General features: G+C 36.1%; 3 protein-coding genes across 4 annotated transcripts; all 3 read right to left on the reverse strand.

The window, feature by feature from the left end:
* Positions 1–17,177: 17,177 nt before the first annotated feature.
* LOC113356866 (transcription factor SPATULA-like) lies at positions 17,178–20,890 on the reverse strand. Its single transcript, XM_026600097.1, has 8 exons — positions 20,083–20,890; positions 19,900–19,998; positions 19,760–19,825; positions 19,610–19,675; positions 18,026–18,349; positions 17,870–17,939; positions 17,540–17,680; positions 17,178–17,436 (listed from the first exon to the last, which is right to left on the reverse strand). The coding sequence occupies exons 1-7, from the start codon at positions 20,635–20,637 to the stop codon at positions 17,574–17,576; spliced, it is 1,287 nt and encodes a 428-aa protein (XP_026455882.1). The 5' UTR covers positions 20,638–20,890; the 3' UTR covers positions 17,178–17,436; positions 17,540–17,573.
* A 15,184-nt stretch (positions 20,891–36,074) lies between these two features.
* Positions 36,075–41,102, reverse strand: LOC113356867 (probable E3 ubiquitin-protein ligase HIP1). Of its 2 annotated transcripts, none has more exons than XM_026600099.1 (6): positions 40,737–41,102; positions 38,023–39,850; positions 37,171–37,224; positions 36,739–36,837; positions 36,512–36,655; positions 36,075–36,424 (listed from the first exon to the last, which is right to left on the reverse strand). In XM_026600099.1, the coding sequence occupies exons 2-6, from the start codon at positions 39,742–39,744 to the stop codon at positions 36,293–36,295; spliced, it is 2,151 nt and encodes a 716-aa protein (XP_026455884.1). In that variant the 5' UTR covers positions 39,745–39,850; positions 40,737–41,102; the 3' UTR covers positions 36,075–36,292. The 2 variants fall into 2 exon arrangements, with proteins under 2 accessions (XP_026455884.1, XP_026455883.1); XM_026600098.1 differs by having other exon boundaries at positions 38,008–39,850; positions 40,737–41,083.
* A 12,544-nt stretch (positions 41,103–53,646) lies between these two features.
* On the reverse strand, positions 53,647–54,900 carry LOC113359761. The gene has a single exon (XM_026603343.1). The coding sequence runs from the start codon at positions 54,898–54,900 to the stop codon at positions 53,647–53,649; it is 1,254 nt and encodes a 417-aa protein (XP_026459128.1).
* Between the last annotated feature and the right edge of the window lie 17,189 nt (positions 54,901–72,089).

Consider the following 72,089-nt stretch of genomic DNA (forward strand, 5'->3'; position numbering starts at 1 on the left):
ACTACATCGCACATGTTGTATTCCGCAAGGCCAAAACCCTAATGAAATCCCCCCATGTGACATGAATTGACGTCTCATGTGAAAGTCTGCTTTGCAGACGTATTCTATGTGGCCAATCATTAACCTAGTTAGACTATGAGTCTTAACTGATGAATTGAACATAATTCATGATTATAATGAATGAAGCATGAAGTGTATGATGGGACATCAATATGCTTTATGGAACATAAACATTGAGTATGATGGGTCACTGATGACAGTAACATATTATTGTGCTAGCTGACGTAACAATGATACTCGGATGACTTGGATTGACAAGCATATGTTTAATGAGGTTGTTGGATCGATCATAAACCATTATCTTGATGTGCCAAGCATTTGACAGGGAGTCGTATGAAGATTAACATTGTTGAATGATCATAAAAGGTTCATGCTCGATTTACGTGTCATGAGCAAGTCGAATAACGAAGCATGGAAATTATAACTTTAAAATATTGATTGACTGAACAATAAAATGTTGACTGATGAACCAACTAGATATTGGTTGATGAACCAATGAAATATTGATAGTTGGATCAATATGAAATATTGTTTCTAGAATATTGATAGTTGAATTAATATGAGAAAAATTGCTTTGCAGAGCAATTGGATGTTGAATAAATAAAATATTAATTAAAATATTGGTAGCTAGACCAATTATTAAATAATTAATTAAAATGGTTGATTGTTGGATCAACATGATATCAATGGTGTTTAAACTTATTCAGAATTATGCTCTGCAGAGCATTAGCTTCAAAACCCTAATTTGATAGATGGTTGATCCATGAATGATTGAGTAAGAAACAACCAATGGATGAGAGGGATCGGCCATTGGATGAGAGGGATCGGCCATTGGATGAGAGGGATCGGCCATTGGTGGTGATTGATCGACCGACCAAGTATGCAAAGGACTTACCTAATTCGATTGACGAGGATTTGGTGCAAGGATAATTAATTAGTGTTTAATCGTAATTAAAATTGTGCTCTGCAGAGCATTATGTAGTAAAACTTAATTGTGGTAGAGAGAGGAACCAACCAAGGGGTGGTAGAACCGGCCATTGGTGGTAGTGGTGTACGTATGATGGTCCAAATTGATGGAAAGAGTCTCAACCAAATATGGATTGTATATGATTAATCAATGAATGAGGTGGGACCATCTATTAATAACCAAAGGAACCCAACATGGCCGGCCATGGTGGTGCTCGTGCCATCATGTTGTCCTCGGAACATTCCTGAGAGTTTTGGTATTTTCTGATGGTCCATCATTATTTGTATTTTCAAAAGAGTTTGATCTTGACTGAAACTCTTAGTTTTGCTCGAAGGACGAAGTAGATTTTTAGTTGAAAGACCAATATTTGAAATATTAAAATAATATTTTTATGGTAGAAGTCATAATGGTTGCAGGACCACTTGGTTTGCAAAATCATATCGTCCAAGGAGCAAAATTGGATAAAGATATCGAAAATATACCAGAGTTTGATTGAAAGAGAAAGTCCTTGATGAAGGATTAAGAAATAATAATAAAAAAAAAGAGTGGGGGACCATCCCGGTGCCAACGGCATGGACGACCGACCGGTGGTCGCCGGTCCCACACGGTTTTCCTTTTTTTTTTTATGTTTTCACTCTCATCTTTCCTCTTTTGATGAGCATTAAATATCCTATTTCATCCATATTTTGAATGCTCGTCGGAGCTAGCATTATTACTAAATACACCTTTGCTTTTTACTCGGGGCTTACTCGGTGGTGGCCCTTATGACCGAAAAGTGAACATTTATTACTAATCTACATAATTCAGCAGTGAAAAGCCATAAATTGAGGTAAGTAAATAATTAGAGTAAAATAACATATTTTCTAAGAATTCATCTGATGAACATGCAACACTAGATTTAATCAAATAGTCACTCTGTAGTAGCAGGCAATCTGTCTAGGAGCATTTAATTGTTTCAAGAATCAAGATATGAGATGACAACATCATATTTGTTCTGAATACTATTCTGGGAAGATTTGCAGCACCAAAGATGTCTTTCGAATGAATTTCAAATATAGAAAGAGATATTGAGCCGCTCAACATAAATTGCAAAATACATGGATATTGAAAGTTCTGTCCCAGAGGCTCTAATATTACCATCACATACTATAGCTTTGATAAGGTTATATGACTGCAATTCACTTCTTTTACGAACGCAGAGACATCAATTTTCTATGCTTCTGATGCTGGTCATAGATACATATTTTCTATGTGATTTTACGAATTTAGCCTTCGTCAGAAATCCACCATCAACAAGGCCGCAAGTAGTATCTTTAGGCACAACCAAGCTTGAATTGTTTTCATGTTGTGTCCCAGGGTTCCATGGTGAAAAAGCGGGGGGTCTAAAAACACCACCCAATATTTCGCTTAGCAATCTGTATGGACTAACTCCGAAATACTTTGCTAGAGAATCAACTAGACAGTCAGACTCAATCAAGATAAAAGTATCTCAAGGAGTTAATATCTCTTTCTTGATTTGATTTTTACTCAAGCTAAAAACAATAGCAGGTCTTTATCAAATACAAGGAATAACTTGGACGGTACCAAAGACCAATGTCCAAGTGTTAATCAATGAAATCAACAACCACAAGGTCGTATCTCCAATCGATTAACCTTTAACGCACAACATGTACTATTTCAATTATAAAGATAAACAATATAATGGGGAAAATTAAATAACACAGACACCAGAAATTTTGTTAACGAGGAAACCGCAAATGCAGAAAAACCCCGGGACCTAGTCCAAATTGAATACACGGTGTATTAAGCCGCTACAGACACTAGCCTACTCCAAGCTAACTTCGGACTGGACTATAGTTGAACCCCAATCAGTCTCCCACTAATTCAAGGTACAGTTGTACTCATATGCCTCTGATACCAGCAGGATACTGCGCACTTGATTCCCTTAGCTGATCTCACCCTCAACCAAGAGTTGCTGCAACCCAAAATCGCAGACTTGATAATAAACAAATCTGTATTACACAGAAAAGTCTATCAAAGGATAAATCTGTCTCCCACAAAAAAAACCTAGGTTTTTGTTCCGTCTTAAGATATGAAATCAAGGTGAACAGGAACCAATTGATAATCCGGTCTTACATTCCCGAAAAACAGCCTAGATTAATCAATCACCTCTCAACAGTCTTACTTGAATACACAAGAGGACATCGAGGAATCACAAACAGTGAGACGAAGATGTTTGCGACTTATTTATCTTTCCTATCGGACAACTCTCACGATCTCAAGCCAATCAAAGATTGTACTCGTACGATAGAAGATGCAAGATCATATCACACAACTACGATAAAAGTAGTATCGGTCTGGCTTCACAATCCCAATGAAGTATTTAAGTCGTTAACCTGGTTTTAGAGAAGAAAACCAAAGGTCAGAGGATAATCGACTCTAGCGAGCGCACTAGTATCACACAGACGTGTGGGGATTAGTTTTTCCCAATGCCAGATGTCTCATATATATAGTCTTCAAATCAGGGTTTTGTCTTAGTTACAAGGCAATCAATATTCACCGTTAGATGAAAACCTGATTTAGATTCAAGCTAATATTTCTCAACCGTTAGATCGAAAACTTAGCTTGTCACACACACTTGAGATATACGTTTACTGGGTTTGTGAAAACCGTGCCCAAACGTGTACGTGTATCTTGGTTCAACATAGTAACCCAAAAGGTCAAGCATATGAGCATTTCATATTATCCTTGTTCTTCTTCACCATAACTAGTTCAATTGACTCAAATGAACTAGTTAGAGAGTTGTTCAATTGCTATGAGATCTTATGTAACTACACAAGACACAATTGAAACAAAGATGATTCGTTTCGATTGAATCGGCTCATGAATTTTATAGCCACAGTTTGCATACTGCATTCCTTAGTAATTTAAGTTTCATGTTCAGAGCACATCTTTAGATCATAACCCACTCGAGTACGCAAACAAGTTCGCGGACTTAAGACAACCGACAGAGTTTTCCAAACTCAGCAGAAAATCTCGGCAAGAAGACTTCCGCCTGTTCGCTGGTGTGACAAGCAAAGACACACAAAAGCTTGCAAGTATACAAGGCCAAGTTATGATATAGAAGGTAAGCAGGGGGTCAGTCCACAGGGAGTGGGAGCATACAAGAGAAACCTAAGCTAACAATGGTGACAATGCACTATGGCAGTGAGCAAAGCAAGGTAAATAGCATGAACTAAGGGTGCAAGGTAAAGCAGCAAAGAACCAAGGCTTGGAATCCAAGGGCAAGGTGAGGATTGTGCACTGACTTCAGTGCACAAAAGGCTTCAAAGTGCAAGAAAAAAAAGGCAAGAAAATAAACTGAATTGAAAGCACACAGAACTGAAAATGTAAGTGACTGAGAAGGAATTGGTGGGTAAGCCAAGGCTTAGGATCCACCTTGTGTCCTAACCAAATTACATGTTTCTAGGTTGAGTTTGATCCTATGCATACATCTAGAAATAGAAGAATACTAAATTGCTCAATAGTCTGCCCCTAGCATTGGCTGTCTTTTGACAGCACAGCCAATCACAGGCACTATGTGCATTGGTATCTCCCATTTGCTCAAGCAAAACAGAGCATGGAAGTAACTATCCTAGCTTCTAGTCACTTGACAGTGCACAAGGCTTCAGCTGAGCCTTGGCCTGATGCTATTTAGCTCATGCTAAACATGGATAAAGCAATAACATTCATCATATGTGATAATTCAGATACAACTAGCAACATTTGAGATAACTAAAAACATATGCAACTTTCAACTGTCAACAGTTATGCAAAAATCAGAAATTGGAATTGCAAAATTAAAATAATTCTCTACTGGCTAGTCTAGAGAGATACACAGTGTCTTTCACACACTCCACATAACACCAATTTATACCCCCCTATCAGAATTAGGGTTCACAGCCCCTTTTCCCCAAAATCCGAAAATCAGGTGAAATTGATTTACCTAATGTTGATGAGATACTCGCTCCATCTCGTCGACCCACTCTCCAATTACTTCTTCTCGTTCATCTCCTGCTCCAATTGCTGCTCTAACATCAACTTATATCCCCAATTTCTCACCTAGGGTTTCAGTGATGAGAGATGAGAAATTGAGGAGATTAGTTGATGAAAAAGAGGTAAAACGTGATAGTGATGATGGGTTTAGGTGTGGTGGTGATAGAGTGATTTGGGGAGAAGATAGTGGAGTGATTTGGGGGAAGGTAGTGGTGATGGAGACGGACATGGTGGTACTGTTGCAGAGAGGGGGGGGAAAGATGGTTTCAATGGATTTGGGAGAAGGGTGTGTTTGGCTAATGGGTGTAGGGTTCGGGTACTAGGGTGTTGAGCAGGTGTAGAGGATTTTGATGTTTCGCGAAGCTGGACCGATGGATGGGAAGATGGTAGGTGGATCTGACGGCGATGCGGAGGCAGGCGATGAGCGACCGTCGGATGAAGAGATACGACGAAACGAACGGTACTTGATGGAGTTAGGTACTGTAGTGTAAGGCGGAGATATCAAACTTCGATGCACAGCAAGGGAGCGACCGTCGGATGCTCCTGAGAACTGATCTGACGGCTGAAGACGCAAGCGGGTATGGATTTGGGTTTTAGGCTTTTGGGTATAGAATATGGGTTTGGGAAATGAGTTTGGGCTTGGAAAACCTTGAGCCCAATTCTTCTTTAAGAGCAACTTTCTTCTTCTTGAGCCCATTTCCAGCTTTTTGGACGTGCGCTCCATTCTTTGCGGCTTCCTTGCGTAATTTCTCCCGGCTTTTCACCACTTTTCTGCTCTTTTTGCTCCGCAACTCATCCAATCTTTATTCATTACCTAAAAATGCAAAATTAAGTAAGAAAAATATTTATTCTTGAAAACAATGAAAATACAGAATATGGGATAAAATGTAGAATTAATGCATAAAAGATGAGTTAAATGCCAACAAAAAGGGATAAATATATACAATATTTGGCACTCATCATTCGCGGACTAGGTTCGCGGACTGAGTTTGCGGACTAAACACGCAAACGAGTTTTTGGAAAATCCCAGCAGAAATTCTCGGCAAGAGAACTTCCGTCAGTTCGCGGACTTGGCAAAGACAATTCCTCTGGTTTCTTTCAATCAACAAAGTTCGCAAACTTCGGATTAAGGAATAGGACTTATGCACATATGTGTTTCCACACAATGCTTATATCCATCATTGGTTATATAGACCTAAACTCTCATTCCGACCATTGAAACATTCTTAGAGGACGTTATATAGTTGTTACATTATTTCTCGTCAAAGCGATTTTCAAAGTGATTGAAACATTATGACTTTCGTCACTAGGTGAAGATAAACCCGATCAAAGCGAAACATTTTACTAACACATGATTTCGAGATATAGATAGGCGAGATATACTCGGATCGAAATATCAAATGTGTATGAGTGTGATCCAATCTATATAGCATATGACATTTGTCTCATAAGAAGTATGAGATAGAAGAGATATACTTTTGAGTGATAGATAAGTTCAAGTCTCCACATACCTTTTTGTTGATGAAGTTCCACGGTTCCTTGCGTAGATATTCGTCGTTGCATGAAGAATCGCCATGAAGTCCTTGATCTCAACTACACTTTTCTATCCTAGTCTGAGACTTAGCTATGTAGACTAGAAATCAAGACTCATAGTTTTGATCACTAACATTGACAAACATGCTTGAGATATCAACACATGCGAGGTCGACCGAGCAATGCTCTAACACTCTCCCCCTTTGTCAATTTTAGTGACAAAACTATTAATACATATGGAATACAAAAAAGATAAACTTTAGTGGCTCCTATTCCATAGTCTAATCTTCAACGTTCCCTGAATTCTTCGTCCTTCCAAGTACTCCAATGATCCCAAAGGTTGTAAGTTTAGCATCGCCGTTATTGAAGATCCGCAACTATAACAATGAGAGAAATCGAGATTCTCGATCATTATTATACAGTGACAGTATTATTATGTAACATCAAAGTCCAATTGCATCACGACTTTAACAATAATACTACGGTGATATGTATCACTCCCCCTTAGTCAATACTCCATATCACATGGAAACCACTCCCCCTTACACAATGATCCGAAAACCATATGTATATGTAGTAGAATTACACATTAATTCTCCCCCTTTTGGTCAATAAAATTGACAAAGGTACAAGAACGGGTTCCTAATGAAATTTCCGAGAAGAGACGTTTCATAGACTAAAAGAAAAAATACATACCAACTTAATTTAGATGCAATCATAAAGCTGAAGCTAAATGCATTCATCAAGGAGTTTTAAGATACAGGATAACCCCTATAAAATTCCACAGCCGCACACCCGCAAGATATTACATTAAGCACAAGTTCAAAAGAACTCTCCCCCATTTGATGTCATTCCCGAGAGAACAACAAGAGCGACCTTAATTTCGAAGGAAAAGAAGGATTTTTAATTGGAGACCAAAAACCATAGGAAAATGATTTTCTATATCCAAAACTCAATCAAATTAATCACAAGTAAACCCATGATTAATTTAATTGGAATACGCAACTAAATCAAACCACAAAAGTGATCAATTTAATTGATTGTGCTCAACATAAGTAAACTTACGGAGCTACGACTAAGGTAATCATACGGAGATGACTAACTTAATCGTTCACATACTCAAGATAAGGAAAACATTGCGGAATATACGACTACATCAACCAATAGAACATAGTTAGTATATCCGTTCATATACTCAACACAAGAACTTGTGGAATATATGAAAACTCAACTAGACTAATTACAAGAGAACCCATAATTAATCTAATTGGAATACAAACAACCAAACTAATCACGAAAGTAATCAATTTAATTGTCAAAAGTTTTGCTCGACAAAAGAAGACTTTCAGAGCAAATAACTAAATAACCAACCAAGATGATTAATTTAGTTCATAATGCTCAACATATAGCATCTTATGGAACAACCATCAAAGCCAATAAGAATAATCGACTTAGTTGTATCGTGCTCAACATAAGACACACAATGGATCCTTCACGGTAATACAAAAAGAATGGATCAAAGAAGATCAATACCGCGGAATACATACAAGGATCTATTCTATCTTTCCATCACTATATGCATAATGACATAATAGACTTTATCCTTGTCACGCAAAAGATTTTATCCTATTTTCCATCAAGTAAATGACTGCATAGGCATAACTTTTGTATTTGTCAAAAGTCCATTCGTCCTTTCATCAATACGAAAACCAACTCATGAACAACTTTACTTTTGACAACATATGGGACCTTCAAGTTCACGGATGCAAACAATACATATCCCATAAAAATATTGCAATATCACAAAATCATAAAGATTAATACTGCAATAAAATCATCCTCCAAATATTTTTAGAATTTAAAACCAATAAACCTAAAAAATAAACATAAGAAGATGAAAACAAAATAGCTATGTGTAGTCACAATCATTGCTATTCAAAACGCTAGTTATTCTTCCAAAAAAGAATACTTACTAGGTATCAAAGAATTTCCTCAGATACTCAACTGAGTACTCTTTTTCATTAATGAAGAATCCAAAGATTGTTAGAGAAGGAACCTTTTCCAAAGATTGTTGACTTCTTCATTGTCCTTGAGGAAGTTCCTTTGCAACGAAGTACATTGACAGCTTCCATTACATCTTTTCTGGTAACATCTCTGGTTACGGAGGCCATTAGAACAAAATGACAGAAGAAGGAAACAACCAAAACACCAGAGATTTATAAGAAACAAACCTTAGAAAAGTTTTTGAGAAAACTCTTTTCCTATCAATCATACAAGGAAATAAACATTGACTTGAGCCACTTTCGGAACACTTCTCATATTTCTCAAGTTAGATATGAGAAGGCAAACATCACCACTTTAGTTGGTGTTTGGACGGGACAAATGCTCGCGTCCTTTGTTTTTCTGTGGCTTGTCATCGTAGGTTGTGGTAACATATTTCTTACCTCTTATGGAATTCTTCCTTGGCACATCTTTATCCAAACTTACTCGTTGCATGTTCTTTGAAGTTTGGTGATCCTTTTGTTGTTCCTCTTGAATCTCCAACAAGTATCTTTATCATGGTTTGAGTGTCCACAGAAGGAGCATATTATTGTGGATTTCATGTTACCAAGAAATTTTTTCTGTTTGACACTGCAACGAACCATTGTTTCGTGATTTGCATACACCCTCACTTTAGCTGATTTGCTGTTGAATCCCAAACCTTGATTGTTTCCAAATGATCTCTAACCAAACAACATTGCTGCAATTTTGTCAGAACTTCCAGACAATCTTTGCAGATCATCTCTAAGATAGTTAATCTCATTTTTCTTTAGAGACAAGGTTTTAACGAATTTAATATTAAGTTGCTCAATCTCAATATTCTTCGTCTGAAGAGAAGATTCAACATTCCTCAAGGAGGCTTTAAGACTAAGGTTCTCATGAAGAATCTCTTTATTAAGGAGATTAATGACCTCACAGTCAATTTCAAGTTCAGAATCAGAATTTGAAGTTGAAAGCGAATCTACAGTAAGTGCAGTAAATCCATTACACATATTAGACTCATCTGAGTTATTCAGAGGGTTGTCGTCTTTTGTTGAGATATCCTCAGCATAAAGAGTAGATGAAGAATCTGCAAACATTTTTCTCTTCTTCATTAAACTCTTGACTTCTTCGACCGTTAGTGAAAGATCACATTCATCAGCCTAGGACATGTGAGAAGAAGACATCACAGTTTCGTTCACAGCGTTAAGTGCATACGCTCTTCCTGTTTCTTGGTCAAGAATTCTTAACTTTCCAACTAGAGAAGCTTTGGAAAGAGTATTCGGGTTATTTCCCTCAACGATGGCATGTTTCTTAGAAACGTATCTCTTGTCTTCAAATACAGTTTCTAAGATATCCCAAGCATCTTTAGACCTAGTGCAATTAGACACATGGTGTTGAAGACTTGGGGCAATGGCATGTATGATAGCATTTAACCCTTCAGAATTCTGCTTTGCAGCAAGAATCTCGGCAACATTATATTCACCAATATTCTTGGGAACGTTTACGTCTCCAGCTGCAACAAAAGGCGCATCATAGCCATTGACAACATATACGCATGATTGGAAATCACGCGACTCGATGAAGGCTCGCATAGCAATTTTCCACCATAAGTAATTAGAGTCATCGAAGACTGGTGGTACGTTAATAGAGATAGCACCTCTGTCCATAGAGTCAGATCGCTACAAACACAGAATGATGAGGTCTTAGTGTGTTTGCCTGCTCTGATACTAATTGAAAAAGTGGGGTCTAACAACACCACCCAATATTTCGCTTACCAATCTCTATGGACTAACTCCGAAATACTTTGCTAGAGATTCAACTAGACAGTCAGACTTAATCTAGATAAAAGTATCTCAAGGAGTTAATATCTCTCTCTTGATTTGATTTTTACTCAAGCTAAAAACAATAGCGACTCTTTATCAAATACAAGGAATAACTTGGACGGTACCAAAGACCAACGTCCAAGTGTTAATCAATGAAATCAACAACCACAAGGTCGGATCTCCAATCGATTAACCTTTAACGCACAACCTGTATTATTTCAATTATAAAGATAAACAATATAATGCGGAAAATGAAATAACACAGACACCAGAAATTTTGTTAACGAGGAAACCGCAAATGCAGAAAACCCCCGGGACCTAGTCCAGATTGAATATACACTGTATTAAGCCACTATAGACACTAACCTACTCCAAGCTAACTTCAGACTGGACTATAGTTGAACCCCAATCAGTCTCCCACTAATTCAAGGTACAGTTGTACTCCTACGCCTCTGATCCCAGCAAGATACTTCTCACTTGATTCCCTTAGCTGATCTCACCCATAACCAAGAGTTGCTGCAACCCAAAATTGCAGACTTGATAATAAACAAATCTGTCTCACACAGAAAAGTCTATCAAAGGATAAATCTGTCACCCACAGAAAAACCCTAGGTTTTTGTTCCGTCTTAAGATATGAAATCAAGGTGAACAGGGCTAATTGATAATCCGGTCTTATATTCCCGAAGAACATCCTAGATTAATCAAATCACCTCTCAACAGTCTTACTTGAATACACAAGAGGACGTTGAGGAATCACAAACAGTGAGACGAAGATGTTTGTGACTTCTTTATCTTGCCTATCGGAGAACTCTCACGATCTCAAGCCAATCAAAGATTGTACTCGTACGATAGAAGATGCAAGATCAGATCACACAACTACGATAAAAGTAGTATCGTTTGGCTTCACAATCCCAATGAAGTCTTTAAGTCGTTAACCTGGTTTTAGAGAAGAAAACCAAAGGTTAGAGGAGAATCGACTCTAGCGAGCGCACTAGTATCACACAGACGTGTGGGGATTGGTTTTACCCAATGCTAGATGTCTCCTATATATAGTCTTCAAATCAGGGTTTTGCCTTAGTTACAAAGCAATCAATATTCACCGTTAGATGAAAACCTGATTTAGATTCAAGCTAATATTTCTCAACCGTTAGATCGAAAACTTAGCTTGTCACACACACTTGAGATATACGTTTACTAGGTTTTTGAAAACCGTGCCCAAACGTATACGTGTATGTTGGTTCAACATAGTAACCCAAAAGGTCAACTATATGAGCATATTATCCTTGTTCTTCTTCACCATAACTAGTTCAATTGACTCAAATGAACTAGTTAGAGAGTTTTTCAATTGCTATGAGATCTTATGTAACTACACAAGACACAATTGAAACAAAGATGATTCGATTCGATTGAATCGTCTCATGAACTTTATAGCCACGGTTTGCATACTGCATTCCTTAGTAATTTAAGTTTCATGTTCAGATCACATCTTTAGATCATAACCCACTCAAGTACGCAAACAAGTTCGCGGACTTAAGACAACCGGCAGAGTTTTCCAAACTCAGCAGAAAATCTCGGCAAGGAGACTTCCGCCAGTTCGCGGACTAATCACCCAAACGAGTTTTTGGAAAATCCAGCAGAAATTCTCGGCAAGAGAACTTCCATCAGTTCACGGACTGAGTTCGCAAACTGAGTTCGCGGACTTTCCAAAGCCAATTCCTCCGGTTTCTCTCAATCAACAAAGTTCACAAACTTCGGATTAAGGAATAGAACTTATGCACATATGTGTTTCCACACAATGCTTATATCCATCATTGGTTATATAGACCTAAACTCTCATTCCATCCACTGAAACATTCTTAGAGGACGTTATACAGTTGTTACACTATTTCTTGTCAAAGCGATTTTCAAAGTGATTGAAACATTATGAATTTCGTCACTCGGTGAAGATAAACCCGATCAAAGCGAAACGCTTTACCAACACATGATTTCGAGATATAGATAGGCGAGATATACTCGGCTCGAAATATAAAATGTGTATGATCCAATCTATATATCATACGACTTTTGTCTCATAAGAAGTAGGAGATAGAAGAGATAGACTTTTGAGTGATGGATAAGTTCAAGTCTCCACATACCTTTTTGTTGATGAAGTTCCACGGTTCCTTGAGTAGATCTTCGTCGTTGTATGATGAATCTCCATGAAGTCCTTGAGCTCAACTACACTTTTCTATCCTAGTCCGAGACTTAGCTATATAGACTATAAATCAAGACTCATAGTTTTGATCACTAACATTGACAAACATGCTTGAGATTGCAACGCATGCGAGGTCGACCGAGCAATGCTCTAACACATGGGATCTGGTGTGGTTGGCACCGTTGCAGTTGTTCAGTTGTTATGGTGCAATTGCGTGTTCATACGTCGTGTTTTTCATACCTTTTTTTTAACCATATTTATTTGTGATTGTATCGTGTTCGTTTTTATTCATTAGATTTATATTCGCCAAGGCGCACATTTTTCATTTGTGGCTCATGGTAGTGCGTCTACTTTTCTGGTATCGGTTATCCGGTGCGGCTCCTAGTTTCTATTGTTGTTGGTTTATTTGCATCTTTGTTGTACATATAGTGATTCCTCTTTGTGGATCTTTAATTGAAGTGCACATGTTGGTCACGGGCTGTCGTTTTCAGTTTCATCATTTGTACTTTCGATCTCGTTGTTCAAACGTTCGAGAGCATAACTTTTTATAGATCTTCTCGTTGATGATGTGGCGATTCCCATGTTAATAATGTTATTCCCCACTACGGTTGTACATTCTTGTGGGTCCCTTGCCTAGCGCCTCATATCATGATATATCTGAGGTTTATAAGGTGTTTTTTTTTCTTTTGAGTACAAACTATGGTAAATGTTGTTGTTACTTTATATATTCTCGTTTTTGAAATAACTAAAATTTGTTAATATAAGCCCGACGTGTTATTACTATTTTTTTTCCTTTTATGGAATTTTTTTACGTTGATTTATGATTTGTAGTTTCTTACCTTTGGGTTTTGTCCTAAGATTACTGTTGTTAAGCTACGAACTGAAAGCATCTCAGCAACTATTTGATGTCTCGAGCGGGAAATGTTACAAACCCTGACTTGTGTCACTGACGGAGAACTAAACCAGTTTGTCCCTAATGGCTTTGAATCTCTGATATAATTTCTACGTGATTTATTTTGTGAAAAAATTGAGTCGAACTCCTTATGTCATCGCCAAAATTTGATTGCTAAACACACTCAAGTATAATAAAGTAGAAATGAAGTGTTGTAAAATATAAGAGAGTTTCCATATATTAGGGTTCTACCATTAAGTTTCCTTTTTTATTCTTACCGATGGACTTGGGTCTGGCGCCTTTGCGCTTTCCCTTGTATACTTATAATGTAGATGTAAATGGTATCCACATACCGTGCAATGACTAAATTGTATTGAAACTACAAAAGAGAAAAAATACAATTTAAAATATTAAATCAATCCATTTATCATTAATATGTGTAAAATTATAAAAATATTCCAAAAACAAAAAAGACGGATAAGTATTTAAAACGACATATCCAATAGCATCTTAACAAATAAACGTAATTTTATAACAGAAAGGATAAAATAACCTACTACACCTACTACTAACATATATAGTAGATATTCAACTTGAGCTTGGCAACTCCAAAAAAACCATCAAGGAAAAACGCGAAAGCTTAAGAAAACAATAGAAATACATTATTTTTTTAACTCTCTCTAAAAACATAGAGAAACCCTTTTCTCTGGATTAATTAGAAATATGGGGGAAAATTGTTTATATAATTAGCTAATACAACTTAAGAAGCGGACCTCATTAGAAAAAATTGTTTATATAATTGGCTAATACAACTTAAGAAACGGACCTCATTAGAAAAAATTGTTTATATAATTGGCTAATACAACTTAAGAAACGGACCTCCCCGACGTGGGACTAAAGATTTATATAGTCTCTTAAAATAACTTAATAAGTGGAAACTACCCGATGTGGTACTAATAAGGTTTTCATTCACAAAAAAATACAAGAACTTATTTATTTATTAAAATCTTTAAACCCCTTTATTATCATTAGTTATTTTTTTTTAACTTATTTATTTTGTTTCTTGTAAACCCCTTTTGCTTGTGGAGATTATTATCATTAGTTACATTATTCTTTTTTATGTTAAATTATTCGATTAATCTTTAAAATTCATTTTTGTTTATTGTTTTCTGACAATCCCCACATGAATGAAAAACCTCAATAAAACATGAAAACGCTGATAGATATTGGTAAACAAACACCTCAATCCTATGACCCGAACTAACCGAACAATCAGATGGACTGTGTATGTAGAAGTCATACTAGTCATTCCAACGTCCTTTCTCTCATACAAAAGTGTGTTGACCACAGGTTCATATTATGGATTGAAAACAATCATAGTAATGTAGAGCGCTTTCATCTTTAGTTTCCCAGTTCCGTTCAGCAAAGTGAAAATGGGCTAGTGAACCCTTAGTGACCCTTAGGTTCTAAGTTCCAATAATACAAAAACCACAAAGACAACATGAAATTAAATTTCTCCACATGTACTAAATTTCATTAAAGACGAAAACCGCAGAAATACCATTATAGGCAGAGGTGTCCATGAGGTCTTAAACATATGCTTAGTGAGATTATAACTACTTGCTAGAGACAATGAACACATTATATCTCCAAGTTTGTTGCCAAACTCGTGCAGTTGTGCTCATTTTGGCCTGAGCAAATATCCTGTTTCTCAGAATATTCTAGAGAATATGCTCATATTCTCATATTTTGGTGTAATAGCAAAATGTTCTCATATTTTGTGTAAAAACTATCAAATAGTCCTAGAATTAGAATAAGTATGTTTGTTTGGTCCCGTTAACTTGATCAAATTTCTTTAAGGTCCTTTTTAAAAATATATTTTTAGGTCCAAAAAATTATTATTGGTCCTAGGATTAACATTACCCATGTGGATGACGTCATAAGTTTTGAAACAATGTCAGTAATACCATTTTCTTTCTTTTTTCTCTCTCTCTTCAAAAGAATTAAAAAAAAAACTTAAAACTTAAATATCATTTCAACCATAAGTCAAAAAATAATAAATTGTATATATCCAGAAAGCTCTCGACGGGACCTTTCCAGCGAGTTGTTGTGATATTTCGAGGTTTTTAAGTTTTACATCATCCTAGAACAACCATACAAGTTCATTCTACAAAATGAACTACTTGAATGAACTACTATACTAGCTAGTTCATTCTAAAAAGTGAACTATCATACGAGTTCATTCTACAAAATGAACTAGTCTAATAAACTATTATGACGAGTTTATTCTACCATATAAAATATAATTAAGAGTTATTCCACATATCACGAGTTCATTCTACAATATGAACTACCATAATTAACTATCATTACCAGTTCATTTTACAAAATGACATCGTTCCTACAATATGAACTACAATTATGAGTGCGTTCATATTGTAACTACCATAATTAACTATCATTACGAGTTCATTTTATAAAATGACATCATTCCTATAATATGAACTACAATTATGAGTACATTCAACAATATGAACTCATATCACGAGTTCATTCTACAATATGAACTACAACAATGAATTATTAATACAACTTCATTCTTTAAAATGAACTATTATTACGAGGTCATTTTACAAAAATGAACCGTTAGAACTAGAATGAATTACCATTCTCTAAAGTAGTCTTTATTCTTGAATCTTGAACATGAACTACCATTATCTTGAAGAAAGAAAAAGTTTCGAAACATAGTACGATGGGGTACTCATTGTGTAGATCTCGTTGTGACCTTTCCGAATATATAAAACTTATTAATCTTCGATTTATATATTGAGGGATATTTAAATTTTAGGTTGTTTTTTTTTGTTTATTTTAAGAATTGAGTGAAACTAGTAGAGAAAAAACAAAAAGAAGATAGTACAGCCATATATCACGTGAATAAATGAGAGAAAAAAAAATATTTGGTATGTTTCGGTGTTTTTAAGTAAATAAGGACCAATATAAACTCCCCTTTTGTTATTGGGCTATACTAGCTTCGTATCACCTAAAAAGGGACCAAACTGAAATTTTTCCGCCAAAATTCTCAAGGCTGCTAATAGGGGATACCATATTATTTGGGAGTATACTAACCCAAAGGTGATGGATATTTTGTCCTATATGTATTTTGGTATACCCCAAGCAAAATAATACCCCTATTAGCAATGTTGAAAGAAATACTTTTTTCTTCTCTCGGGACAGAAGCATGGGTTTGTTGTTGGCTTTGCCTCGGGGATGGCCCTGATTGAGGGGATTCACCTCCAGCTGATCGAAATGCAGAAAAATCTTATGGTGCAGGCATGCAGTAGTCCCCTCTTATTGTAGGTACAAAAAGGGTAAAGAGAAATTGCCAAATGAGTTGTGGGATCCTCGGCAAAAACCTTTCCATTTGTTTGGAATGCTTGCTGGCTGGTTCCTTATGAGAGTGATTCTAAAGTCACTTTAGGTGAAACAAAAACAAACGCCATCTATAGGTGGAGGTCAGAAATCCCCTTAAATTGTTGTAGCAAGTAATATCGTTTTCGAGTTGTAGGACCATTAATGTTTGCATAAATCAGATGAAACATGAAACTCATACTATGAAAGGCCCACAAAAACTGGGATCACAAAATGGAGATGTCACACTTAAGAGGACTAGTGTTTTTACTTGAAATTTCTTCTGTTTGGTACCAACCTTTCTTACAACCTGTTTAGGAGCCGAATCTTCCATCAGGAAATGAAAATTAGCAAAATGATTCGGTGCTTGTGAAAATTAACAGATACACAAGGCACGAACAAATTAGCCTAAGTTATGGATAGACCCAAAACCAATAACTAAAAATCCACCGTCTTTGTCTTTATCTTGCCGTCATCGTCCATCAAACTTCTTGTATGTATGCTGGTAAACAAACAGTGATTAGAAAAAATAAGTTTGTTTCTAGATACAGTAAAGAAATAGTCCGAAATAAAACATGGGTATATGATTGTTCTGATCGGCTTACTTGTGCATATGCTGGATGAAATTTTGGTCATCTGTTAGTCTTTCGGGAGCATGGCTTGTGGTATGTTTCCTCGCACCACAGACGATTCCACAGTGTCTGTGTTCTCTACTATTGATGATCGCGAATCAAAGGGTACAGAAGCTGCAGCCATGGTATTCAGAAGAGTTACATTGCAATTAAGTTGTGTTGGCAGAAAAGCAAGAAATACAAATATCACTGATCCCAAGAGATTAGGAGATCTCAGACTAGAAAATGGTCTCAAAATGGAGGAGTGAGCTATCATACACAGACTTCTATAAACACAAATGTTGTGGCATAGAAAAGGCACACCTGAGGCATTCCTGGTAGAGATACTTTTGTTCAATTGCTGTGGAAGTGGAACATCTTCCCTATATATTTCCTTCAAATAGGATGAGTAAAATTGTAAGGAACGGGCATAACATGTTTTTCTATAAAGCGTGTCACAAAAAATTGCGGTTAACCTACCTCAGAAGCCGTGGACAGCTGGAACTGTCCATGGTGAAGCTGAATTAATGATGAGTCCAAGCCAAATGATGTTGTTGGAAGGGCTATATTTGTCATATTTGGAAGGACCATAGGTTGATGCAAAGCTGTACTTTGGTTTGATAAAGCAAAGGAATTTTGTGCTTCTTGGCTCACAGGATGTGTACCTGTTCCAATGTTCATATGCTGTGGAAGTGCATTTCCTTCGCCAAAGCTCATATTACGCATCTGAGTCATCTGTGGAGGCTGTAAAACCCCAGGCAGGTACAAGGGATGCAAACTCAACCCATTTCTCATTGATAACATCTACGAAATGCAACCAAAATTGAAGGGGTCATTAAAAAACACAAAAAGAGAGTTGTAAGTTATAAGTACCCCTGGGTTATACAACTGATTGATATCTCTCTTCATTTGATCACGATATCTAGAATTTTAAGTACCAGTAGATCTAGTGAATTGTCAATTATGAAGTAAAAGAAAAGGTTCAAGCATTGTTTCAACTCCATGGTAGAAGGTTCCAGCTCCCTCGAGTTCTACTTCTAACTGTTCTCCCAAGTCTACCTAAGGTTGTGACATAATAATCTTTGACACTTACTAAATCCATAGCGGTTTTTTTCCAGTTCTCTGCCAGCAAGGCCAGTGATACTACAAAGTATCATCTATTAATTCTGTCTGTGAACACCATCGGGGCGTGCGAATACGCTTTTAGTGTGGCCAGTCCTATACTATCTATTGAACAGTCTAAACACCGGGCGACCATAAAAATGTAGGGTCGCTTCACCCATAGAAAAGTATGAAGACGACTTTCCTACTGAAGTACAACACCTCGATAACCAATGAAACCATAGTTTCTGAAAATCAACTTGCAGAGGATTCCTATCGTTCATAGTTGACAATAGTTCTTCTCTTCCTAAAGCAACTAATCACCTCCCACCAGAAATGTTATACTCACTTTTTATGAATCAATGTAAAAACTTTGCAACACTTGAATCTTTCAAGCCATTGTTTGGATCATATGGGATAATTAACCTCACTGAAATCGTTCCTAAGGAATCAGACTCTTCAACTGGAGATACAATGGTGATACTCACACCAAAGACAAGATCCCCTCAAGAGTACTAAAATCAAACAACATACATTACTTTGAATGCTAAGTTATCTTCAAAGACAAGAAAAGCATTACCGCCCGCTACATTACAAATGCATAATCTTTTATCAGAACAAGAGAAACAGCTTGTCCTCTTACTCCCCTGGGAAACAATTATCAACACCTAGATTTAGAACTTCAATGCTCAACCACATGGATATTGTATCTTTGGATCCAAATCTAGCAACATATAAACCATTTTGCTGAGCTTCACACAAAGATTAAACCCTAAACAATATCGCGAATGACTATGATGACTCTAATCACCAAATCGAAAAGAAAAAGATTGCTACACTAGCAAAGAATGCCCGATGAGATATGTACTGAAATTAACACTAAAATTGACTAAAAAGTGTCACAAATCTACATGCAACACAAAGACAAAGATATATTTAGTACCAATAATTTGAAGCACTCACTTGAACTTGAAGCTGGAGTTGTTTAAGATACTCGATTGCTTCGTCAAGCATTGAAGCTTTATCTGTCTGCCATTAATAACAAATACAGATCAACTTATTAGCAGTACCAGACTTGGAAATTGTTACATCGTGAGAAATAAATGAATTTACCTTGTTAGAATTAGGAATTAGATTCTGCAAAGCTTTCATCTTTTCATTGATTCTACTTCTCCTCCGCTGCTCAAAACAGCATCAAATTAGTTCCCCTTGAATTACATTTAAGAACATAAAATTTATCTTAAAAATCTTACTTTTTCAGACAAATTATGAACTTCAGCTGCTCTACTTCTCTTTGAAGAACTTCGAGATGGAACTGTTTTTGATGGTCCTTCCGATCCTTCAAGTCCTTCCTAAAAATCAAACATATATCATCAATCGCTTACAAAGAGAAACAGAGTAAAGCGAGAAAGCAAAAAAAAAAAAAAAATCCTAACCTCGCTTTCACCATCATAATCATCGAGATCAATATTATCAACAGGAAATTTTCTTCTTTTAACAGAAACATTTACAGCATCAGAATCTTTCTGATCAAAATCTCTATTAACACCACCAGTATCAGAAATTACAGTTGTAGTAGTAGTTGTTGAATCTTTAATAATCTCAGAAGAAGAAGAAGGAAAATAAATACTGCCAGCAGCAGAAGCAGAAGAAAGAAACAAATTAGATGAATCGTTTCTGAGTCGAAAATCTGAGTGAATATTATGATTATGATGAGTATGATCAGGTAAATGATTCGTTAGACATGAACGATTTTGTTGATCTTCTTGAAATGATTTAGCAAATTGTGCTGAAAGAGGCATTTGTTTGATAGAAGAGGAAGAAGAAGAAGTACAAGTTATTGTAGAAGAAGAAGAAGAAGAAGAAGAAGAAGAAGAAGAAGAAGAGTGAAAAAGATGTTGAACAAAAAGAGATATTTCGTCGGATTCAAGTACTGGACAAGAAGTAGTAGTGGTAGTAGTAAAAGAAGAGGAGGAACAGGGTTCATACATATTTATCAGAAATCAGAGGAGTAAAAAACACAAGATATATGAGTTCTGAATAGAGAGAGAAAACTCATTAGAATGAGAATTTTTTAATTTGCAGAGAGATTTTTGGGGGAGTGTTTGGTTTTTTCTGATGATTTCCTGGTTTTAAGTTTTGTTAAGCGTGTAGACAAATAAATAAATAACAAAAAAAACAAACAAAGACTGATTAATGTTCTCAAACATGCTAATCTTTCACTAATTTTTGAGTACTAGCGTGTGTATTTTCCCGCCTTGATTAGTTTAATTAGGTCCCATAATCTGATTAGTTTTTAAGAACCTAGGATTTAAATTAATAAAGAAAAGTTAGTTACATGTAGTAATAGTATTTTAATGAGGGAGGAATTATTGTTATTGGTATTAATAATTAATCAATTTAATAGTGTTGTTCTGTTTATCTTTGACTCTGCTAGGATGTTATGCGTCCCGGGCAGTCTGCAGAAAATTTCAATTGGCTATCTATCCACTGTTATGGAGGTGGGACCACACTAACAACAGAGGTTTTACAGAAATGCACACAAAGGATCAGAAGAAACCGAGAGAGAGAGAGAGAGAGAGGGAAGAAAAAAACGAATACTATGGAATGATTTCATTGCCAGCCAAGTTGTATGAAAAATGGACCTTGGCTATCCAAGATTTCAAGTCTTGTTTGTTGGTGAAAAGTGACGATTAAAGGGAAGACTTGTTATATTGACAAACCATGATTGAGGCGCTATTGACAAGTTCTGCACTCGTTTTGTAGCGAAGCTACTGCATATCTACCGGATTCATACACCGGATAGATACACCTCTATGTGGCAGCGATCTTCACCGTTCATTGCTTCCCCACCCAATCCCACCAGGAAAAACAGGGGTCCCTTTTAAGGAATGGACCAACCAAAATTTGACACGTAAGCGGGGTATGGTTTTGGTGTATAATTTTGATGTATAAGTAGCATTTTCGGTTTTGTAGCTACAAGCCTGTAGGGCTACAACTACATTAATCGCTTTAGCCTGTTTCCCCATCAGCAAAATTTTTAGCATTCAAACCTTCCCATAAGTCTTTTTTTTTTTATTGTAAAATCCACAACCAGTTAGATAATGTATGATTTTTTACTGCAAAAGTTTTCTAAATTATTTTCTTGACTATCTTCCGTATTTTTGACATCAAAAGGTTTCACTATAAATTAATCTTGGATACAAAAATTTAAAAAAGAAAATTGTAGATTATCATTTCACAAAGTCTTTCATGCTAAATTTGCAAGCCTCGACAACATCATTTTTACCCGTAGCAAGTATGGTTGTGTCAATAGTAGCCTACACATGTTCATCATCTATTCGTCCCTAATAGCTCGTCTTCATCCTGTTTTCACCGCCTTCATCTTCTTCCCTTTTTTTAGGCTTTCTGTTAGAATATATTCCTGTAATAGAAACTATACAAAAGCTTTTTCCTCTTTTGTAATCTTATGTTTTCAATACACCTCATAACAACTCGTAGATCTTACATGGTATCAGATACCAGTAAGGTTTCTGATCCAGAGATCTTTCTTTCCACCACTAATGGTGCGAAAAACTTACTCTTTTTAATTTCGTTGCTACAATGCATTATTCTACAACTCAATACAATTTTCACAACCAAAAACAGCTACAACCTCATCAACCTTCACTACAACTAATTACAACCTCCAATCTTATTTCAAGATAGAAATCAACATCTACCACCTGAAGGGGAATTTTGACTTCCTCAAATAATCTGTACAATTACGACTCAACATCACAAATGAATACAATCTGAAGGGGAATTTCAACTTCCTCAAACAATTTGTACAATTACAACTCAAAATCACAACTGAAAACGACTATCTGGAGAGACATTTTTGACTTTTTCACACCTAGTTTTCATATTCTTATTGTTTCAATTTCTTATAGATGTATTTTGTTGAAAATTTATTTCTTAGATCTAAATTGGATAGTTTTTGTTTCAATTTATCGAAGTCAGATTAAATTTTGAGATAAAGGAAAAATCATCTGTTGCATTTGAGATATTCGATTAGTAAATATCAGTGAAATTCTTGAAGATTTTTCTTAATTGGAATTGATAATCTTGAAGAAGCGATTCAGCATAGGTAACTGACTAAATAAAGATATTTTACTTCTGGATTCTTTAGTTTTGTTAATAGAGCGTTTGGATACAAATCTGCTTCTGACTTCTGCTTTTCCGGAAACAGAAGTCAGAAGCAAAACTATTTTGCCTCACAAAAACTGACTTTTCTGCTTCTAGAAGTCGTTCTGAAAAATTATTGCCAAAATGACTTCTAATTTTCGTCTTCTAGAAATCGAAAAATAACTTTTGAGTGTACATCCAAACACCTTATAAGTATTCACAATCTTGCTTTTCAAATTTTGCATCCATTATCCACAAAAGTGAAATTCAATAGTTTATTCTTTGAATGCTTGGATTTATTTTCTTGAAATTAGTCCTTAAAGTTTTTGGTATTGATGTGTGTCGTAAGTGCAACAAATTACTTAAGATATTCCCTACTAATTAACTAGTAAGTAATATAGCAGTAGTAAGGATCATTCCCACACATAGTTGTGTAATTGATAGGTTATTTGGAGTAGCAAACTATAATAAAGTAAAAGACAAAAGGTGTCTGGTAAATTAGTTAAAGAAAAGATAATAAAAATAATAAAAAGAAAGAGATGATTAAGAAAATTCTTCGAAGTTACCAAACGTTTACTGAGTTTGTATACTTATCTATTTTTTGTTAGAATCATTCATCACCAATTGTAGAATAACAATAAGTTTTGATATCCCCAAAACTCCTTGTGTCGCTGGATACATAAGCTCTCAGGGTGTAACCTAGTCGGACGCATTAGGGTTTTTGAATTTAGGTTGATCCTAGCATCAAACGTGTAAGCTTGGTCTACTTACTAGTATTTTCTTCATACACGATTTCTCCACAGAATCCCCCTGCAAGGTCTCATGTTTTCTACTTGTGTAGAAGGTGTTCGGATATTATACATATTTCACGACTCTCTATTAGCAATGATCAATGGATTAATCTAGCGTGCACTCCAAACAATCTAGAAATCAATTGTAAACTTAAGATATAGTACAAAAAAAATGATGATAAAGGCTCCATATAGATCTATTTAACTAATGAAAAGTCACGCTTAGAACATTGAATTCATCTTTAATCAACAAAGGTTTAGCTATTCATGATTACAAAGAAGAAGAAGATGTATCTTGGTTTCCACTAAAGGGCCTAAAAGGGTAAACCCTAAAATATGGAATATAGCCTCTCTTCTCTCCTTAGTTGTGTTAAAGATTTTCTCTTGATATTGTAGAAGTTTTCTTATATAGTACCCATGAAATCTAGTTCTTAGGATCCTTTTGGGACCATGTTACCTTGATTTAGAAGTTAGAAACGTGTTTCTGAAGTTGCCCCAGTCGAGATACAATCGGTTGATATAAATTCCCTTAACCACCGATTCTTAACTCTCAAAATTGAGAGTTTGTATGAGGTATACCCAATGCTAGATGGAGAGGCGCATAATAGATCGATATTAACATCATGGGTTGTTCCAACATAGGCTATTAGCAACAAAATTATTTTAAAACAAACATCATGGGTTGTCCCATAATAAAACCCATTGTTGATGATACCTCCGTGTTGGTTCTTTTTACCTCATCTAGCACCAGGAATTGAAGTTCAAACAACTTTAGAAAAAGAGAATTCCCGTAATAAGCGTTTTGTTGTCTCGACTCCTTGTTTACACATCTTCAAGAACCTTCATTATACCTCTTAGCACTTTCCATATGTTAACTCGAAAATACCATATTAAAAATACACTTCCAGATGAAGAGCTCAACTCTTGGGAGAGTTACTAGATCCCATTAGTTCTTCCAAAATTTTACTGGTTCTGCATCAACGATTACATTATTGTTCTTGAGAGCAACTATCTATAAGCTGATTTAATCGTAAAAGTTCAATTCTTTGTCAGAGTTCATATTAGTTTATCTTTTGTAGTATATGGATTCTCATTTGCAATATTTTCCTAACATCTTCTTGATCAAAGATTAACCAAGTCCTGCCAAATCATTAACCTAGTAAGTACATCTTTTTTTCTTTCTTTACTAAGTTTATTTTGCAATTACATTTCTACAATAACCTTTGTTTTCACCGTGTGGGGGTTGTACAGTATTATGCCATAGGTGTTATAAATCCAATAATAATTAATGGTGAAATCTATGGCCTATCCATCTAACCCGGGTCGGTATTGAGGGGTAAGCATAACAAGTGGCAGCAAAGGGCGGGGCAACAATATACATGTTTTATATGTGGAGGGTTTATATCCAATAAACAGTTACCACGGACCTATATAGAATTTATATAAAACATATGGATAAAAGTTTAATGCTATTAATTATGACTTCACAAGCTCTCTGCATTCTTATTATATTATGCTATTTCGTTTGAAAACCTTAATTCCTTGCAAACTTTTTTTTGTTCTACTAATAGTTGAATTATTTTAAGGATTCAAAATTTTAATTTACTAGTAATTAAATTGAATCTATTTAAAAAATTACATCTATAGTCTTATTTTTTGTCTAAAAAAACATACTGGTTTAGCATGTTTTTTTTAATGCACATGATGTTTCAGTGAGTTTGCTAATTTAAGTTTTTTTTACAATTAGTTAATTTTTTGTGCTCACGAAATACAACATCATGAAATAGTATGTAACTAACGCTTGTCGTTAATAGAAAAAAAAAAATTATGTACAAAAAATTATTATTTGTGTATCGGTGTTCTGGCTCCACTTAGAAAAAACTAGGGGTGTCAATGAGTCCAGGTCCTCCGGGTATCATTAGGTCTGGACCCTATTTATAGAAATGGGGTCCAGTTCCTAACGGTTCCGGATCCGGTTACTAAATTAGTGGACCTGGAAGTAATCCGGACACCTACCGTTTCCGGGTACCCGTTGGGCATTAAGAAAACTATCAAAAAAAGTTTCAAAAAATTAATATTTTTCTCCTTTTTGGCTTGAATACTAATTATTTTTACAAAAGTTTATTATGATTTCTCTATTAATTTTCTAAATAAATATTATAGAAAATTGAAAAAAAAATTAAAGCCGACACTAAAAAAATACTAACAATGCTAAAATGATGAGTTAAAGAGTGAATAATTGGGTACCCGATACCTGTCGGATCCTAAATTGCTAATGGGTCTAATTTTAGGACCCGAAATCGGATTCTAATCCACCGTGTTCATTTCCTATGAAAAACTCATTTCAGATCTCTTCAATAAAAATGCCAAAAAATATAATGAACTATACGACAAGTAATATGCAGGTAATTAAGTTTGTGCGTAAATTTTTCATAAGGGCCCAAAAAATATAATTCGCTTCGGGATAAAAATTTCTGAAAAACAGCCCTGATCTAACCTTGAAAACCAGCCCGACATCTTAAGATCTCCTTAGAGCAAGGGCTATGGGGGTTGAGAGTCTCTTTCAAAATGAAAGATTTGATCAAATTTGGTCCTACTATGGGTAGAGGGAAACCCCCTATCACCCCAAACTCAATCACCTTCTCTTTCAGTTGAAGGAGTGAGTGAAAGCCTTCACTACACGACAAACAGTTTGCCTTGTGAAACTAAAATGAAAAAAACGGCATACGGTATTCCTTATGAAACTAGAATGGAAAAATACGACGAACGGTTTGCCTTATGTAACTAAAATGAAAAAAATAAAGGCATACGGTTTGCCTTATGAAACTAAAATGAAAAAAGTAAAGGCAAACTGTTTGCCTTATGAAACTAAAATTAAAAACAAAAGGCAAACAGTTTGCCGTGTAGTCTATTATCACTCTATCCCACGTGGATTTTACACTCAGCTAAACTATTCAGCTAGACTATCCTTCATTTTGAAAGGGATAGATTGTTTTAGAGTCTATCCCATAATCTTTGCTCTCAGAAGTCGGATCTAACCTTTCATAGATTTGCCTGCTTAGTTAATAAACCAGCTCAGACACTCAAACGCGATCACATATCTTTTTTTTACTCGGTCAATAAAATTAAAAATAAGCAAAAACTGTACAGGGACTAGATTAAACTAGCGCTAGCCATGAGGCCACCACTAGTCCAACCTATTTGGAACGAAAGTATACCTCTCCAGGCCACTCTACAGATAGAAGAAAGCCTGGCCTACCCTCATAAAACTCAAAGATATCTTCAGCCAACAAACATGCTTGTTTGACCAAACAATCAACAGAAAAATTAACTTCCCTATAGTTATGAACATAACGAATATTATCATAAAAATTCTTCGCAATTTTCCACTCCGTAACTAGCTGCCAAGGCAACTCACCCTTCTGAAAAGCTTGAATGCAACTCATCGAATCTGAACGAATGCAAAAGTTTTTGACATTCCACCTCTTAGCTAGCATCGCTCCATAAATACCAGCACTCACTTCCGCAAAATAGTTGGTTTGAAAGCCAAAGCCAACAGAAAGAACTCCAAGAACAGCTGCATCAACATCTCTAAAAGTAACACCAGCTCCAGCTTGGCCTGGGTTACCACGAAAGGCACCATCACAGCATATTATTGTTTCACCAGGATTGGGGGAAATCAACTAGCCTCTTTTGGCGCTGAAAACTTGCTCGATCTATGTTGCACCCTGAAATAATTCAAGATGCGAAAGTCCTTTTGCGTGTTATACATGTGACCCTTCATTCTAATCTAGTTATCACGAATAACCTGATAAACTCTACCTTTAAAACCTAGCCAATGCATCTTAAAATCCTCGAAATACACCTTATTGTGCATCTTCCACAATTCCGTGGCAATTGCCAAGTTAGCAACTAGCCACAAATGGGATCACATATCCATGGACAGTTGTTGTGCGGTCATATATTTCACCTTTTCAAATGCGTCGAAGGCACGGGATAACCTTTAATGCGCTTTCGATGCAGCTGCGAGGGGTTGAATGCTCGCGGAAGCCAGACTCCATAAAAGATACCTAGTACCAAAAATAAATAACAACCTTTCTCCGCTAATTATAGGTTCCACTTGTCTGGTTTGCTTAATATAGAAAGAGTGATGATCATTTCTTAAGACTCAAAATCCAAATCCAACGGTTTCAAAAGACACATCAAGATCAGAGGATGGGCAAAAAGAGAAAAAGAGGGATAGGGAGATGTCAGATTATTTAGTATGCTCGAAAAATGTAACACGTGTTGTTTACGTGACCGACACCCCCCAAAGGCATACTTTTACACACAATCACTTGACTTTACAAAGTAACGTCTACATCCACACGAAAATCAAATCACACACCAAAGAGTGAAGGAAAGAAAGAAAGAAAGAAAGAAAGAAAGAAAAGATGTTGAACGGGTTTGAAAGTTTTCATATTGGCATCCGGGCATTTTACTCTTAAAACGAGGACGAGCATTTTGTATCTTTCTAAATTTTTACTTTACTAGAAGTTGGTTGTCCTGCGGTGAATTTATGTATGTAAAATTGAGCGTTTATGAAATGGTGATTATATTCCGGAGGATTATCCAGCTATCCTCCAGAGTCCAAACCAATGAAATGATGCGGATTGATTTTACATAATCAGATTTCCGAATCTCCAGTATCCCACTTCGAAAACTAGAACGAAAATAACAAAACAGAGCATGGTATGTAGGACCCTATATGTATTTGTATTTGACATGTTGTTGCATTCCATTACCTTTTGAATGACAACCGTATCCCTAAATGAGATTTGTCCCTTATAAAAGATTATTATTGCTAATAATGTGCATGATAAACAGTATCAATTTATCATCCGTGATCCGGCCAAAGCAGAAACTGTGACCATTTACTGCACGAGTTTTCTAGTGCCGCAGCATATTCCTCTGGATTCCGGCGCTAAATAATATCTTTTGTTTACTTCTTAGAGTTTTCCCCTAGATGCAACTAATGACTAGCGGAACCTGACACCGCTATGGGCTTTATACTTCACTTCCTAACAACCAACCCATAGACAAACACAATAAGTGCACGGTTGTCTTTCTCCTTCACATTTACGCTCTAGACTAGCTTGCATTGCATCCTATTCCCTATTCCTAGCTATATATAAACGGCTTCCAATTGATTTATCCTCCTTGCAGACGCTATGCATTAACCATGCATGACCGATACATTTGTACTAGCATCTACTCATTAGTCACAATTTGTAAATTTACTTGAAAACCGATTTCTGATGTTTTCTTTTCCGATGTAAAATGGTGTGCGTTGCCCGGGTACGGGCTAGTCATTTTTAGGTAATACGATCATTAACGATTAGATAGGAATACACACTCCTTGAGAAAGCTTAACGACTGATTTACTGCTTGCAAATGTCATGCGAGGCCACTACAGGTAAGTAGTAACATAACAAATCCTGGCAAGAATAAGCGTCTCTATAACGTTACCGTGCTGTATCCATAAAATAACGTTGCCAGTGGAAATTATTACAAATCATTACAGTATACGTGAGTCTCTTGAAAGATAGCAAGTTATATTTTGACTGTTCATATACGTTTCATGTGTTGCTTACTAGAGAGTGTAGATAGCGGTTATGATTAGATCTTTGCCATGTTCGATGTCTTCTCATTCATCATCATCAGCCTCTGTAAGTGTAAACCGCCAGGGCATGGTCCTACTCCTACAATTGTTGCATGCAGAGAGCATGTTTATACGTGTCATTTGTTTATTCTGGATGTACGAGATTGCTTTAGTATTATTATCCGTTAGATATACGTGGGTGAATAGTGTTTGCATAATATTACAATAACGTAATTAATCAGTCAAAAGTGATTTTGGGTCAAAGTCACAAATCTATCTAAATCAAAATGGTTTGAGATCATGATACAGGAGATTCGATAGGAAGATTAGGAAGTCAGTCGTCTAAATTAGTAGTAATAAAACAGATGGACAGTACTCTAGTCGCAGTGGCAGTAGTAGTGCGGTACGACTAGTCATAAAAGCCCCAAGTTAATGAGACTGTGGCTTTACAGAATCAGTGCCCAAATTTGAGAATGCCTTGTTAACTACACACTACATATCAAGTTAATTATCAGCTATTATTATTTTTGGTGGGTAACTGATGGTTTAGACCTTATTTGTGGCTTTGAGAGAGCTATGTCCCATTTTAGATGAATCCCGATTTTGGGCATACCAAAATCTTACTAGGCATACAAAGGACTAGTTCTAATTTGGGTGATCTTATAAGGAATATCCTATGGGTAGTTCAATTATCTATATGCCCTTAAATCTTTTTAAATTACTAATCTATCCCTAATCATGATACAAAAATCTATAATCTTTAATCCTAAAATCAGTTTCATTCAATCCCTTCTTCTTCTTCCTCCTCCACAGCCGAACCCACCACTGGTTTTTTTTTCATCGTATCATCGCGGAAATTTAATCGTCGATTCGTGAAAATTTAGTCGACGATTAAACTCATCTATATAATGGGTCGTCGTAAGCCAGTATCTCGTTCTAATCGATCGATTGAACAACCTATTGAAGAAGAAGAAGATTTAGAGAGTGAAGAACAAACTCAAAATCAACCACAAAATCAACCAGAAGAAGAGATTGAAGAAGAACCAACTCCGGAAATGAGAATAAGAAAGTGAGTTCTACAAAATCATCTCATATTTGATGTTTTTGATTGGTATGATAGATTTAATTCGTCAAAAACGTGTTTGTGCGGCGGTTACAGTGTATGGTTCGGCGTAAAAAGAATTTTAGATGTGCGCCGAGCTGTTCTTCAAACTGAACCCTGAAGGTGCATATGAACGGCTCGGCGTAAATCTGAAATCCGTTTTCAGCTGAACTTAATGACACGGAGCCTAATATTGAGGATCGGCTTATTCGATGGTGTTAGTTTTGTGCCGAATATTTTTTGTGAATTTTAGAAATTATGCATGTGCTTAGGATCGGCTTATATGGTAGTATTAGTTTTGTGCCGAATAAATGTTGTTTGAATTTCAGAATACTTGCATGTGCTTAGGATCGGCTTATATGGTAGTATTAGTTTTGTGTCGAATAAATGTTGTTTGAATTTCAGAATATTTGCATGTGCTTAGGATCGGCTTGTATGGTTGTATTAGTTTTGCGCCGATTAATGTTGTTTAAATTTCATGAATTCTGCATTGTAGGATCGGCTTATTTACGTGACACCATTTTGCGCCGAATAAATGTTTCAACTCATAAGTGTAGATTCGGCTTATTCGATAGTATTAGGGTTGCGCCGAATGTCATTGATAAAATTCCATAAATTTCAAGTGTATAGGATCGACTTATTTATATGATATCATTCTGCGCCGAATACATGTTTGAGTTCATAATCATAGGTTCGGCTTATTCGACAGCATAAGTTGTGCGCCGAATATAAAAGATCGACTTATAATTATTTTGTAGTATGAGCCGATCCACCCTCTGTGTAAGCCCATGAAAATTTCAAGACATGGTTCTGCTCATATGTGTTATTTAGGGTAAGCCGAGCCTTCTTATTTGTTGACAAGTTTTTGGCATTTCAAATCCATATTTCATATAGTTTGTATCCCGTTGTTGTTCGAAACATACTTATAACTTTCATAATTGTGTCAGGACCAATGCAGCTAAAAAGAAGAAGAGGATGGAGGTGACACCTTCTACTTCTAAAACTCCTGATCCTCGAGGAGGAGGTAAGAAAAAATTGGGAGCGAACAGTAAAGGAACTAACATAGTTGATTATGAAGAAGTTGGAGTACAAGAAGAAGGAATTTATGATGATGAAGAAGTTGATGATATTCAAGAAACACAACCCCAAAGAAAACCCGAGAAAAGTAAGAAGGTTGCACAACCAGAGTCAGTGGACAAAGTTGCAGAACAACGGGCTACAGGTTTTCACATTCCTGATGAAGATGATGTAGTTTCACCTAGATAGGATGGTGAGCCTCATGGTCTTCCGGAAGATGGAGGAAATGTGTTGATTGGTTACGCCGAATCTTGGGCAAAAAAGATTTATGAGACTCCTGATCACAACCGTGAAATCCGAGTATTGAGACACCGGAGGGCAGTGGAATGGAATCTTTCTGAAGAGGTTGATGAGGTGGTTGCTTATGTACAATCCTCTGCTTTATGGCCTGCCATTCAATATGGACATCAAGATTATGATAGTGTGACAACCTCCTGTTTTGCTGAGAGATTTTGTACAGAGACTTACACATTTCAATTACCTTTTGGAGAGATGACAGTCTCTCTTGATGAAGCGAGTAAGATTACAGGCCTTAAAGCAAGGGGTAGAAGCGTGGATGATGATTATTATGACATGAGTTGGGAAGAGCTGTACAAGTTGTTCGAGGAATATCTTGGTTGGAGTTCATACAAAACTGAGTTGGAGTTTTGTCGATCCGTTAGAGATGTCGATTCCGTTTGCATACCTGGTGGAAGGAATAAGAAGATCAAGCTAACTAACTTGAAAAAGGAATTTGAGAACACAAAGGAGAAAGTAAAGCAGGGAGTGTTGGTAATGGACGAGATCAAAGTGAAGCAAACCGGAACCGCATACTTGCTTTATACTGTTGGCAGAGATATCTTTCCTGACCTTACCAGAAACAAGGTAAATGTTAATTATCTCCAATTGGTAAAGAAGATTTGTCTCTTTGCACTAATTACGTAGCATACTATCCAAATAAGGGTGAAGAACGACGAATCAAGGGTTTGATGAGTATGTACTACTTGGTTAGAATTCATGAAGCCTTCAGCACCGAAAAGGGTAATCCTCACAACCGGGATAGGGCGGCCTTGTTTTGCCGAATTGAAACTATTAAAGAAATGGTCAAAGACTTTATAGCTTTAGTTCCGATTGTGAGTCTATATCGTCTCAAGGGTGAAACAAACTCTGAGATTGAAGATCGAGCTCTAGAGGAATGGCGGCATTGAAGTCCCATAGATGTCTTCATTGTACAAACACACTCTTCCTCCAAGGTGGCGCCTAACGTCTTAATCAAATCCACTTCTTTCATCAACAAGTCGATGCATAGATGGGAGACTCTATAAGTTAATTCCCGTAGCCAATTACTACCATAATTCTTGTGTCTAAACATAAGGTCATGCTCGAACGCGGCTTTAGTTCTCACAACATCACTTTTGAAATATTCATCAATTGCATCAAAAATCGTGACAAAAGTGTCAACACAACCAAAAAGGTTCTTCTTCAACCGTTAATGAGCCGACTCTACCATACTTGTGGCTTGGTTGTCGAAGTGTTTATGTCGATTTGTGAAACAACTCACAAACCTTTCTTTATTAGGTTCCAACACATCTAATGACATCGGGGTAGGCGGTCTTCCAATGATTAATAAGCATTTTAAAATTTTCTTCATAGACATCCTCGGTGGTTGACCATATCAAAGCTTCACATTCGCCTTGGAAAGAAGCCCATAACATCTCATTATGTTCATATGCTTTCAATAATTCCTTCTTTTTCTTTACTCGTGTCTCCAACGGTAGCTTAGCAATATTCTCTAATTCTTTCAACTTAAGTGGTTGAATTATCTGTTGGCATTTTTTCCTCACATTGCACCATATGTGAAACGTACAAAGAAAATTGAATGCATCTGGAAATACCTTCTTAATAGTATACATCAACGATGAATCTTGATCGGAAACGAACACTTTAGGAAGAGCACCCTCCGGAAGATTAACTTCAATTGTTCTAACCCCCAAACATAACTCTCTTTCTTCTCGTTTTTCATGAAACAAAAAGCCACGGTGAACGGTGCCTTTGTCGAAGTATGCCCCACAATGTTCATCAACGACATCTCATATTTATTAGTCTTGTACGTGCAATCCAATATAATAACTTGTGGGAAGCATAAACCCAATTGGGCGCATTCCGGGTGGGCAAGGAAAAGGGTGTGACTTGACCGAAGTCATCCAACTTCTTTTGGTAAGCGTAGTTATTCTTCACCCCTAACCACATTACTTGTTGCATCACCATCCTACCTTGCAAATTGAGTCTTCTAATCTTTTGTCTTGCATTGTAGATAGTTTGCATAGTCGACTTGTTATTTTTGTTGTCCGCCTTCAGTTTGCTAAGAATCCTAGAAGGTGGAAAACATGCTCGTGTCATTTTATCCACTTCTAGCACCTCGTCGGGTTTGAGTCGCGCTACTTTCGCATGTCCATGAAGGTCTTTGGGACGTGGGTGGTTATGACGACAATCCATATCTTTATTCATTATCCAATATTGATCTTCTTTCTTCATGGTCTTATTCTTGAGGTTGAAAACGATCTTGAAAGGGCAATTTCTTTTCTTCGTCTTCGTCCTATTCTTTCTCCCGGTATTCCCAACATATACGGTACCCTTTTTAACCTTGCTAGCGCCGGTTTCACTACGCTCACAAATCATTTCAAACTGATCCCATCGGCTTTGTTGTCCTTTAACTAGTACACAATTTATCTTCATCGCATGTTCCTCAAGACAATCAAGAACTTCGGGTTTAGTTTTCCATGTCTACGTTCATTCCAAAACAAATAATTTGTAAGAAAAACTTTGGAATATTCCGACAGCATTAAGGTAAACAAAAAGTTCTTACATACCAAATCATTTTAAAAGTGATCCTTGGTATCCTCGTGAGTCATGTCTACTGGATCAGGTTGATTTTTCATGGGTCCAACCACGATCTACAAAGAATATCACAAGGTTAAATACTAGAAAAGAATTATAATAGCAAGGTTCGGCTCATTCGATAATCATATTATGTGTTGAATCATGAACATTTACAGGTTTCGGCTTATACGATATTCTAAATATGTGCCGAACCACACTCAATATTTTAACCCAAAAATTAACAAATTTATGTTCGGCTCACACGATAATGAAATTATGTGCTGAACCTTAAACATTTATAGGTTTCGGCTTATACGTTATTATGAATATAATCCGAACCATTAATTTTCTTATTCCGGGCTATGCAGGATGTTGTTCGGCTTACTATGAAACTTTTATATAAGCCGAACTAGTATCTAGCAAAAGGGTGAGAATTGAAAATTATAGGTTCGACGCATGCTGTAAACAGATTCAGTGAGCCGAACCGTTCATCATTTGGTTGATTCGGCTCATAGATGTGAGCCGAACCTCAACCTGGTTCGCCGAACCATGAAGCAAAAATCCAAACTTTTGATAATTTGTAGCTATAGAAGTGAGATTGAGCATAAGATAGAAGTGTACCTGTGTATTAGAAGCATTGGGTTCCTCATATATGTGCTCATCATTTGGATTTGGCTCATAAAAATCATCATCTTGAGTTTGTGTTTGAGTTTGAGCTTGAGTTTGAGTTTGTGTAAAATCATTCTCATAATCTAAGAAATCAGCCATTTGGGAATCATTGTTGTAGTTGATATGTATTTTCCTAGGTTTTTTATATGAATTATGACCCTCCTCATCCTCCATTGAATCAAGAATAAAATTTTCTCACTTTCTCCTTCTCTTTCTCTCCTTCTTAACCAAAACTTTGATTTTTTTTCCCACAAATTTTTTCATCTAAACAACCTTTATAATTCTGAAAATATCTTAATCACTAATCAAAATATTTAATCACTAATCCAGATTACTAACACTAATACGTAAAGGGTAGATTTGCCATTTAAAAAAATTTGGGTTAAGGGGATATCTGATTTTGCTATTTCACAACCCTTTTTATCTTTATTGAATATGCCTTGAAAGATTTTGATATGCCCAAAATCAGCGTTCTTTCAGATGGCTTTGAGACCTTATGTTTTAGAAAAGAAAATTTGCAGAACCCTCTTGATGGGTTGAAGAGTGCTCCGAGTATCGCTCTCGCCCATTTCAACATCCGCTGTGTATCAACATTTTTTTTTTGTTCAACCTGTGAGTGGCAAGCACAGGACCACTAAGAGAAGAATTCTTCACACTTGGATTGTCAGTCTGATTTCTGGATCTTTTGTTCTTCACCCTTATTTCTCTGTTTCCACTTTCCACATTAGAATCTTGAATTGTTCCTTGGCTTATTGTGTCTTCCACTTTCCACATTAGAGTCTTGAATTGTTCCTTGAGTTATTGTTCAAACCTTTTCAGCTTCAGCTGCATATATGTCATCATTGTAATCAACAATAACATAAGTCTCATATACTATGTGCTAAGTGAGAATTTGACCAGGAATATTTGTTATGGAAGATCATACTAGCACCATAATTTTAAGTTTTAGCTTTACTTTTATAAGTATAATAAATATTTTGAAATTAAAATTTTAAATCTAAACCTTGTACTAAAAATGGTTTATAAGCCGATGGGTCCTCATTTTTGCCACAAGTTTACACCCTAATGAATTAAGGTCTAAATAAGACCTCTAAATATAATTCTATAGACCACTATTGGAGATGCTCTAAGAGGATTAATATTAAAAGATAAATGAAACCAAGGAAAAAAAGAAAAACAAAGATATTTTCCACCAAAGTGTTGGATGAATCACAATAATGATATTCAGAGGCGAGAGAGTCTCATTCTCATTTTTATCTAAATCTGGGTAGAGGAGTAACGAAGATAACAGAAGCCCAAGATTAGTCAGGGCTTATTTTTCTTCAAATTCTTCTCAATCTCTATGTAACCAACGCTGTCGTTTTACAAACAGGGCACAAGTTCTTTTGCTTCAGCCACTGCTTAACACATCCACCGTGAAACTCATGTCCACATTCCAACGTCCCAAGATCATCTCCTTCTACATATTCTTCCTGAATTTCACACAAGGTTGTTAATAGATATCATCTGAGTGAAAAAAAAAAATCGAAGTGCTTTTCAACTGAAATTGGACCACGTACCTGACAAATACAGCAAGGTTCCATTTCTGAAGGAGCATTTATTCTAATTGTACAAAATTTCCGTTTCTTCAAACACTTCGATATAACTTCTTCACTCAAACCGGTGCTTACATCTCCTATGCGTTCTTCCAATGCCAATAGTTCCTATATTCAAAGAGGTTGAGCAAACTGAGAAACATAAAAGATTTCACAAATATACAAGTGCACAACCAAAGATTTATGTTTACCTCATAGGACATATTATCAACATCAAGTCGCATGTCTCTGTGCCTATCATGCAAGTCGGCTACACCAAAAAATACTGACTGATCGAGGATCATAACATCCTGCGATATCATGAAAAGTGTTAGATCAAATACATAAAGAATATTTGTATAGAAACTGAACAGAACTTCTGTACAGCTAAAATACCCTCCAATGAGATTACAAGACTACCCTAGTAGCTATTTTCACAAAATTGGGCCACACATTGGTAGAGTCAAGATAAGTAAATACATATTGCCAACTAAAAGCCACTTTGATACCACTACAGTAATAGGATACCACTTTGATATCATAAAAGGTATGTTTGATAGGATTAACAGTGTATTGTAAGTTGCATAGACGATTCATATGGCGATGTTAGACATACAAAATATAATGACAAACTTATAACATACCTCAAATCTTAAGCCATCACCACCTCTGCGAACCATATCCAGAACATTTCGGATCTGTGTAGCAAGTAACATGAGATAGTTAGCTACATGGAAAGACCTAGATGCTGGCCACAATAAATCTCTATTCACGATAGTAAAAATAATAGAGGTGTAGGGAAGTGAGTATATGAAGATGAGCAATATTCTGAACATCATATTACGGCTCAAACTGCCAACTAATCTACCTCCAGCATCTCTTCAAAGTAGTAATTTAATAATTAGCAGACAGTTATTGCAATCTTATTCTTACTGTCTTCAGAATCTAACCCCCAAGGCAGACCTAAGTTACAGTGAAACTTTGTTCCTTGATAAAGCTCATTGGCTGACATTTGCACAATGGCAACACAATAGGTTGTCAACAGTGGCAATTAAAAGTAAGTTCAGAAAGATTGTCCCACAGAGAAACGTCTCACCTGAAGATAGAGAAAAGAACAATCTAGATATCCTCTATAAGCAGAATATTGAAGGCATTTTAAGAGATGCAAGTGAAAAGTCTCTTTATTCAGTCATATTTGTACATCGATAGCTAAAAATTGTTGAATACACGAGAATAAACATCATGATTCTAATATATTCTAAAAACAGAATACCGTTTCGGGTGTAGCATGCTATAGTTAGAATAAATGTATGAAACTGCTTCATAAGAAAACTTGATGATTTTTTTTGTTGTTGTCAATCATGTATATGCTCTAATAAACAGTTAACAGAGTCATAAAGATGACAAAGCACTATGCAGACAACTGTAACTGATAATTAAAACCGTAATTGACACCTGAGTTTAAGGATAGAGGCACATACATGTCGAAAACGAACCTCAGATAGCAGCCTACTTCTTCCTTCGGTAGCAGCAGCCAAAGATCGGAAGGACAATGGAACACCATCACCTTGTCTATCCATCAAGAATGCTGACCTAGAATAAGGCTGTGGATTTCCCTGCTGACCAGCTGCAGTTGAAGGAGGCCCCTCTGGCGAGGAAGCAGAAGGACCAGAACGTAATGGAGGGAAAGTACTACTAGGTGCCCCAGACTCTGAGCCAGCAGATGGAAACAAAGACCGACGAACAACTTCCGATAACCTCTGTGAATATTGAGAAGTCGGATTTGGATGAGGTGCCCAAGCAGAACTAGGGGATGGATGAATCACAGAGCTCGACACAACCCGAGGATTAGAGGCCAAATTCCCAGGAGTAGCTGAACTCCCATTGGCTAAACTCCAGTTAGTTGGTTCTTGAGCCAAGTTTCTCATCTCACTAGCTGCTACAAACATAGGATGTTCTGATATATTTCTTGGCATCCTAAGGTGTACTCCCTCCCGTGATGCATTAGGCCTCTCTCCAGGAATGAGAGTTGAGCTTGAAGAGCTGCCAGACCTTGAACTTGGAGTCCCGTTGAAAGAGAAAGGGTGAACATTTCGCGGCAAACCATGACTATGTGTTGTCTGAGACCGACTCTCCGAACTCACGTTGGCTACTGGTGGCCTAAGGTCCAAAGACTGACTAATCGGTAGAGCTCTAGAAGATAATTGATGAGGTGACCAACCATGAGAATGCCTTGCTGAATAGCCTGTGGGTGGTGGATTTGACGGGGCCAAATCCTGTTGATTTGCAGAATTAGTTCTCGTTCGGAAATTTCTGTGTGAGGTTTCAGCGTTACCTGCTAGACTTAATGCAGGATTTGCACCTCTTGTACCAACCACTGATTGTGGATTTGCTGGCTCTGGAAGATTTAAGGTGAGTGGAGTCATTGCCGGGGTGGAAATGCCGGAGCTACTCGCAGCATCAAAGCGGGGAGGAAAAGAATGCCATAAACTGTTTTCAGCTTGCTGATAACGGCTGGAATTTCCTCCTAAGGATGATGACTGGCCAGAAACTCCTCCTTCAAGGGTTTTCCTTTTGCAGGATAAACGGCGACCATCCAATGAACAGCCAGGTCTAGCATCACCCTCATCTACCAAATATCCACCACTTCCCGAAGCCGTTCCAAAATGATCAGAGCTTGCAGCAGAATGAAGTAAACTTGGTTCCATAAACCCACCACTACCACCTGCATTGTTGCTTGTATATCCTGCATTTAAGTTTAAGTTCTGTGGGATCTCATCAGAGCTGGATGCCTGTGAGAACAATGACCCATTCCCCAACAGATTGTTATTTAAGTTTAGATGAACACCTCCCAAAGACATAGTATTTGCTGCTTCAAGACGCCTTTCTTCTAAACTGGGTCCAGATCCTGCATGGTTTCTTGACCACAAATGTTCTGTTTTTGCTTCGTTGTGAACCATATGGCCACGTGTTCTGTCACTAGAACTAGCTTCCCCTAAATTCCAACTGCTCAAGCTCCTCCCTTCATGACCAATCACATTTACATCTCCACTACCTTCACCTAAGGTTGGAGGGCATTCTTGATAACCACCTTCTACTGGATTGAGCACATCATTCCAAAATAGTTGCTGATTCATACCAGCATTACTTGAACTAGCTCCATGGTCAAGCCCAAATGTATCGGTAAAAGAATCAAGGGTACTCCTTTGTCCCTGCATTGAGGCTTATATGCTCCGAAAAGTTAGCAGAAGGTGGCAAAGATTGTATTACCACAATCAGTAACTCACGGACAATGCTGTATTAGCAAACTCAATATCATGCAACCTGTATGAACACATAAAAATAAGTCCATCAGAATGCTAACATTAAAACACTCACGCAGTTAAAATTGAGGACCAAAATCATCACTGGAACAAATTTCCTATACAAGCAATGCAGAGGAGAGATTCAGTCAATTCTAAATCATTTACATTCTCAGAAAGGCATCCTCCTACAGTTCAGTCATAAGAAATGAAATGACAATCCAGAACCCAGACTCAGACTAATTTTTTTTAAAGGATATTAGTGTGTTAAACACAATGCAGGCTCGCAATGAAACTATCGCCAGGAAATCTATTACAACCTTCAGCATATAGGTAGATGGGTGCATCAATACCAGATGCTCAAACACCTAAAAAATCCCAAATCATGAACTCTCTCAGTGTGAAATTCAAAGTCTAAACACAATAAGGTCATCCAAACTGTAGCTAGGATTCACAATCACATAAACAGTACAACTGCATGCGCGAGAAATATCAAACAAGGAAATAAAAATGAAGCAAACATCAACGAAGCCCCTTCCTTTTACCAAGAGTCAAACCTCAGAAAAAAAAAAAAAAAAAAAAAAAAACAACTTTCGTTTTTTTCATTTCTAAATCAATCGATCTTATTTTCACCAAAGATGTAAACTTTACCTAAAATCCATGAGGAAAATCAAACCCAGAACTCAAAATCACAAAAAAAAAGAAAGAAAAAAAAAACACAGCCTTTAACAAAGAGATGGGGAAAAATCAAAAGGAAAACCCAAAAGAAATTAAACCCAGAGTTCTTTATTTCCCCTAATCACTATTTGCATTCGAAAAAGTATTAGCAGAAATCAAACCTAAATTGCTAATCAATCAAGCAGCTAACAACTCATCTATCGATGAAGAAACGTATATCACAAACCTACCTGATGGATGATGAGGTTTAGTTGAAAACAAAGACAATCGACCAATGGATGGATCGTCAAGAGAAAAGTAGAAGAAGAAGGAGAAGGAACCCTTGAAGAAGATGAACAAGAGAGAGAGCAGACCACCAGAGGGAGAAGAGGGGGGGTTGAAGTTGGAGAAATTAGAGGGACAGTAATTTTCTGATTTATTGGAAATGAAATGAAATGAAACAAATGAATGTATAGAGAGAGTGTAATAATTAGGAGTTATTTTGTATTTCGTCCAAACAAAAATTTAAAATTGCAATTTTTTTCCATAATTTGCAAAACGGAACCTTCAGTAATTAATATTCTTATCTTTTCATAATTGAATTTACCTTTGTGTTTTATGCTTGAAAGAAAAAAGAAAAAAAATCTCTAGATGAAGAAAATACAAAATGACACTCAAATTAAGGGGGCTAAACATAAATAATAAAAAGGGTTTGGAAGAAAATTTAGCAAGAAAGTAAGAAAGAAACAAAGAAAGCTAGATGGTCAAGTTTGTCTATCAGCTGGCTGGCTGGCTGGCCTCTAACCAATCACCACTTGCAAACGAATGAGAGACAAGTGTTTGTAATTTTTACTTACTGAGGAGAGGAGGAGGAGTACAATCTTTTTCTCATCCAGAATCTAAAGGATATAATAAAAGCCACGACTAAACAAAAAAATGTTGGGTGTTGGAGACATCCCACTAACTCCAACAACAATAAAGAGTTGGATTTGGATTTGAAGAAGAAAAATATGGATGGGAAGGGGGATGAAAGTTGAGAATTTGATCCTATTCGCATTTGTATTTTATATAGTAGTATTTCTATGACGTTTTGCTTTAATTATCCCATTATTATTAACATTATTGAGTAATGCATAATCTAATAAGAAAATCTTAAGTAAATAAAGTCATAGAGATTTGGAGAGTAGAGACAAGTCAATTTATAGGGTTGAGGTGGTAGTGGTGGTGGTTTATGACATTGGTACAATCAACCTCTATACCTAAAGGTCTTTTCTTTTCTTCTTCTCAATTGGTGATGCATTGCACCCTACACCAGCAAGCACTATTACAAAAACAACAACAAAGAAAAAACAAGCACTTAGTTTATTGATTCCCCATCTTTTTTTTGTTTTTAACTTTCCTTGTCATTTTTTTCTTATCTCTTTGTTTTACTTTGAATGGTTTTATTATTAGTTTCACACGCAAAAACACGTAACTTTGTTGTTAATACTACAAGAGTTTCTTCTTCTATCTATAAAACTTCTGTTGATGATATCGCTTTCATACCTTGCTCGTGGTCCCTTTACTTCTCTGTCTGTCTACCTCTCCTTCCTTCTTTCTTTCTCTCGTGGGTTCTCTTTGTTTTGTTTCCTCTCCTCCTCTCTTCTTCTCCTTTCATAAAGGTGGGTCGTCTTTGCTTTTCTAGTATTAAACACCCACAAACGCAATCCTTCTTCAATGACTGCCTAACTTTCTACTTTTTAGGGGTCTCAATATAAACAACAGCGGTTTATGTGGTTGGCTAACAAATGGGTGGAGAAATTTACTTCACAAGTAAATCCATGGACCATAATTTTTATGTTCCAGCAGCTAGTAAGGCCTGTACAAAGTGTTTTTGATAGGAGGCTAATGTCTTAAAGAGTATTCACATGTAATGCTAGTGATGATTATAGTATTTCACAAAGCCATGAAGCTAAATCAATGTTGCAAATTCAAATTCAATGTATGATGATAAAGATTGCTTCAGACCTAACTCCTCTACGTAAATTCATTGGTATTTCATTTTCCTTGGCTTAAATGCCGAGACTGTTTCTCCTAATCGGTATTAACAATGAAATTACAACCTGGAAGTTAACCTAATCTGGGGGGATTAGGAGGAGCAGCAACAACAAAGATAAAATAGCAAATGGGCTTGTCTGGGTATACCTAACCGACTTGTTAGGTGAAGTTGATGTTTGCAATTAGGGGTGCACAAACGTCGGTTCGGTGCGGTTACATGCCAAACCGTTCAACTAACCGTTGCCACTGCGGTTATCATTTTTGAAACCGTCACCGAACTGTATTTCTATCGGTTCGGTTAAAAATCGATCCGATTCAGAACAGTTGAAACGGTTTTTCAATCGGTTTTAACCGATGCCAATCATAAATCACTTCTACATGTTCTAATGAAGGGAAGAATAATTCTATAAGAAATTTGTTTACCATACACAAGGTAATCAGTTCTAATTGAACATTAATTTACAAATTCAAATTTAATTATTGATCATTATTAATTTTAACATCTGGATTTAAATCCAATATGTTATTCTCTTCCTCCTTTGCAGTCATCTTTCATTAACAACAACATCAAGTTCAACATTCAGATCAAAACCCAAGCTATTACTCATAGACTCCTTTAATTACTTCAACAATCTAAAAAAAAACACCATTATTCAAGATTAATACATGCATCTAGGGTTTTCTATCAACTAAATTTAAGAAAAAAATCAAAAGTAACTATATCCATCACAGAAAAACATCCAGAGAAATATGATAGCGGTTGTTCGATCGAATTAAGATGAAGGTTCTGCTGATGGTGTTCTTGGTGAATCATAGAGGTGGTGGTGCTATTGAGTCTTGATGGAGATGGAGGCGGCGATTATATGCCACTGGTGATGATGGAGGAGGCGACTGGAGAAACCCAGTGTGTGAGAGGAAGTGAAGAGAAATGAAAAATGAAGAAACTGCTTAGAATTTTAGGGTTTCCAGTTAATATAGTCTAGGTTTACTCTTTTTAGACGGTTAGGATTGATCACAATAGAAATAAATCAAGGGCCTACAATAATCGGTTTTTCGGTGCGGTTAGTGTGCGGTTATGGGTAGAACCGTTGACCGAACCGTAGATCTAACGGTTATTAAAATGAAAACCGTGACCGACCGTGGGATCATCGGCTCGGTGCGGTTACGGTTCGGTTGTTGCGGTTACGGTTCGGTTAGTGTGCAGCCCTATTTACAATGGGTTCAAGCATTTTTTACCCTGTTTGGCATTAACTAGTATCTCTCACTTATCTAAGAGCGACTGCAATGGTACGACTAAACTCAAAGATCAAAGACCAAAAAAAAAGACTAAATATGAGTTTAATCTGTACTGTGACGTTATGGGGAGAAGACCAAATTTGGTCGCGCGTAAAATTAATCACCGCACGAAAACGGGCGTCAATTTGGTGTACGCTTGAATGGGGCGTAAAATTGGTTTACGCCCGAAATTTGAATGGGGCGGATGGTTTAGTGTCCGTCTGATGAGTAAGTGAACGGGCGGATGGTTGGGTGTCCGCCTGATGAATTTCATTTTGAATGGGGCGGATGGTTTGGTGTCCGCCTGACGAAATGTGAACGGACGGATGATTGGGTGTCCGCCTGATGAATTTCATTTTGAATGGGGCGGATGGTTTGGTGCCCGCCTGATGAGTAAGTGAACGGGCGGATGGTTGGGTGTCCGCCCAGCAACAAGCGTACTTTAAATTTACGCCCGACTATATTAGGATTTGGTATTTGGTCGCGACCAAATATGATCTGGGATTTGATCTTTGGCTGGGGATTAATCTTTACTCCGTCCCACTGCGTTACGATCTCATCCCAAATTTTTGGTTATACTCGCCCACTGTGGATGCTCTAATGCATATAACAAATTCTTAGCTTTTGTCAGAAGACTTTTCTTCTTCACTACTCTCTCTCTCTTGTTTCAAACTTGTGTTGAAAGTCTAACTTCTGCGATCTGAAAAGATGGAGCAAGAAACTAACCACCGTAAACGTAAACATAGCATGACTTTGATGGTTTCTTGCAAAACAGAAAATCATTTCAATAAAACTAAAAAGCAAACTTCTTTGGTTGAATACAAATTCAATTAGTTTCTTTGTTACACCCAAACACCTCTTCAAAAAAAAAGAACTAGGATATGTGACACTTTCACCTTTTCAATTTAACGTATTTCTTGAAATGGACGGAGTGTATCTTAAAATCATTTCTTAGCCTCAAAAGAGGAGGCGTAAAGATCAAATTTACAATCCTTTGGTCCCCTTCCTTAAAATTACAAACTATAAGAATAACGGAGACACATACACCTTACATAAAAGACACCAAAAATAGAGAGGATTGGAAACAGAAAAAGGTGATTGGGAAACTTTATCAAGATGACCACAACTCACAATATTACCAGTCAATTTACCAGCTATTTTCTGCTGCACCTTTCTTTGTTAGTCGGCAGCAATAAGTAACAGTAGCAGTGTAACCGTTATAGTTATAATACTTGATAAAGCTCCTTTTGGAGAATGTATGAGAGTAATGTGATTGTAGATGCAAAATAACAGAAAATCTCATATGAGACTGAGTGAATATGGGAAGACAAGTAGCATCAACAAAATGATCAAGTATTTGGTGCCAGATTGGCAGTGTAAAGACAAGTGGACAACCACTTATCCCCATGAAAACGTGTATGGTAGTGCATTTGGTTTAGCTGTTTCTTATTAACCGAGAAAACGGATATGTTTTTGAAACTTCAAGAAATAGAACAGTTTTTAGAGATGCACATCAACCAGAAAGATAACACCAACACTTAAATCAGTTATTTGCATCCTAGATGAGAAACATCATTACTGTATTCCTCGTGATTCACACGGGGGCAGTTTGGCACCAAATGAGAACTCGAGCTCTCTCGCCAAGAAATTAATGATTGTTCGATAATGTATAGTAACTATGGTGGCTGTGTACAAACAGACATTGTTCCATCAATGAATACAATGAGAGACCTCTTAACCATGTAATTTGTTTTTCTTTTGTTTTCTTAGTCTCTACTCTAGTTTCATACCAAATTCTAACAGTTTATATGTTATCAATATGAAACGATTTAGCTTTTGCTCATAAGATAAAAACATGCAGTTCATGATGTGTGCCGGTGGTGGTGCTGATGGAACGATGGCAGTGATGATAAGAGAACAATGAGGGTGTCAATATGGTCATTCGAAAGTGAAGTTAGTACCAACAGGTAGCACAGAAAGATGTAATTTGCTGGCGGAGGTTGCTATGTCATGGTCATTAGGTGGAGTTTGAGATAACTCAAAGTGCTTGGGTGGTAGCGCGTATAATATTAATGGTGGATTATGCTCCAAGTGGTGGCATCAACCATCAGGCATGGCCGTCACATATTGGGGGTGGAAATGAGCCAGCAAATTGGGTGGTGGTGGTGGTGATATGATTGTCATCTCATCAACGTTCTGGCAAGTACTTTGACGTTGTATAGACCACAAGATAAATTACTCATCATTGAGCAAGCAGTGAACCCTAAAGTTACCAATTTCACTATTAAACTTCTACCTTTTAACTCAAAATGCAGGCTAACCCAACAAGGGTTTTTAACAGTAATGGAGGAGTTTGATTCAACTAGGGTGACAATCCTAATCAAATCTGAGCTAAACTGATAACAATTGAAAATAAGTATAATAAAGAAGACTTCAATGTAGAAAATGAAAATCCTTTTAATTGGGGCAAAATTGCTTCGTCCTTCGGAAATAACAACAACTTGCCCAGCTATAAAGAACACAAAAGGACAGAAACCGTAAATTCTGGGCCATTTGAAGGACCCTGGACGGAGAATTTTGTATCCGTTGAATACACAAGAAAAAATAATCATTTAGTTGGATTCGTAATCAATTCCTGAGAACGAAAAAGTAAAACAAAGTAATAGCTAAACCACCTAAAGAAAGGAGAGAGAAGTTAGTCGGTTACAAGATTCCGAGGACTGAGTGGCAGGGAGTATAAGTTTGGGCCGGTGACTGATAGAATATGGGCTTGAGCCTGCTGTATAGAAACTAGAAAGGTTAATTTTTTATTTTTTTTACGTAATTTTTTTTGTTTTACGTAATAGGAAAGATTTTATTTATTTATTTCGAAAAACCTTAATTATATTAAAGCCATCTGGAATCAAATTATAGAGTTACAGACCGACTCGGCTTAGAAATTTCAGCAGTTACAAAGAGACTGAATAAACAACAATCACAACCAACCAACTTAACATAACAGTTACTGATTTTGATTAGATGAAGAGATCTAACTATTTCTTGATGATTTCATTGTTTAAGAAGTAACAAGAACAAAAACACGACAAATTTAAATGGTTTGATTTGGATTGAATGTGACATATCCAAATCACATAACAACTCTACTGTGAGCAGTGATGTTATGACCCGTAGGTCAATCTATTTCTCAAGGTTTTTCATACAAAAAGTGACTAGGGTAACAAAGATGATCGAAATAGTTTATCTTGGGTCGGAATCGATCTGGATCATTCTGAATCTTCATCGGAAAAATCAATCTACTGCAGATGTTGTTGCTGGTGTCTTTGGAGTACTTGTTGTTGGTGTCTTTGGGTAAAACCATTGTTGTTGGTGTCTTTGGTGAAAGCTTGAGTTGATGTTGTTGCATATCTGTTTGAAGTTTTTGATGTTGTCATCTTCAACAAAACCGATTCCAACCCCATAATACAACAATCGTATCAGTAAACTCTGTGATTCAGAAACCTAAAAAGATCTAAAACAGATTACAAACTCGGTAGATCTGGAAAGAAAAAAACTAAGAGAAATACAAAAATCAAAAGCTAACACTATGAAATAACAGAGGAAGAAAGGAAGCCAGTAAAAGAGAAGAGAGATTGCTTGGGATGGCTGCTCCGATACGCTCCATGGAGCAGATCGGAGCAGGAGGCGCTATTAGGGTTTTGGTTTTGGTGTTTCTTATTGATAATAAGAGAATTACAAAGAGTTTTCCCTATGGATACACATGCTTATCTAAGCTGGAAGATTGTTCCCCCATTCTTCATCGGAGATGAGAGAAATGTTGTGCATTGCCAATGCATGAGCCACCTGCTTTTTATTTCTGTGCACATGAGTGCATCTATAACTTTAAAAAAAAATTAAAACGCTAAGAGCATCTCCAATGCAAAGGGTCAAGTTCATCCTATGTGGAGGTCTTGTTATCACCTTTTTTTGGTGGGTCATTTGCTAAAAGACAAAAATAAATAAAAATAAAATTTTTGACCTAAAGTCCATCTCCAATCTTCAAGGTCTTACCTACACCTTTTTATTTAAATTTAGAGACAAAGTGATGATGTGGACCTAAGACCCAAGGTCATGAAGAAAGTCTTATTTAGACTTTCTCATTTACCCCCACTTAGCCATGTCATCTTTTTCTGTAACCTTCACCATTGCATTGGAGAAGAAACTTTGGTGGAAAATGTCTTAAATCCTAGGTGTCATACTAATTTAAGATATTTACCCCTTGCATTGGAGATGCTCTAAGATAGACAACTATTACATTTCTGATTGTCCATTTTATTGAATCTAAGCTACTATTCAATGCAAGAATAATGTCGTGACAGTCTCCTTCAATAAGTAAATTTTGTATTCCTTTTACTCTAGCCCGTATTGCCTCCAACAAAGCTTTAGCTTCAGCTTATACTGGATCTATTGATTTCGTCCTGTAACATCTACTTCCATCTGTTTCACCTGTAAATGTCCTCAAAATTAGACTGATTCCTACATCATGTTTTTCTTCTCTAAAAGCAGCATCAAAATTTGCTTTAACATAAGGAAAGTCGAGATCCTCCCAAGTCGTGTTAAGTTGCACCACATACGAGTTATTAGGAATGAGATTTTTATTTATACTCTATGTCAATTTGCACAATCAAATTTAATCAGATAAACCACTTGGTTGACAATAACATATTCATCGTCAAACAATTCCCTACATCGTGCTTTCCAAAATTGCCACATAACAAAACTACACTATTTAAGCATTAACTTTCTTACACCATTCTGATTATTCACCTAAAAAAGCTGATCAAACAATCTTTGAAGTTTAAGTTTATCATGCATTTCCCTAGAGTTCTGTTAACTGCATTTTAAATATATTTAGCAAAACTACAGTCAAGAAAACAAGTATTGCATGCTTTCACTATTCATATTATAGAGGGGACACATAGTATCAATAGAGATACAATGTCTAGTCATTCTAGAATTAACAAGGTAAACAGTTCTGCGGACATTTCCAAATAAAATGAAGAATATTATTAGGTAAATTTGTTTTCCAAAAGTGATTCAACGAGATTGAAATGGTATTGTTAAAACCAGAGGCTTGATTTCTGGTCCTCTGGTGTTCAATATAGCTTTGTATGCGGATTTTATAGAGAATTGCCCATTAGGGTTATGCCGCCATCTAATGTAGCCTTTCCCTTCAAAAGGAATTCTAATTTCCAAAATTTTCCCACCAGGTTGACGATCAAACAAACTAAGGACCTGCACATCCCAAACTTTAAAATTATTATCAAGTAATTGGGAAACATGAACTATATTACCTTAAGCATATTGATTGTTAATAATAGAAATAATAGTTGGCACCCATCTATATATTTTTCCAAATGTTGATATTTTTACCATCTTCAACTTCCCAACAAGCGTATTGTTTGACAATTTATGAATCTCTGGAAATACCATTCCAAATCCAAGAAATGGTTAGACCCAACCAGGTTATAAATGTGGAACCTGTTTTGAGGCATACAAGAAACTTTTGTGTCCTACTGAATAGGACAAAATAAGGTCATTGAATAGTAAAATGATAAAGTCCCATATTCACCATTTTTTTTATAATGGGTAACTCCTTTATTTGATTAGTATTAATATTAATGATTAGTTTTTATTGATTAAACTTAGTGTTAGTTTTTAAAGAGAAATAAAAAAAAATATTGAGAGGTAAGGTTTTATTAAAGAAGATGTGACGAAAAAACGTGTTTTATTTTTAAGATTATTGTGATTCGAGTGACAAATGTGAGAAAAGTGAATCTTCATATCATAATGCATCTCGTGATGGAACGTGAAGGTTTGATATAGGTTTGAATTTATTAAAAATTGAATTTTTACAACTTAGATCGACTGACCAGATGAACAATAAGGCTATAACATGTCAGCAAACCTAAGTTATTTAAAAATTATGCCTAGATTCGGCTGACAAGTTAAAAACCGAACCCTAGATATTCTTCGTATATAAAGAATACCTATAGGTGCGGTTGATAACTTGTCAGCCGAATCTATCTTTTTTGAAATCGTACCTAAGTGTGGCGGCAAGTTATCATCCGAATTTGCACATACCTAGCTTTGGTTGACAAGCTATCAACAAAACTTGCCTTTTATTTTCTTCATTGCCAAGAATAACACTAGGTTTTGCTGATTCGAAAAAGGACAGTTGAACTTAGTATTGTTCTACATCAAATGCATTCCAGCTATAGTTGTAGCTTTTATTACCAGCCGAATTTGACCCTGAGCATCTAAAAAATTAAAAAAAAATCATCCATTCAGACCTAACTGTCAAGAAAAAAGAAAGATGATTTGTGATATTTTTTGTAAAAATGAGACGAAATTGCGAGCACTCTGCTTCATATTTTCAAACAGGATTTAACAATCGACTCACTTATTCTTCTTTTATAGAAAAATTATGTTTAGTTTTTAATTTTGTAGAAAGGTATTTTTGTAAATTAAATGAATCAAGGGTAACTTAGTAATTTACTTACCTATATATCCCTTATCACCATTCCCAGGATATGGTTATTAATGTGTAGAATGTGGAAGTTTCTTGTATGCCAAAACAGGGTCCTAAATGTTTATTGGATATATCTTATCAAAAAATGTTTATTGGATATATACAGGGGAGTAGGGAACGAGATCTAATAGATATCGTCCCACGCGCAACCAATATGCACATTATGCGGTTTTCAAATTTGTCACATGCCTCTAGTACGTCATTCGATGGACGAGAAGATAAAGGAATTGGGTACGAGTGGATTCAATGGGATTTTATATTTAAAATTATTATTTAAGAGTATATGCTAGTGGATGCAAATTATGGGTAAAAATTAAAAAGTGATAAAAGGTACATGGACTTTCGCAGTATAATATTTATTAGAATATTGTTCAGTCAAACTAAAAAGTTTTGGTATGTCAAGTTTGTTTTTAATTTTTTTTTTGACACTTTCCGCGGGCTGAGAGCCCAAAAAAATTAAAAAACTAAACAAAAACAAAGCAAAACAAAATAAAAAACATCAGACTAGTTCCTCATCTTCTTCCTCCTCTGATAGATTTGTTGCAACTTATCAGCTGCAAGGATTTCTCTGAAATCTGTAGTGAACTCATCCCGACGAATTTCAACCCAAGGATTCCCCAGATAAAGCCCAGCTAAATAATCAGCTGCCCTGTTAGTTTCTTTGTAACAAAAAGAAACTCTTCATTTAACAAATCTTTCCTTTAGTCGTTTAACTCTCCTCCAAATTTGCATAGCATTACAAGGTGGCTCTGACTTCTGATTGGTAAGCAATTTATAAACAATCATAGAATCAATAGCAAGGTGGACTTTGAACTGGTTTTTCTTAATAGCAAGATGTAACCCCATTTCAACTCCCTGTAATTCATGAGCTGTAACAAAAATCATTGGACTTTCACCACTGGCAACACCAATAACTTCAGCTGTATGGTCTCTAATTATAGCTCCCAATCCTCCTGCAGAATCAGATTTGGCTCAATCTGTGTTGATCATAACTTCATGTGCTTCAGGATACAACCAAGCGCATGAAATAAACTCAGTCAACATTCCATCTCAGCATGAATCTTCTGGCAGTAGGATTGTCAGCCTCCTCTTGAGTAGAAGCAATCAGCTTATATCTTACATCTTGGATGATTAGAGTACTGACTTGATCTTGGGATCCATATAAAGCCTTGAACACTCTATTATTCATTTCTTTCCAAATGTGATATACAAAACTATTCAAAGCTAGCTTCTTAATCTTAGTAATACAACTATTGCCAGTAAACTAAAGAGAACACCATCTTATCTCATCATCCCAATTTTCTCCTTGATCTTTAATAATTCCCATCTTCAGAAGAAGACCACACCATATACCAGCAGAAAAAATGCAATCATGAAATAAGTGGTTTTCAGTTTCCTCAACATGGCCACAGAGAATGCATGAAGCATCTGTAATGACACCCCATTGAGACAGCTTACTTCTAGTTTTTAATCTCTTATGCAGGGCAAGCCAAGTGATAAAAGAGTGTCTTGGAATATGATTCTTAAACCAAACTAAATTATTCCAAAAAAGGGATAGAGAGATGATCTGATATGGCAATATAAGTAGCTTTGATAGAAAACTGACCTGTGGTGCTAGAATTCCAGTAGATTTGATCCTTCTCCATTGGATTGAAATCACACAGGGAAATATGATTTATCACTTCTTGTACTTCATCTTCCATAAAGTCAGGGAAAGACCAATGACCATTTGAGATAAAGTCTGCCACTTTAGACTCTTCAGTAGCACCCAAAGTAGATAAAACATTTGAATCCACCCAATCAATAAGTCTCCCTTTAGAATGCCATTTCTCAAATAAGAAATTAGTATCAGCTCCATCACCTAGGAGAACTTCTATATGCTTCTTGGCTAATTCTCTATGCTCTAAAATTCTTCTCCAACACCAGGAAGTATCTTGAGGAATGGACATAGTCCAAAAATCTTTACTTTTAATTAGATTGCTCTTTACCCAGTTAGTCCAAATAGTTTCCTTTCCAGAGACAAGATCCCAAATATGTCTTAGATTAGCTGCTATATTAGTATTTTGAAGATCTTTAATCCCTAATCCCCCTTCTTCATAAGAATGACAGACATGACTCCACCCTATAGGATTATAGCTTTTTCTTAACTCTGGTCCAGCCCATAAGAATCTTTTAAACTTAGTATTTAACTCTTTAAGAACTCTCTTTGGAAGAACAAAACAATAAAACCAAAAGAATAACATACCACTTAACACGGCTTTTATAAGCAGAGCTCTCCCAGGATAGGCAAGAGAAAGTGACTTCCATGAAAAGATTCTCTCATCCACCCTTTCAAGAAGAGGCAAAAAATCCTTGTAAGAAAGCTTGGTTGATAAAAATGGCACTCCAAGGTACCTCACTGGCATCTATCCCATTGAACAATTCAAAATTTGAATAATTTGCTGCAAGATGTCATCAGGAACAACATAACTGTATAAAGAAGTTTTCTGGTTGTTAATCTGAAGCCATGCGCAATCACTAAAATCATCCAAAGCTAACTTTAGGCTAGAAGCTGTTGCTGTGGAACCTTTGAAAAAAATCAGAACATCATCAGCAAAACAAAGGTGGGTCAACTTTGTTAATTTACATCTTGGATGAAAGCCAAAATTCTGAATTTGAACTTGATGAAGAAGAGTTATACTCAGAATTTCCATAGCTAACACAAATAAATAAGGAGAAATAGGGTATCCTTGCCTCAAACCTCTCTTGGCCCCAAAAGAACCATAAGGAGATCAATTTATCAGAATAGAGAATTTAGCAGTTTTGATACATAAGGAAATCCAATGAATGAAAACTTCAGGAAAACCAAGTTGTTGTATCATGAAAAGGATAGCCTCCCATTTGATTGTATCATAAGCCTTTCTTAAATCAATTTTAAGGGAGCATCTAGGGGTTCCTTTGGATATGTGATAGTTTCTTACCAGTTCATGAGACACCATAATGTTGTCTTGTATAGATCTCTCTAAGATAAAAGCTGACTGGTTTCGACTAATAATTCCTCCCAAAATTTTCTTCATTCTCAAAGATAAGATCTTAGTGATACACTTATAGATGACATTACATCAAGAAATGGGTCTGAAATCAGAAATAGTTGTAGGGTTTTTCTTTTTAGCAATCAAAGTAATAAAAGTACAATTAATTTCCTTTAACAGTTTAGATTTATGGAAGAAATTCTGTACTGCAGCAACAAATTCATCACCCACAATACCCCAACTTGATTTAATGAAGTGGCTTGAGAACCATCAGGGCCCCACCTTACTAGAACCAATATAATGTAAAGCAACTACAACCTCTTCTCTTGTCACAGGTTTTATGAGGTCTTCAACATCATCTTGTTGAATACAAGCATCAATTCTTAGTCTAGATAAAGAAGTAGAGTTATCCTCTTCATTAAGGTCACTTCCAAACAAATCAGAATAATAAGCTATATACTCCTTAGCAATATCCTGATCCTCTTCTAACTTCACATTCTCACTATTATAAAGAGATAATATGTTATTTTTTGATCTTCTAACTTTTAGAGAGTTATGAAAAAAAGAAGTATTAGAGTCACCCAAATCCAGCCATTTAATCCTAGACTGTTGTTTGGCAACAAATTCTTCATATTTATCTATCTTAACATATTCAACAACATACTTTCTTTCTCTTCTAGATAGATTAAAATCTAAAGGATGAGTTTGAAGCAAAAGTTGGGCACTATCCATTTTATCTTTATCTTGAAGCACTTGTTCAGACATGTTCTTAAATCTTGCTTTCTTCCAATGAATAATAGCATGCTTGACATTTTTTAATTTAATAACAAAAACTATCATTGGGTTACCTCTAACAGTTATATTCCAAGCACCTCTCACCACATTCATAAAATCTTTTTCTTCGGAAAGAAAGTTATAGAATCTAAAAGGAGGAGGGCCATGCTTTCTTTGTTCAAAGATAAAAACAACACAAGGAGAATGGTCTGAAATACCTGGCAGCAAGAAATCTGCTTTAGATAACTGGAATTGTTGAATCCACTGCAGATTAACCATACCCCTGTCCAACTTTGATCTAATGACTGCACCATCTAGCTGACAATTAGTCCAAGTATAGAAGCAACCAGAGAACTGAAGATCAAATATTTGAGAAAGCTGAACACATCTTGAGAAATCTTGATAATGAATAGGCATTACAGGAGAGCCACCCAATTTATCAGAAGGATAAAGTAAGGAGTTAAAATCACCCAACAGGACCCGAGGCCTAGTATTTATTGATGCAAAGGCTATAATTGAAGCCCAAAGAGAATTCCTAGTCATATAGTAATTGTCCACATACACAAAGGTAGCAACAAAATTTATCATCGGAGAGAAAACCACTTCCAAGAAAATAGCCTGAGGAGAAGATCTAAGTAAATTGACTTGAAGCAATCTAGGATCCCAAGCAATCCAGATTCTTCCAAAATTATTACTACTATCATTATCTAAATAACTCCAAGAGGGGTTAATATTATTCCTAATTCTCATCTTATTAGAGGGGTGCACATGAGTTTCCAAAATACCAATCATGGCTAATTTATTCTTCTTTATTAAATTTTTAACTTCTAACTGCTTAAGAGGATCATTTAGACCTCTGATGTTCCAACTCCAATGTTGAACATCATATAATATTTGAAGGAAGGGTGATAAAACCTCTAGCAGATTTCTTTAAATCTGCATTCTTAGGTAAGAGAGTACTAGCAGACTGAGAAGAAGTACCTTTCTTTTGGAAATGAGCCCTTGATCCTGAACCAGAACTTGTTGATGACTGTTCTTTGGACTTCATTTGAGCTGCTTGCAATAAGGTTTGAAAGTTTTCTTTATTGTTTGCAGGTGCCAACTCAGAAGAATTGTCCATACACTGATCCAGAATCATGAAAGAATTGGAGTTTAATTGATTGTCATTGCTAACTTCAACTACTTCCATCTCCTGTAACACTGTATCAATAGGAGAAACTTCAATATGAGTAGTAACAGGATTAACCAATTCATGATTTCCCTTTCTTGATTTTGAAATCCATCCTTCTTCATCCACTGAAGTAACAATCTTCTTAGGAACCCATTTTTGAACTAATTTCTGCACAGGTTTCTCTTGCTTAGGACAATGAGAAAGGACATGACCAAAAACAACACATTATGTACACTTTGGAGGTTTCCAAGAGTATTCCACCTTAATTTCAACAGTATCCTTTCAACCAAGAGTAAAAGTAAATGAATCTGGAAAATCACAATCCACATTCACTTCTACACAAATTCTGGCATAACTCATTCTTGTTTTGTTTAAAGTTTGAGTATCCATCATAAGAGGTTTACCCAGAAAACTAGCAATCATGCTCAATCCCTTATTATTCCACATGAACAATGGAATATTTCTAAAATTGATCCACACAGGAAGAGAATTCAACTCAGCAATTTCTTGCTCAACCTGCCTAGACCAAGGCTTGATTATAAACAATCTATTAGATATGAACATTTCTCCCAATTCTAAAGCCTTAATTCTATCCTCAGGTAATTGAAAATCAAAGATAAACATACTTTCCCCATGGATAGTCATTTGAATATTACCTTTGGGTTTCCAGGCACGATGAACAGCATTACGAACCCAATTGAAAGGTAACCTTCTTCCCACAAAAGCACCAATAACCTTGTCTTCGCATTGACGAATATCCTCTTCAAATACCTCATAAGGAATATCCATGGTTTTCTTACCATCAACTACTGGATACGAATAGAGCTCCATATCTACTGAAGACATCTCTTCCTTCTTCTTATCAAACAAAGATGACCAGCGTCCTCGAGATGCTACTGAACCAGATGACGGAAAAGTTTCAAATCCAGGAGGAATAGCTGGATCTACACCACCAGAAGAAATTGAAGCAGGAATACCCTCCATGAGAGGATCCTCTAGCGGTTTGGAGGCAGCCACTAGAGGTGGAATAATCTGAGAAGATGATGGCATCTCACCAGAGGAGATGCATAAACCCTAATTCAATCGCCTGAAATCGCCTTTGACTAAAGTCAGCGCTCGACGGCCCTCTCAGAATGAGTAGGAAATTTAATCTAGTGGTTACTTATTGTCATCTTAATGCCACATTATTATTTTTTCAAATTTAGTTGATCAAAACTATATATTGATTTGTAGTCTACTAAGATCAGTCTTGGACGAGGAATAGAACATGATAGTTAAGTATCGGAGTTCACCAATAGACCTTGAAGATTGAAGACTGGAGAAAAACAAAAACATCTACGAGAACATCATCAATAGAGGTATAAACTTCAGGCATATATTATATGTTTCTGATAGGGACCGGAAGCAAATTCATAATTTTCGTTTGTAACAAAAAACCATCATCAACACAAATAAATTACCTTATCGCTGATTTCAAATATATGATCTATTTATTAAGTTTTTATTTTCGTATATGATTTTCCAAAAGAAAAATAGAATGACGATTCAAAGATTATCAATTGTGTTAAGAATAGGTACGCTTTAAATTGACTAAAAGAGAAAGAAAAAAAATTATTGATGTGACTTAAATAGAATTTTAGTTTTTAATATTAATTGGATTTTTTTCATAAACTTCTTATAGCACAACAGAGATTATAGTCCGATAAATTAATAACAATTATTTTTTCGATTTTTTATAGTGTAGTGGATAGTATCACCCTCTTGATCATTGTTATTTTTGGGTGATTGTTCCACCATTTATCCATCACACATTTAAAATCATTAGCAATCTAGGATCTTGTTTTGGTTTCCCTTTTATAGTCAGACTCCTACTTGATTTTATATCTTAGCCTTTCGACTTTAGTTAAATACGTGATTGTAGGTATCTAAAAATGGGTGAAAGGGGAAAAGATGAGTTTTTAGGGTTTTAGTAAGAGTTGCAGAAGGTTGAGCATGAATAATATCCAACTAAACAAAAACAATGGTCGTTCGAAGATTGCTTCGGTCACAGGGATGGATGAATCAGGGTTTGTGATGGACCGAAAAATATCTTCTTCTGCAATGCGCTTGGAAGGCCAAAACTCCTTGATGCGCAACTTATACGAGTAATCAGGATGTAAAACTTCAAGGCTTACAAAGAAAATATACATTTATTTGTTTCCAAACATGCTCTGTAAACATGATATTTTACGTAGTTTCCATATAGTTCCAAACTTACCCTTGTATTGCGAATGGTGCAAGACCATAAAGGGCATTAGTGATGCATTTGGCATGCATCACAGATTTACGAGTACTATCCGAGTATTGGTCATGCCTTGGGATAGCACATAGGCTATTACAAGCCTATATTTCCCCTCTCATGCACTGATTTTGCTCGTTCCAAGGGTGCATCAGTCGGGCTCATGTCATCCTTGCCTCGTATCATCCATGTGACGCAAGATGCCTGTGCAAGATCCCTTAACTTGTAATCTAATAAGATTATTTTCCTTACTACGCCGAAATCTCATTTGGTGCATGCCAACATAGTATAGTTTGAGAGAAAGTATGAACATCTAGTAAATGGAATCAAACTACCACATCAAATATTGGTCATGCCTTGGGCTAGCACATAGGCCATTATAAGCCTATATTTCTCCTCTTATGCACTGATCTTGCTCGTTTCAAGGGTACATCTGCCAGGATCATGTCATCCTGGCCTCGCATCATCCATGTGATGCAAGAGGCCTATGCGATCTCGTACATGCCAACATCGTATAGTTTGATAGAAAGTATGAACATCCAGTAAATGGACTCAAACTACCACATCGAATACTGTAACATTCGACTATTCTCTCGTACACCGAGACATATGGTATGAGTTATACCAAAATTTGGCATTATCTCCCAACTAGATGAGATGACCAACAAGGTTTTAAATCACAAACACGGTGCATTGTGGCTGCCTATATAGCCAATCAGACCATGAAGGGATCAAATTGAAGTAAAACAAACAATCATTTGTTACTACTCAAATTTGAAATTATTTCTTCAAATATTTTGGCGTTCAATGGGCATTTGGTCAAAATAACAAATCAGTTTTGTGAGAATTTAATTGCAAAAAAAAAGAAGATATTAAGTAAGAAATTTTGGTTCATGTTTCTCTTTTGCAATTGAGTGTGTGTGAAGAAAGAAACTTTAGGTGTCTTGCCAACAAAGAAGATTATTGTTATTGGGAAAGACAAAAATTTGAGAAGAAAGTTGACTTCGATCCAAGCAAGTTGACTCAGAGTTAATAAGGAGGAGAATTGAAAAAAATACAATGTCGTCCCTAAGCTTTGGTCCTGTTATATACCAGACTGCTACTATAGTTACAAAGCATCACTATTAATGCAATTATGAAATATCTTTCCATATATAAACTTGTCGACATAAGCTTGTGTGCGAAACAATTTTAGTTTGTTACTATTATAATGGACAATGACAACAATTGATTATGCTTGATAAAAGATAAAATAAGACCAATGGCATTATTTGGATTTCGGACTAGTAAAATCATACAGGCTAATTAGGACACATATAAAGGGATTTATTCAAGTTTTGATGATGTTTTTCGATAATCTAGTTCTCATTTTTCACTTTTAACTCGTTGATGTTTGTATTTCCTTCTAATCACGAGTTATAATCTCCTTTATCTGTTTTTTCCCATATTTCTTAAAGGGTCTTGTTGATGGTGGTTTTTAAGTTAGGGCGAAAACCATAAAATAGATATTAATGCTCCAGTATTCAAAATATTATGCTTTGATGTATCTTCATTCCATGAGGAATTCAAGAGATGTATCAGAAACCTGGAAGAGCCAATGCCTCTCTTTTTGTATACATGTAGCTATGTTTATGAGCTTCGTCTGGCTGATTTCAAAATATATGTATATGTGTAACAGTATTAACTGTGTAATGCAGTACCCGCATATGTAAAATTATCAGAACAGTATTGGTGCATTTTGCAATAATCCCAGGTGTTCTAATATTTTATCAAGAAAACTCAAGATCCTAGATGAATTGCTCACTAGTATAAAGCCAATTGAGTATCTATTTAATGTTATGTTCTTGGCTGAACTTTTAATACTGACTTGACGTTCATGTTCATTTTTAGCTGAGTAACATGGAGTCATGTCTGAATTAGGATATGCATGAAGGTACTTGATCAGAAGCGTGCAAGTTGTGTCAATAAGACCAGCACCACGCATAAGAGTAAAACTTAGTAATTTTGTGTTAACGTACAAAATTCACCTAAATTGATTAATTTTGTGTCAATTCACCTAAATTGATTAATTTTGTGTCAATTCACAAAATTCAATTTTTTAACCTAATTTTTTGTCAGCTCGCAAAATTGGATTTTTTCCCCTAAAAATGGAGCATGCACGATATCTTGAGATTAAACCTAGTGTTAGAGATTTGCTCTGTCGAACTTGCAAGCGTTGTTATCTCAAGCTTGTTTGCAAAAATTAATGTAGTTTTTACAGTGGTAAGAAAAAGTTCGTTCAAGAATTGTGAAGGTTCAATTTTTAATTTAATTTTTTTAAGGCTAAAAGAAAGAAAAACTCAATTTAAAAGTGATATCGGGATCAAAAATAACCTAGATACTAGATTCCACTATTACACATGAATGGATGATGGTAAATATTCCAAAACTCTAATTAACTTTTATGTCCTTTATTTTTTAATTCACACATAATCAGGCATATTCTCAAATATTAATTGTATTCCCTAAGCATAGATTATCAATTGAATAAACAAAGTATAACCTATCAAATTGAATCACAAGTAATTAAGAAAACTATGCAAACAATTTAGAACTTTGCAAAAACAGTGATTGAGTGGATTTTAAATTGTCAATTAAAGAAAATAAAATACTTACCAATTATTCATGCGCAAATAGCTTCCTCCATTGCCTTGGTTACGGGAGAATTAGCTCATCATAATGGAAACACACTCAAAATATGAATTCATTGCTCAAAAGGTGTTCACAAATAATAAAATGGGAGAAAAATTGATTAAAACTGCGTCTGTAACACTTATATTTGTTACAAACTCACTGTTACAGAAAACTATAACAACTCTATGTCGCTGTCACTGTAGCATAACGATTGTCCTAGGCAGCACTTGGTTCTTTGTGTTCTTGGCAGCAGCAGCAGAAAACTCTTCTTTGAAACTCGATCAATCACATATGTATTACTCCCTAAATCTCTCCCAAAGTGTACTTACCTATTCCTTGACCTCCCCACAGCTTATATATACACAAAGGGTCCGAGTTTTTCCGATTAAATCTTCCCAAAATGCCTATTTTCTTCGCTGCCAAGTCCAAGAATTTTTCTTCTCTTTTCCTTCACGAATCTTCCCTGCTTAATTTAATCTTTCTATAGATATGGTAGAATCAAATCTTCCCGGGATATTTCCTCTTCAGTCCCACGTAACTGCTAATTATAACACCCGTAGAAACCCGAAACTTCTTTATACTTTGTTTTCTCAAACCTCGATTGTTTAGCCAATTTAATGAGTCCAGCCCATCAATATCATCGATTTAATCTCTTTAAAAGTGCCCCAAAATTCGAACCATAAAATCTCATGTAACAAGTTTTGTTTTCCCGCCAATTCTTGTGTTTCAAATGATGAAGGAGATGGTCGCCCATATTCTCTGATGGGTGCGAATAGCAGAAAGGTGCCTCTTAGTAATTGAGGTGTCCTTTATCCAAAGTGGGGGTGCGAAACGCAGTTTTCTTCTGATGCCTTTAGTAAATTTTCTGGGTGCCAATTTCTAGGTCGTCTCCAACATACTTCCGGGGTGCGCGTAGTACATCTTCTAGGTGCATTTAGTAATTTTCTCCCGGAGGTTTAAATGTCATTTCTCGAGCAACTTTTTCCATTAAAGTTTTTTTCTCCAAAAACACCTATAAAGACATAAAACACCAAAATAAGTACAAAAATGAGCACTAACAATATATATAATTGAGATCAAAATAGACACATAAATGCGTCTATCAAATACTTCCAAACTTATTATTTGCTAGTCCTCGAGCAAATCAAATTGAGAAAATAAAATCCTAACTCACTGTCACAGGAATCACGATTGCACTTAGCGTATGCAACAGGCCTTTAAACCCCTAGGTGGCCCAAGTGGTCGAGTTATAGTCTCAGGAGGGTTTACTAGAGATATACCCACAAAACATTTACTCCAGACCCTAGCTATCTATGCAGAACCTTAGACCGACACTAAAGAATCTCCTTGGTTGGCATACTCCCATTGACTACAGGAGGAATTACCCTGATGCGAATGGACATCCATATCTGGAGTCAACAAACCACAATCACATGTTAATAGATTAAGAAGATAGATATGGAGATAATAGATGGTTTGCAATGATGTTGGATAAGGTGACGGTGTTTCTCATATCTGTCTGGAGCCCACTTCCAGGATGAACCTATCCTAATAGATTGAGATAATGATCTTGACTAATATCAACACAAACGGCATATACAAGAGAACCAGTGGTGGATAATCTTAATTTTAGATCAACTCAGCTGGCATATACAAGGGAATCAGTGGTCGATTTATTCACTGAACATTAACAAATATTTTTTTAATGACTAACAACATGATTAGATCTTGTGGATCTAAGCGCATGCTTCTTGTCAGCAAATTACATAGTAATTCCCGTGGATCCTGCATTCCACGCTTATTTAGGCGATGGAGACAGGGAGAACACACACATATTGCTACCCAAGTGTTAATTTTAATTTATTTATTTAATATATTTTTTTCATTATTCCGACTGGTCTAATTGGTTTGGTCTTTTTTTTATAGTAACTCAATCACTCTACTTCATCCCAGCGGTGGTAACAATTCGATGCGTGTGTCCCACCAAATCACTTAGAGAAACATATAAGTTTCCAACAAAAAAAAATGATATGGTGACGACTCCGAGATACGGTGAAACTACCATTTTATTTCTAACACTTGAACTCCGTGCTTTTAAATAGATTCTATTGTTGGGTTCCTCAACTCCTACAACCAAGATGCTTCTATCCACTTAGATTGGTTAGTGATGTCCTTAATTGGCACACATTTCTAGGCTCTAGAGTTTATTTATTGCAACTAAACTTTTCCTCAATGTTCTAAAGATGAAATTAAAAGCATGAACAAGGAGAAACTGTTACCACTTGAAGAAAAGGAGTTAAGGAAAGATATTACCGTGTTGCATGAGCATTGGTTACCTCCCAAGAAGTGCTAAGTTTAACGTCTTCAGCCATATATAAGAAAGAATTAATCACCTCATATCATAAAGCAATAGCCGGAACAATTGTGGGTCATTTGCATCAAAAAGTGTCAAAAGAGAACTGCAACATGCCAAGAAAATGAACAAACATAGCACACCCTTGCCTAGTCTCCTATTTAAGACAACTACATCTAGTTGTAGTTCAGGCTCTATAAACGGGCCTAAATAAATTTCTATAGGTTTGTGTTCCTTATAGGTAAGATCTGCATTATTAGGTTGTAGAGTCTCAAAAAATTCAAATAAGAACTTAAAAGCACATAATAATAACCTGAATAATTGAGGATCCTCTAAGTCAATCATCAAGTTGCAGGGATACTGACGAAGCGAAGTAGCTAGGGGTAGTCTGCTTGGTCTCAACTATACAGAGTTGATATTATATTTTGTATAGCAGCTCAATTCTGAGAGTATTAAAAACTGGACTAGGTCCCGGGATTTTTATGCATTTGCGGTTCCTCGTTAACAAAATATTATTGTGTCATTTACTTTGTTTTCCGCATTATAATTGTTATTATAATTAAGTAAATTACACATGTACGTTAATTCTGTAACACTTGGTATTGATCTTATAGAGTTTCGGTTATTACTGAACCTATTATCAAGTGCACACTTTGTTGTCGTATCGTCTCGATCTTGTATCCATAGTCAATCACACAAGTGACCTTGTTGTTGTATTATCTCGATCTCGTATACATATACGATCACACGAAGTGTGAACCAAATCTATTTCATTGTCTCGACTCTGTCCATAAACGATCACATTCGGTAAAGGACTTATAGGTTGATAAATAAAAGATTATGGTGTATTTGGGTACCCTCGTCTTTTCAATTGGTATCAGAGCAGGCAAACATGAAAACATCTAACAATCTGTGGTTGGTGCGATCCAACTTATAAGACATGAGTCGAAATAAAAAAAGTAAAGCTAAACTTATAAAAGCCTCAGTTAGCGTACATCAAGATTTTGAGAATAATCCCTCAAAAAGCATCAATGGAAATTGGTCTCGTAATTCCTTTTTGAAATCAAGTACGAAGTCTATGACTAATAAACACTTGATTAAGAATCATGTTTATGATAAGACAAGAATGCATAAAAAAAAGGTACAAGTGCCTGATTCAAAATCTGTTTTGGATCTGATCTCAATTACTGGTGAAAAATCTTCTACCCCTGTTTCCAGCTGTAAGAATGATTTAAGGTCGTCATCCTGTTTAAACCCTGAATTTGTGACTGGATTTCAAAGGTTTTTCAATAAAGTCAAAACCTTTTTAGAAGAAGGAAAATCCATTGATTGCTTGGAAGATGTCTTAGAACTTATCGTTCAACTGAATGTAAGAATTTATGAAACGAAGCGAGAAACACTTAGCCTTCAAAATAATCTAACAGATTATTTGGAACAGAAATTATCTTTGTGTAGTGAAGTGAATCAAAAAACTTTACAGTGTGAAAGTCTTACACAATCACTGGAACATTCACAAGTAATGAATATAATTATTGAAAGGAAATTCTTATAGAGTCATGCCAATAGGTATGCTTTGGAAAATCTTTATAAAGACAGTTTCAACAAAGTTTGGATACTTAAAAAGACATATTGAAAGTCTTGAAACAAAGATCTCTGCAATCTGTAAGATGTCTGATCAAGACTATGTGGGTTCGAATAAAAAGGAAATACCATCCTGGGCTCAAAGAGTAATCAATAATATAGCGTCACACAATAATCATGATGAAAATGATGTATCAACCACCTTCGAAATCCATACAAGGACACAAGATCATGTCTTTAAAGATAAGAAAGAAGATGTTGCTTCAAAGGTACTTGGTCAGGTTTTCTCTCACCCTAACACTTAAAAGTGTTGGAAAGTGCATCCTTACTATGCCTAATATTTTGATATAAGGAAGCACAAGTATCTCGGCATATGGAATCCTATTAATATCTCTTATTCAATATAGATGGAATACACAATCTACTTGAGAATATTAGTATACTCTTGCTGGTGGAAAAGTTGTCTTAGAACAACTTGTGTAAACATGATAAGTTTTCTTGTCTAAAGTATTTTTAGATACATGATTTTGAAGTTTGAATTTTCCGAAAAGATTTTTAGGATATGAAGACACATGAGATGCGAATCTATTTTCGAATTTGGGCAGAATTATTTATTCAAGGCTAACATAGGTATGTGTTGAATTCTTCTGGTATATATACTCATCTTTTCAGAACTTATACTATAAGATGTATCCTCAATCCAGATCTCAAGCTAAGATTCTGAAAGCCTTGAGTAAAATGGTTTCCAGTGAAACTATTAATCTTATTGATTCTTCAACAAATCTGGTTGTGAGGATAAAGGAAAAGAGAATGAAGATGTGACTAATCTTCTTGTCCAAAACAGTTTGGATGCTAAGATTGATATTCTCAATCTTCGTTAAGTCCTCCTCGGTACTGTTGAAACTCATCATAGACATGCAACATTACTAAGAACTATTAACCGTAACCAAAGAAAACTGATCAAACTTATAATCGGTAATAGATAGTATGCAAGGAATATTAATCGGAAGGTTAATGCTTTAGCCTATTGTTTGTGGGTGAAAACTGTTTCTGCTGATTTTGGTAATTTCGGGTGTGTGGATGAGAAACGAATCTAAACCCTAAACAATGCACTGCACGGGAGTACTTTTGATTCGAGAGATCAATCTGTACAATCCTGGCCTAAACCAAGAAATGGTCGTTCCAGGCTTGCTTCGGTCACAAAGTGAAGGAGAAGGGTTGGTCTTAGGGAGGGAAGCGAAGAGAGTGTTGAGACCAGATAGCTGATTCTGAAGGTGTGGTTGTTTATGACTCGTATCTGAAAGTATAACTGGCTAGCAGAATGGAAAGCTACCAGGTGATTTCCAGACACCGTGTTGTTGCCTGTTAGAGCATTGCTCGGTTGAACTCGCATGCGTTGCTATCTCAAGCATGTTTGTCAATGTTAGTGATCAAAACTATAAGTCTTGATTTCTAGCCTACATAGCTAAAGGTCTCGGACTAGGATAGAAAGTGTAGTTGAGCTCAAGAACTCCATGGAAATCATCATACAAGACGAAGGACTACTCAAGGAACTGGTGGATCTTCATCGACTAAAAGGTATGTGGAGACTTGAACTTATGTGTCACTCAAAAGTCTATCTATTCTATCTCCTACTCTTGAGACAAAAGTCGTTTTGATATATAAACTTTCATTATGCACATTTGTTATTTCTAGCCGAGTTTATCTCACCTATCTATTTCTCGAAATATGTGTTGGTAAGCTTTCGCTTTAGCCTAATTCATCTTTACCTAGTGACGAAAGTCATGTTATGTTTCAATCACTTTGAAAATTGCTCTGACGAATAATGGTCTGTGAATAACGGCTATATCCGACCTCTAAGAATGTTTCAATGATTGAAATGAGAGTCTAGATTACATAACCATTGGTAGGGTATAAGCATTGTTGTGGAAACACATATATGTATAAGTCTTTATTCCTTGAACCAAATTTTGCGAACTTTGTTGATCAAGAGAAATGGAAGTGGCGTGAGCCAAGTCCGCGAACTGGCGGAAGTTCTCGACCCGAGAATTTCTGCTGGAGTTTGTGAACTCCTTCCATGAGCTTAAGTCCGCGAACCCAGTCCGCGAACTTGAGCAGGTTATATCTAAAACCGGTTGTTCTTGAACTCATGTTTATTTAAACTAAGGAATGCTTTTGCAAACCGTGGCTATAAAGTTCATGAACCGATTCGAGTGAATCAAACCGTTTTTGCTTCGATTGTGTCTTGTGTAGTTACATAAGATCTAAGAAATTGAACAACTCTCTAACTAGTTCATTTGAGTCATTTAACTAGTTATGGTGAAGAAGAATATAGTTGATATGTAAGTAATCATATGGCAAACCATTTGGTTGACTTGTTGAACCAACAAATGTTAATGTTTGGGTACGGTTCATAAACCCAAAATTGGACATTTCATTTATGTGTGACAAGCTAAGTTTTCGATCTAACGGTTGAGAAATATTAGCTTGAATCTAATCAGGTTTTCATCTAACGGTGAATATTGAATGCTTTGTTACTAATCTAACATTGATTGCAAACCCTGATTTGAAAGTGTATATAAGGGAAAACTCTAGCAACTGGGAAACCTAATCCCCACACATTCTGTGTGATACTAGTTTCATAGCTAGAGTCGATTCTCCTTTAACCTTTGGTTTCTTCTTCTAAACCAGGTTAACGACTTAAAGACTTCATTGGGATTGTAAAGCCAGACCGATACTACTTTTCTTGTAGTTGTGTGATCTGATCTTGCATCTTCTATCGTACGAGTACAATTGTAATAATTGGCTTGAGATTTCTAACTCGATAGGCAAGATAGAAAAGTAATCACAAACATCTTCGTCTCATCGTTTGTGATTCCGCAATATCTTTTTTCGCTGTGTCGATTAAGATTATTGTGAGGTGATTGATAATACTAAGCTGTTCTTCGGGAATATAATTCTGGTATTATTGATTGGTTCCTGTTCACCTTGATTTATCAAAAGACGGAACAAAACTCGTAGGTATATTCGTGGGAGACGGATTTATCTATTATCGTAGAATTTTATGTGTGATACAAATTTGTTTATTGAAGTCTTCGACTTTGGGTCGTAGCAACTCTTAGTTGTGGATGAGATCATCTAAGGGAATCAAGTGCGCAGTATCCTGCTGGGATCAGAGGCGTAGGAGCATAGTTGTACCTTGGATCAGTGTGAGATTGGTTGGGGTTCAACTACAGTCCAGACCGAAGTTAGTTTGGAGTAGGCTAGTGTCTGTAGCGGCTTAATACACTGTGTGATCAATCTGGACTAGGTCCCGGGGTTTTTCTGCATTTGCGGTTTCCTCTTTAATAAAATTTCTGGTGTCTGTGTTATTTCAGTTGCCGCATTATATTGTTTTATCTTTATAATTGAAATAATACAGGTTGTGCGTTAGATCATCAATTAGAGTGATCCAACCTTTGGTTGTTGATTGTCATTGATTGATCCTCGGATATTGGTCTTTGGTACCATCCGAGTTATTCCTTGTATTTGATTAAAACTCGCAATTCCTGCTTGAGTAAATCAGACCAAGAGAGAGATATAAACTCGTTGATATACTTTGAATTGATTGAGTCTTGTTGATTCTCTTAAAAGTATATTCAAGTTTGTCCATACAGATTGCTAAGTGAAATATTGGGTGGTGTTGTTAGACCCCCGCTTTTTCAATTGGTATCAGAGCAGGCAAACACGTTTCAGACCTTACAAGTCTGTGTTTGTAGCGATCTGACTCTATGGACAGAGGTGCTATCTCTATTAACGTACCACCAGTCTTCGATAGCTCTAATTACTTATGGTGGAAAATTGCTATGCGAGCTTTTCTTCAAGCGCGTGATTTTCAATCATGGGTATATGTTGTTAATGGCTATGATCCTCCCGTTGTGGCAGTTGGAGATGTAAACGTTCCCAAACCTATTGGTGAATACAGCCCTGCTGAGATACTTGCTGCAAAGCAAAACTCCGATGGTTTAAATGCGATCATGCATGCCATTACCCCAAATCTTCAGCACCATGTGACTAATTGCACTAAGTCGCAAGAAGCTTGGGATATCTTGGGAACCGTATTCGAAGGTAACTCCAGTGAAAAGGAATCTAGGCTTCAAAACCTTAATTCCGATTGGGAAAACCTTCGTATGGCAGATGAAGAAACATTTAATGAGTTTAATCACAAAGTGTCTGAAATTGTTAACGCATCTTTTGCATTGGGTAAGACTGTTTCTGAAAAGGACATTGTGATGAAAATTCTCAGATCGCTGCCATCTAGATACGATTCTAAGAAGCATGCCATCGTTGAGGGAAATAAGCTTAATAATCTCTCCAGAAATACGCTGGTTGGGAAGCTTAAGATCTTTGATCACGAACATTCATCCAAAACTAAGGATGTTGCGTTCAAAGCACAAAAGGACACTAAATTACTTGATAACAGTAAAAAAGTGTATATCTCTGAAGATGATCATTCTGAGAAAGATTCATCAGATCAAGATCTTGACAAGTCAGTCTCGATGATCACAAGACAGTTTAGGGATCTTCTGTTGAAGAGAAGCAAACGGTTCTCCAGAGATAAGCCTAAAGCATCAGTTAAACCTCATAATCGTATTCCTCATAAAAACAGGGAAACATATGAAACTGATTATGAGGATATGCCTCAGTGCTTTAAGTGTAAAGGATTTGGTCCTTTTGCAAACGAGTGCCCAAATCGTAGAAAATACACTGGGAACAAAGGTATTGCTGCAACTCTTGATGAAATGTCCGACAACTATGATTCTAATGGAGACGAGAAATCAAGTGTTGCACTTCTTGGTGAAAATATTGATTTTGATAACTGTAGCAATACATACATCAATCTCAATATTCTTTCAGAAAATAATCCAACTAATCTGGAAGAAAAAATTGACCCACTTCTTGGAAACTCTGTTTGTAATATTTCAGGTTCCACCATGTGTCTAGCTGCGTGCCATCTCAGAAGCCTGATTTTTATCCTAGTTTGACGTGTTCGTATTGTTCTCTAAAGAGTTATGAACTTTCAAGGTGTTACAAGTACAAATACCAATTGAGGCACGTCAACAAACTTCAACGAAGAGCAAATCATTTAGCAAGGAAGCTTAAACTTGCTCAGAAGATCGCTGAGGTATCTAGGATCTTATCTTCGTCTAAGAAGTTAGTTTCCAAGGATAAACCAAGACCATTAGAGAAGAAAGTATGGTCGAGTCGGTTTGATAGACAAAAGTATGAGGATTCCTCTCAAGAGGAAAATGGTGGACAAATTGTTGTTCACCACAACGCAATTTAATTGTGTTGATTAAAATCTTGTCTCATGTGCTTGATCAAAAGACACAATGATTTTGTACCTCACAGGCTTTAGGAAAAGTTTTTTTTCTTCTCTATTTTTTTAGATTTTCTTTTTTTTGTGTCTATCAAACAAAAATAGAGGGTTATGATAGTCAATTCTACTCTTTATAGGGTTGAGAGTTGGACGTGTACGAACCTGGTAAAAGGTTTCGAAACCCTACATTCTTTTTCCTTCCTTGAAACTCCTTTTTATCTCAAGACTACTTGTTGAGATTGTGATTTCCTCTCACAAACTCATACACCTTTGGAAGCTCCAAGTGCCCTGTCTTCTGATGGAAAGGATTTTAATATGATTGTTAAGCCATCAATCATGAAGGAAAAAGAAAAATCTCCGTTAGCTCCAACATTGAAAAGAAAAAGAAGGAATGTGAGGAAGCCAAGAGCCGTTCCTTCAAACTGTCAGAAGTTTTCTGATGTTCTTGAAGTGTTGAAAGAAATGTGAAAGGAGATTCAACAAATAAAGGATTTTGTGTATAAGACTCATGAGATTCAGAAGGCCCTGGTTCGACATCATCAACCAAGAAGGTTTATTGATATAAACTCCTACCTTAATGAACCTTATGTCCCAATGGTTGTTGAAGATAAGGAGTTCGGGGACGATAAAAAATTCTTCAAAGGTCTTATTTCCTAATAAATCTTCTATTTTTCTTGTTTTTATTAGAAGAATAACTAGAGTTTGGAATACCATTATTGTGATTACACATATCTATGTCCATCGTTTTCATCTTCAGGTTTTTAGATTTATGAGTTTAAATTCTAAACTTATTTGGAAGATGATTGTTGCAGTATTAATCTTTATGGTTTTATATATTGCAATATTGTTATGGGATTTGTGTGTTTACGTCCGTGAACTTGGTTAAATTAATCATGAACTTCTTGTGGTTAATTTAATATTTTGGATTCAAATTCATACTTGTATGTGATTTGTTATGTCCAAAGAAATCCTTCTTTTCTCTTTCGAAATTAAGGTCGCTCTTGTTGTTCCCTTGGGAATGACATTTTATGGGGGAGAGTTCTTTTTGAACTTGCGCTTAATTGCCAAATCTTTGTGGGGAGTGCGGTTGTGGAATATTATAGGGGTTATCTTGTATCTTTAAACTCCTTGATGAATGCATTTAGCTTCGGATTTATGATTGCATCTAAATAAGATGATGTGTGTTCTTTCTTTTGGTCATGAAATGTCTCTTTCGGAAATTTCATTAGGATCCCGTTCTTGTACCTTTGCCAATTTTATTGACAAAAAGTGGGAGAATTAATATGTAGTTCACACTACAAATACATATGGTTTTCGGATCATTATGTAAGGGGAGTGGTTTCCATGTGAGATGGAGTATTGACTAAGGGGGAGTGATACATATCACCATAGTATTGTTGTTAAAGTTGTGATACAACAGAACTTTGACGTTGTGTAATGATACTATGACACTATATAACAATGATTGAGAACTATTTTTTTCTTGTTGTTATAGCTACGAATTTTCAACAACGATGATGCTAAACTTACAACCTTTGGGATCATTGGAGTACTTGAAAGTGACGAAGATTTTGAGTAATGTTGAAGATTAGACATGTGGAATAGGAGCTACAAAAGTTAATTTATTTATTTTTTGTATTCCATATGTATTAATAGTTTTTCCACTAAAATTGACAGAGGGGGAGATTGTTAGAGCATTACTCGGTTGAACTCGCATGCGCTGCTATCTCAAGCATGTTTGTCAATGTTAGTGATCAAAACTATAAGTCTTGATTTCTAGACTACATAGCTAAAGGTCTCAGACTAGGATAGAAAGTGTAGTTGAGCTCAAGAACTCCATGGCAATCATCATATAAGACGAAGGACTACTAAAGGAACTGGTGGATCTTCATCGACTAAAAGGTATGTGGAGAGTTGAACTTATCTGTCACTCAAAAGTATATCTATTCTATCTCCTACTCTTGAGAAAAAAGTCGTTTTGATATATAGACTTTCATTATGCACATTTTCTATTTCGAGCCGAGTTTATCTCGCCTATCTATTTATCGAAATATGTGTTGGTAAGCTTTCGCTTTAGCCGAATTCATCTTTACCTAGTGAAGAAAATCATGTTATGTTTCAATCACTTTGAAAATTGCTCTGACGAATAATGGTCTGTGAATAACGGCTATATCCGACCTCTAAGAATGTTTCAATGATTGAAATGAGAGTTTAGATTACATAACCATTGGTAGGGTATAAGCATTGTTGTGGAAACACATATATGTATAAGTCCTTATTCCTTGAACCAAAGTTTGCGAACTTTATTGATCAAAAGAAATGGAAGTGGCGTGAGACAAGTCCGCGAACTGGCGGAAGTTCTCGACCCGAGAATTTCTGCTGGAGTTTGTGAACTCCTTCCATGAGCTTAAGTCCGCGAACCCAGTCCGCGAACTTGAGCAGGTTATATCTAAAACCGGTTGTTCTTGAACTCATGTTTATTTAAACTAAGGAATGATTTTGCAAACCGTGGTTATAAAGTTCA

The sequence above is a fragment of the Papaver somniferum genome, chromosome 3 (genome assembly GCF_003573695.1).
Source record: "Papaver somniferum cultivar HN1 chromosome 3, ASM357369v1, whole genome shotgun sequence".
NCBI classification, from domain to species: domain Eukaryota; kingdom Viridiplantae; phylum Streptophyta; class Magnoliopsida; order Ranunculales; family Papaveraceae; genus Papaver; species Papaver somniferum.

Bases quoted from the DNA above. Each gene is read 5' to 3' on its own strand.
- LOC113356866 (XM_026600097.1), bottom strand. From the start codon at position 20,637: ATGTATGAACCCTGTTCCTCCTCTTCTTTTACTACTACCACTACTACT. The intron at 19,999-20,082 runs GTTAGGATTTTT...TTTGATTTTTAG, and splicing joins ATTATGATGGTGAAAGCGAG to GAAGGACTTGAAGGATCGGA. The intron at 19,676-19,759 runs GTAAATTCATTT...TATTAATGGCAG, and splicing joins TAATTCCTAATTCTAACAAG to ACAGATAAAGCTTCAATGCT.
- LOC113356867 (XM_026600098.1), bottom strand. From the start codon at position 39,744: ATGCAGGGACAAAGGAGTACCCTTGATTCTTTTACCGATACATTTGGG. The intron at 36,838-37,170 runs GTATGTTATAAG...ATGATATCGCAG, and splicing joins GTGATGGCTTAAGATTTGAG to GATGTTATGATCCTCGATCA. The intron at 36,425-36,511 runs GTACGTGGTCCA...TGTGAAATTCAG, and splicing joins AACCTTGCTGTATTTGTCAG to GAAGAATATGTAGAAGGAGA.
- LOC113359761 (XM_026603343.1), bottom strand. From the start codon at position 54,900: ATGAGAATTAGGAATAATATTAACCCCTCTTGGAGTTATTTAGATAAT.